A 66,398-nucleotide genomic window follows, 5' to 3' on the forward strand; every position below is an offset into this window, starting at 1 on the left:
TCTTATGGCTATATGCGAAATTTCTCTTAAATAAAATAGTACATGTTAATGGAAGATAATTAAAAAGTTGGGTGTACATCTAAATGTAATTACTTGTATTTTAAATTCAAATGATTGTTTTGAAAAGAGAATTTGCTATCTCAGATCTAAACCCAATAAACAGGATAAAAAAAGAGCTAATTTCATGATTAATTCATAAGCTTTCACTTTTAAAATTTTCCTTTATATATACCATGCATGTACATTAATTAAAAATTTATCTTTTTATGAAGAAAATGTCCTTTAGTTTGTATTTTAAAATATCTTAATCATAGTCACTAACTCACTATATATACTTTATCCCACGTGAGCCTATGATTAAAGTGTATTATTTTGATGTTGGAGTTATAGTTTACTTATGAAATAATTTTCTTTAAACACTCCCTACAAAATTAATTTTAGCATCAAAATATATCATTTTTCTCTTCACGAATTTTTGCAGGTGAAATTTTTTATGAAACATAAATGTAGGTGCTTTGATAACGATGAATAATATATATAATATTTTGATTATTTGCTTATGATTGACATATTTGTATGAGCAAAAATTTAAATAAATTTTCTTAAACTCTTTCTTGAATATTAATGTACTTATGAATCTAAATATATTTAATTTCTTGAATTCTTCTTTCTAGGTTGAAATACTTGGTAATATAATAATTAATAAGCATATAAATCATTAATCAAGAATCACCAACAAATATAAAATACAATAAGCTTCAATATATTAGAATTCAACAATAAAAAGTTTGAAAATTAAGTTCAACTAAAATTCGTTATGACTTTTGAGGTAAACTATCTAGCTCTAAATGAAACTGTAAAGGTAGGATGGGAGAAAAAACTAAGTTCCCAATTGGTACCTCGAAAAATATTACAATAAGAAAACTATTGTGAGATACTTCGTTTTCCTCCAATGTTTTTGAGTCCTCCAAAATTTTACCCTTGTAGCTGTGGATACGCATTTGTTGTGCATCAGAGTAAAAAACTTGACCTAGAGCTCTATTTATGCTTTTCTTCACATCAGCCACCTAAATATAATTTAGGTTATGTAACAAATCAGTTTGTGCAACAGACGTAAAAGAGAGAAAAAGCTATTAAAGTACGTGATCATAATTTAATTCTAAAAGATAGCGCGCATATTCGATTAAAATCAATTTGATAATCGAGCATAAACTATAATATAAAAAAAAATGCACAAGTATCCCTCAATCTATGCCCGAAATCCCAGAGACACACTTATACTATACTAAGGTCCTATTACACCTGAACTTATTTTATAAGTAATTTTCAACCCTTTTTGGCCTACGTGGCACTAGCTTGAAAAAAAAAATCAACCAACGTTGGGCCCACAAGATGGTGTCACGTAGGCTGAAAAGGGGTAGAAAATTATTAATAAAAATAAGTTCAGAAAGGTAATAGAACCTTAGTATAGTATAAGTGTGTCTCTGAGATTTCGGGCATAGGTTGAGGAGATACTTGTACATTATTCCTAAAAAAAATAGAGAAGAGATCGATAGTTACGGTATGTTTAGGGTTCACATCGATCTCGAATTGCGTGCCTACTAAAGTCCTCACAAAAATCTTCATATTCAAAAAAAAAGAGCTTGTTTACACGTCCAACGAATGAATATGTAAAAACGACATATGTAGGTGAACGAATTATGTGCGATTTATATAAGGTTTTAATTTGGTTACCACTTCCTAATAAATATAGGATTATAATATTGCCCTAACTATCCTTATTTATTATTTTTCAGAATATTCGTATTTCTCTATTTGGATACTATATTGTCACATTAAAATTTTAGTTTATAATGCTTCTATAAAAAGATGTATTTTACATTTTTAGGGGGTGACTAAATTGTTTCGGGAAATAACACATTGAGGGTCAAAAAAAGGAAAAAGAAAATCTACACGACTTTAAAATATCTTTTAATAAATAATTCTTAATTCTAGGAATACTGTTTATTTATTATCATTTAGCATAATATAATAATATTATAATAAACCTGCAATATATATTAAAAATGAATTATTTATGCATTATAACTATTATAAAATATAGGGAAAAATATAATATGCTTGTATTATATGTGTTTTATAAATTGTTCTTTGTAATATATATTAAAATTATTTTTTTAATATATTCAACATTTTTTAATGTTTAAAAGTGAACAAAGATTTTATTATTATAAATGATAAATATATTATATTAATATAATATATTTATGTAAGTTTCCCAAAGAATAATTGGGATAAACGAATTTTACACTTGAAAGGATTTTTGCACTTAAAATACGAAGAAAAAAAAATTAATTAAATTAATCCAATTCAAAATTTCAACTATAAACTCATTTATCACGTTTAATTGATTTGCATTTAACCCGCATAAAATCGCAACCTGTCACACCAATTTTTTATTTTTATTTTTAAAAATAAAAATTTATCGAAATTTTATAAGTTTAGAAGTTAATTTAGATATACACTAATTTGTAATATTACGAATCTTTAAATCTTTAATGTGTTCAGATACATATATATCAGAATATATAGAATTAAAAATTAAGTGTAATTTATTCTAAATATATTATTACCAAATAAATTTACATGTGTCTAAAATATAACAAATCTTACTTGCTTCTCTCGCCTCCCTCCTATTTTCCTCGTAATTCCTATATATTTAAATTTTTAATATGTGAATCACGATTCGCACTAAATCCCCTCCCCTAGTTTGGTAGATAACTGCTTGCATTTATTAAGCATTGTGCACTTGGTTCATTTTATAACATAGCACTGTTGTCTTACAATAATATAGTGGTTGGTTGGCTCGTCATATATAATTAATATATACATAACCATAGCCATAATTTAGTATATTTTCCTTCTCATTTGTTTGGTTTATTCACTCGTTAATTAGTTAGGCTTTTATTTCTGGTATAAACTAGTCAAGCATCACGTTTCATATTATTTGACTCTTATTTTTAAATAGTTTTAAATTTTTTATTTAATTTTAAAATTAAAAAATAATAACTCCGTACAGAGTATAATTTTTTCTTGTTCTGTGTAGACAAATTAAAAATTTTATAACATCATCAGTAAAATTGATTTAACAAAATACATCTCTTCCTTAATTTTTCTTCAAAAGGTATACATATTTAGCTTTGAACATTGTTTGATTTCATAAGTATATGGAGAATTAGCCTTAACGAAATCTTGTAAAGCACTTACACTTTAGGCTTACGTAGATAATTTTTAAATATGTCATCTCATAAAATATATTATTTGATTTACCGCATATCAAAACTTAAAAATTAATAAAAACCTTAATATTAACAAAGTTTATTCATGCGAAATGATTTGATAAAGTTGAACTGTCATTAATATTTTTATTTGATCTTGTTAAACTTAGATTTGGGATCTCCAAGTTACCGTTACAATGACCTGTGATCATAATTTTATTATCCTTAATGATCTTTTAACTAGCTCTCTAGTTATTTCTTTTATAATTAGTGGATCCGATACATTATTAAATGATTTAACATAATTAATCAATTGATATAATAATCACATCCTCTTCGTCATATGTTATGCGATTCTTCTTTATACATAACTAATAAAATAACGGCGCGGGAATTTAATGTAACGATATTTATAAAATAATATTTAAAACTTATCTCATACTAAAACTAAAATATTATATTATCTTACGTAGAAGATTATATGGTAACAAATATTAATAATGTAAAGGAAGATGATAATTATATCTTATAATTTATCCTTCAATCAGCCATCTTAAATATGATTTTATGATTTATTCTTATGGCCAAAAATTGTGTCTATTTGATATTTTGGGGGAATCAAATGATCATCAAAGATGATATTAAAATTTATACGAAAAAGGGCCTAAAATATCTTTGAAGTATTGAAAATGGTACAAAATTACCCTTCATTTCATCTACCTATTGGCTCCAAAATACCCTTGTCATCCACCTTTGGGTTCAAAATTGACCACTTTTTTAATTGTTTTAAAATTAAACTCTTTGAATATTTTTAAAGATACTTGACATTCAACTATTAGTTATAATTTTAATTTATTAATATAATTTATAAACCAACCCACTACCCACTCATTACTAACTAAACCTCACCCAATTAATAATCCAATTATAATATCAACATCGTCATAAACACTACTAAAACACGATGAAATTATAGATTCCTGAAAATGACATTCAAAATTATTCAAGTCTGAATCGAAATCCCAATTAAATTTAGGTTGAGGCGCTCATTTAGAATGACACTTTCTTTCAAAATTGAATTTGAAATTTATGATTAAAGGTAAAGAAGTAATACATCCCGAATTAATCTCATGCACTTTTTAAAATATAATTTTATAAATATTTATGATTTATTTTAAAACCTTTAATATATTATTTTGAAAAAAAGTTACTTATGAAGTAACGTAAGAATAATTAAGATGAACATAGTTAGATTTTTAAGTTTATCGGTGATTTTTTATTTAGCCACTTGAATGTATGATAATTTACTTCTATAATTTTTAAAAACACTCAATTGACAGTAGCTTGCATTAATAATGTGACAGATTTATTAATTTAGAGGGATTTAATTAATAATGGGTGTGCAGTGGATTGATTTATAAATTATACTAACAAGTTAAATTATAACAAATAGTTGAGCGCCGAGTATTTTAAAAAATATTTAAATAGTTTAAATATAAAACCGTTAAATAAGTAATCAATTTTGAACCAAAAGGTGAATGACAAGGGTATTTTGGACCCAATAGGTGGGTGAGAAGGGTACATTGGAGCCAATAGGTGGATGGACGATAATTTTGTACCATTTCCAATACTTTGATGGTATTTTAGACCCTTTTCCGAAATTTATAATAAATAGATAATCGTTCATAAAAGAAAGACTGATAAAAGTGAACAAATATTCTAATTCTTACTTGTAGAATGTTCAGTCATACGGTATGCTACGGTATGCTTTACATGCATCATTTTAAATTTCCCCATTTTAATGTATCATAAGTAATTATTAAAATGAAAAATTAAAGGGAGAATGTATCATATAGTACAATAATTGAACTTATTATATATAAATGAAAGGGAAAATATTTGTAAAAATGGAAGAAGCTTGTGGAAAATTTTCTTATATTTCTCTCCTCCCTGTATTTCCTCTATATACTAGTATTAGTACAGAACAACAAAGAAAAAGAATAAAAGGAAAATTTTCAGCTGTACACTTGTCCTAATCCTATACAAATAATTCTAACCACCTAACAAACTATGATTCTTTCTATGCTGAATATTGTGCTGCTCACGTGCTTGCTTTATCACAAAATATCTTCATCCAATGGTTGAGATTTCATCTATCAGATATATACTTGAATGGCTGAATTTCTTTCACGTGGCATGTTGAGGGGAAACTATGAAAAGATTGAACACTTTCCCTTTTTGTGTCTAAAATCTCTAGACTTGCTTCACTATTTTTCCTTTCTTTCTTTCTGCTACTGATGGATAATGAAGCTAGTGAAGCATGGAACTTCTTCTTGCCAACATCCCCCTTCAAGTTGGAGGGGAGAGATGAGGGTGGTAATGACGAAACCCCCAACTTGGATAGTATTCCATGATGAGAAGAACCAGAGAGTGGTTTAGTGAACAAATCGGCGAATTGATTCTTTGAAGGAGTAAACTGAAGCGATATGAGACCCGAGATGTATTATTGGCGCACAAAATGACAGTCAAGCTCAACATGCTTGGTTCGCTCATGGAAAACTGGGTTGTGGGCGATATGAATCGCGGCTTGACTGTCGGAGTGAACTGGGACCGGTAATGAAGGGGAAATTGACAGATCCTCGAGCAAGCGAACCAACAAAGTTATTTCAGCTGTGACCTTCCGCATTGATCGGTACTCGGCTTCAGCAGAAGAAAGGGAGATCGAAGCTTGCTTCTTTGATTTCCATGAAATTGGAGAACCACCAAGAGTGATAAAAAAAACCACTGATTGACCTGCGAGTGTCCTTGCAAGATCCCCAATCAGCATCGCAAAAAGCTAAGAGTTCCAAAGAAGGATCAGATGATAGAAGAATTCCTTGCCCTGGATCCAACTGCAAATATTTCAACACACGAAGTGCAGCAGAAAAATGGGAACGACAAGGTCTTTGCATAAACTGACTGAGCTTCAATACAGGATAAGCTAAATCTGGACGGGTATGAGTCAGGTAGTTCATCTTTCCTATTAAGTGTCTGAAAATTGTAGGATCAGGAATGGGTATATCATCATCTGCTTGTAATTTGATAGATGGATCCAAAGGGTAAGTAACACTAGGAATATGTGAGCAATCAAATTCTTTTATTAGATCCAAAGCAAACTTGCGTTGAGTGATGATGAAGCCCTGTTTTTCTCGAATAACCTCCATACCAAGAAAGTAATTAATGTCGCCTAAATCTTTTACTTTGAATTCTGAATGTAAGAAAGACTTAATATCTGCAATCTCAGAAACATCATTTCCTGTTAGCAAAATGTCGTCAACATAAACAGCCAGAATAGAGACAAAATCTCCTGAGGTCTTGTAGAACAAAGAATAATCATTCAAAGATGATGTGTATCCCTTATAGGCAAGAGCACCTGCAAGCCTAGAATACCATTGACGTGAAGCCTGTTTTAAACCATATAGTGATTTTTTGAGTCGACAAACCTGATTAGATAAAGGTGGAATGAGACCAGGGGGAAACTTCATGAAAACTTCTTCTTCCAAAGATCCATGTAAAAAAGCATTATTCACATCTAATTGTGAAACTGTCCAATTTTTCTTCACTGCCACTGCCAAGAGGCATCTGATTGTTATCATTTTGACAACAGGAGAAAAAGTCTCATTGTAGTCAATCCCTTCTCGTTGAATGTCCCCCCTCACCACAAGTCTAGATTTAAATCTCTCTATTGATCCATCCGAATGAAGTTTTATCTTATATACCCACTTGCAAGGTAAAGCTCTCTTTCCTTTAGGCAAATCTACAATATCCCAAGTGTTATTTAATTGCAAAGCTGCAATCTCTGTATCCATTGCAGCTTTCCACTCAGGATGTCCTGCAGCTTGAGAATAACTGGTAGGCTCAGAGTAGGAGTTAAGAGAATGAAAAAATTGTTGGTTAGGCTTAGATAGAACATTGAAAGAAAAACTAGAAGCAGGAGGAGGGAAAGTAAAACATGAATCAGTGAGGTTGGTAAGGTAGACACTGTTACAGACAAAATCATGTAAATAACCTGGTCTATGTGAAATCCTTCCTGATCTTCTCAGGGGACTAGGTTCTGTTGAAGTAACAATTGTCTCTTGTGAATGCGGCATGTTAGAATCAATGTGGTCAGAAGTAATATGTTGGGGTATTTGAATGACTTGAGAGACGTCTGAGGTTGTGTCAAAATAAGGACTAGTGGATGGGAAAATAGGAGAAGATGACAGAGAAGAAGAGTCAGCAAAAGGAAAATTATTTTCATAAAATATGACATCCCTAGAAACAAAAACCTTTCTGGTTTTGAAATCCATAACTTTGTATCCTTTTTGCCCTTGTGGATATCCTAAGAAAACACATTTTATAGCTCTAGGGTCAAATTTTCCTCTTCCTTGAGATAGAGTTGAACAATAACAAAGACAACCAAATGACCTCAAAAATGAATAAGAAGGTAATTGATTGAAAAGAACTTCATAGGGTGTTTTTCCTTTCAAGACTTTTGAAGGAAAAATATTAATTAAATGTGTTGCAGTAAGAACACACTCACCCCAGTATGATATAGGAAAATGTGATTGGAAAAATAAACCTCTTGCAACTTCTAATAGGTGACGGTGCTTTCTTTCTACCACCCCATTTTGTTGTGGGGTGGGTACACAACTTTGTTGATGTAGAATCCCATGTTCTTTCAAGTAAGCAGCTTCATGAGTTCCCTTTCCAAGTTCCAAAGCATTATCAGACCTTATGCACTTAACCTTTTTGTTAAACTGTCTCTCAACCATAGACAAAAATGATTTCAAAACAGGAAAAGCATTACTTTTAGTACTCAACAAATATGTCCAAGTTCCTCTACTATAATCATCCACAATAGTAAGGAAATATTTGTATCCATTGTAGGTAGCATTCTTATAAGGACCCCAAGTATCAATGTGTATCAAATCAAAAATTCCTGTTGTTTTTATAGAGCTAATAGGAAAAGATGATCTAGTTTGCTTAGATTGAGGACAAACATGACATATAAACTCAGAATCAGGAGACAAATTGATAAAATTGAGATGTTTCATTGCTGAAAGGGGCAAATGCCCAAGTCTAATATGTCAAAGGCTTACATCTGGAATAGCATTAGCAATAACTGGAGTAGAAATGGAATTTCTTCCTTTTGGATTGACAACACTTAAACTAGACTTAGGGATAGCAGGTTCCAAAAGATATAATCCTTCTCTAAGTTCACCAAAAGCTACCACCCTCTTCATTAAAAGGTCCTGCAATAGACAATGTCCAGAAGTGAATAAAACATTCCATTTGATTTGATCACTAAGCCTATGCACAGAGAGTAGATTATACCTAAACACTGGAACATACAGTACATTAGTGAGAGTGAGATTAGGCAGAATAGACACACTACCTATGTGAGTGACAGTTACCTTGAAAGAATTAGGTAAACTAATATTTAAAGGAAACTGAAGAGGAGTTATAGAAGAAAAGGAAGAAGCATCAAAACACATGTGTTCTGATGCTCCTGAGTCAATGATCCAATTTGTTGATTTAAAAACAGAAAAACATGTGCCTGAATACTTAAGAATAGTACCAGCAATTGCATTTGCACTAATTTCTGCAGTGGAAGTTGATTTTGACATGTTCATTGCATTGAACATTTGAGCAATCTCTGCTATTTGTCCTTCACTGAAATGTTGAAAAGAGTTGTTCCCTGCAACTTTGGGAAACTGATAGGAATTGTTCACTGCTTCTTTCATAAATCCTTCTCCTAGCTGACGAGCATCTTCTCCTGTGGAGACTGCATTTCCTTTTACCAAAGTATTCTTCCCTTTGGTGAACTCAAAATCATCGGGAAAACCAATGTACCTAAAGCAATTATCCATTACATGCCCTTGCTTAAAACAGTATGTGCAAGTTACATTTGGGTCATATTTGGCTCTCTTCCCTTTGGATTTGTTCTGAGTGTTACTAAATCTTTGTGTGCTAGATCCATGTCTCTGTGCATAAAAAACAGGTTTCAGATTTCCATTTCCGTTCCTAAAGTGCTGATTTCCATTTCAGTATGTTACCTCTTGCTTGTGCATAAATGTCATTCAATCCCATAAGAAATTGGATCAGCCTTTGATCTTGCAAAGATTTAGATAACTTTGATTTCCCATCACATGTGCATACACAAGAGCATGTAATGTCTGCATTCAAAGAGTCTAGCTCATCCCAAATCCTTTTCATTTTTGTAAAATACCCTGACACATCAGAATTTCCTTGAACTAATGTGTTTAATTCCTTTTGAAGGTGAAAAAGTTTGGCACCATTTGACTTGCCAAACCTTTGCTCAAGACTCTCCCAAAGTTCTTTAGCAGTGTTGGAGTAGATGACACTGTCTCCAATATCTTTGGACAATGTGTTCAGCAACCACGAAATCACCATGTCATTGCAGCAACTCCATTGAGAGAAATCTGGAGAATTGAGATCTGGTGTCTTGCAGGTCCCATTGATGAAACCAAGCTTCTTCTTGGCTGATAGTGCTATCAAGATGGATCTCCTCCACCCTGGAAATCCTCTTCCATCAAACACTGTGCTGATCAAGTTCATTCCAGGGGAATCAGATGGATGAAGATAGTATGGATGACTGGAATCAATAACAGTTACATTAGCATTAGCAGTGTTGGTTCCAGAGTTGGGATTGTTGGTTTCTCCTGTCATTTAAGAATCTGAAAAATGATTTGATTATGAAATTTGATAGATTGAGCTTATGGCTCTGATACCATGTAAAAATGGAAGAAGCTTGTGGAAAATTTTCTTATATTTCTCTCCTCCCTGTATTTCCTCTATATACTAGTATTAGTACAGAACAATCAAAGAAAAAGAATAAAAGGAAAATTTTCAGCTGTACACTTGTCCTAATCCTATACAAATAATTCTAACCACCTAACAAACTATGATTCTTTCTATGCTGAATATTGTGCTGCTCACGTGCTTGCTTTATCACAAAATATCTTCATCCAATGGTTGAGATTTCATCTATCAGATATATACTTGAATGGCTGAATTTCTTTCACGTGGCATGTTGAGGGGAAACTATGAAAAGATTGAACACTTTCCCTTTTTGTGTCTAAAATCTCTAGACTTGCTTCACTATTTTTCCTTTCTTTCTTTCTGCTACTGATGGATAATGAAGCTAGTGAAGCATGGAACTTCTTCTTGCCAACAATATTACACAAAACTATTATTTGGGTGTTTTTTTAAAATAATCAACATACCAGAGTGATGAAAGTAAATTTGTAACTAAGATTTCAGTAGAGAAAACTTGTGTGAATACTCAATTAACATGTGTTATTTAATATGTACTAACAAATATTTATAACAATAATTTTGCTGAAACATATACAACAAAGTATAAAACAAACACACCAAGATCTGTAATATAATGAAAGAGAAAGGAAAAAAATTGAGTTCGTTGAATGCACAATGTACCCTTATGGAAATTATTTTCCTCCAGTACCCGACGTTTGAAGGAATAAATCCTCTCACGATAGAATAATTCTATTCAGAAATGTGTTGATACAAAAATAATATTTAATTATGCAGATTAAGAAGTTCAGAATTTTCGTTGTTTTAAAAGGAGATGAAATCTTTCTATTTATAAAAAACAAAGGATAGTGCGAACAAATATTTATTGTGTGGGAAGATCGCAATTCTTTGGAAAAGATACAACTCTTCGAAAATGACACAACCTTTCATAAAAGTTAGAACTTTTCATAAAAGTCATAATTTTTCATAAAAATCACAACTCTTCATAAGAGTCACAATTTTTTTTAAAAAAAGTCACAACTCTTTATAAAAATCACAACTTTTTTTTATAAAAATCACATTTTTACATAAAAATCATAACTTTTCATATAAATTGTGTCTTTTCATGAAAAAAAAATATTTTTAAAAATAAATAAATTTAAAAAAAAATATTAACTTGTGATAATGCCACATAAATAAATTTAGAATTCTCTTTTATATAAATATATTAAATATACGATATTTCAATTCTTTCTATTATCGTTTAACAGTCACAATATATACATGGGAGAATGATTTGGACCAAAATAGAAAGTGAAACTAGACTTGCCATTAATAAAAGCCGACATTGATTCTCAAATCTCAAGCATGCTGGATTGTGTACATGAAAAATTATATGAATTTGTTTTTTTTATAAATAAAGATATTTATATTAATAACACTTAGTAGCTGTTTGACCATATAACAACACAGCATGAGATGAAATCAATGTTTTATAATCGATTTTATATTAATTTTATCTCATGAGATAAAATTTCATATTCTCCAAAAATCATAATTGAGAATTTCATATCATGATTTGAGATTTTTTTAAATATAAAATTGATCCATAAGTTTATATTTTGTTAAAATAAATCATATTTATATCTACTAGCTGTTTATTTCATAGGTAAATAAAATTTATAATCATATCATTAATTTTGAATTTATTATTTCTCATAAACATAAATTTTATTATTACTTTAAATCAATTCCTACTTTATCATTTATATTTATCAAATTCATTATTTTTCGTCAACTAAATTTATTACTACTATTTTAATGTTTAATAAAAAATAAATTTCATTTATATTGAGTGAACAAAACTGGCAAGTGGCCATGATGGCTTCGTAATAATTTTATTATATGATTTTATAATTTTTTGTTTATTTTGTAAATTTGGATAAATTTTTGGGTTTATTTTAATAGTTCTACAACTTATAAAATTTTTATGTTTATGAATATACAACACAAAAACTTCATATCACATATCCAAACAAAACTTCAACTCTATCTCATAATTCATATTATGATTTCATATCACATGATCAAACAAGCCCTTAATATGCATCCATACATGAAAGAGCGGATTGACCCTTTTTTGGTAAGCAAATAGGGGTTACTATCGTCTGGTTGGGAACAAGTTATCTCATGATAAGCTATCCTAGATTAGTTAACTTATCCCACCATGCATATGGAACAACTTATCACATTAATATGATATAAATAGTGAACAAGTTATATCAAATATAAAAATCAAACAAGATAAAAAAATTTTTTATCCCATCACATATTATTTAATCCCTCACACCGAAAAAATTACATAATTGGAGACGTACTATAAATTTAACAGACTTATTTACTTATTATATGATGTTAAATTCTAATAGATATATTTAGTCCATGTGGGTCTACGATCATGTCACGATCTTGCAATTAATAGAAAGACCGTATTATGATTTAAAGACTATAAAGTAATATCATCATTTGAGTTATTTACAAACTTATCTTTGAGATTATCTATTTAAATCATCATTCAAAATATGATATATGTATAATAGTAGTAAATATGTTCCAATCATATATTAAATAATAATAGCTAGGATAGTGTATCAAATAAAAAGATACGAAGACAAATTTCTCTTATTAATAAGCGACTCCATTGACTTGCTAAGGTTTTTATTGACATGTCTACTTCTATCCGAGGGCAATCTTGAAATGTTTATAAATTTTTTAATTTGTTAGATATTTAAAATTAAGTAAAAAAATTTAAATCACAATTATTAGCAACTTAAAATATTTAAAATTCTTATAATTTTTAGAATATGTTATATATTTTTAAAAATGCGTAAATATATTACAAATCACAATAATTAACAACTTAAAATTTTTTATAAACATATACAATTTTCAAATGGTTCTCACAATTCTATTTGTGTCATTAGTTAAAAATGTACGTGCATTGAGTTTTATACCAAAGAAAAGATCACTTGATGTTGTCGCCAAAAAAGGAAAATAATTAAACGATTACTAAAGTTGTACATTGATCTCAAATTTTGGGGGAAATACATATTATTGAAATCGTCATTTAATTAGTATTTGTTGTCTATATACCTGTATATAGGTTTACTTGTGTTCGAAAATAATTTAAGTATACATAATTGAGATTGAAAATTTACGTCTGAAGTACGTGTAAATACTGCATGAAATTGGGGAGGGGGGAGGGGTGACAATTGCCTTCTTGTGCTATAAATTAACCTCAAACTTGAAATATAAGTTTCATGTATCATAAAATACAAACCTCAATCACCAATTTGTCAAAATTATAATGAATATAATAAATTCATTTAGTATTTTTTTTTAATGTATGTCTATCGTGAGTGTTCAATCATCAATATGTGTTAAAAATAAGAAAAGTTTTAGATATATACGTTTGAAACGTAAAAAAAAATTAGAAAAAATAAATCGAAAATATAGGCAAAAGGACAAAAATCACATATTTTAAAGGTAAAGTCCTTTCTAAGTTTATAATTACAGAAATTTCTCAAACTGATACAATAATATAAGTGTTGATACATTAATTTGATGCGCGAGATACATTAATCGTTAAGTAAGATACATTACATTTTATACATGATACACTAATTTGTGCGCGAGATACATCAATCTGATGCACGAGATACATTAATCTGATGCGCGAGATACATTAATCTGATGCGCTGATACATTAATTTGATGTGCGAAAATGAGGAATTTTGGGGATTTATAAATAGAGGATAATGGTAATAAAAGAATGTAAATGTGATATTTTTGTCATTTTTCCAAAATAATAAATGTTTTGCTCTAGAAGTTATCAAACTGCATCACACCCAAAGAATTAATTTAATAAAACAGACAAAACACAGGAAAAATTAGCAAAGTAGTCAAAAAAATAAATATATTTAGTGAAAACCTCCCTATTTTAATAATATTCGTAAAAATGTCATTATTTTTAAAAAATAATGTATCCTCAATCACTTCCTAATTTCTCTCACAAAGCACACTTTTTGATAAACAAAAAAAACTACATGTCTCTCAATTTATCCTTACCAAATTTAAAAAAGAATAATTTATTTTCTCTCTCTAAAATTTATCTCTTCCATTCTCCCCTATTTTCCAAATTCTCCATATCACGTTTCCTCCATTTTTCAAATTTCTCATATCACTCTTCCCTTTTTTTTTTGTTTCAGAAATTTAATTCTCAACAATCTCATTGATTAAGGTGTTCATCTTTATTCTATTGTTCGATATTCTCGTTTGAAACTTCTTAGATTTTTGTGTGTTTTTCAATCTTTCTATTTTCGGTTAAGACTTTAAATAAAGTGAAAAACACAAAAATTGCAATCCAATTTTTGATTCAAAGAGGACTATAAGAAGTATCACATATAATCATCAACTTTTGGGAATTTTGCCTCTTTGATTTATGCATTACTCCAGGATTATTCGAAAATGTAATTTGTGCAACTAAAATGGTTCAAGATAGAAGATTTAAGTTTCTTCATGATTCTACCCGCATTCAAGTTCAAGACAGTAATATTAAAAGGGTAAATACACTATTAATAAAAGAAAAAAAATTGGGTGTAGAAGATTTCGAAAAACTTATTGAAGACCAAGTTGAGGAAGAACAATTTTCTACTAGTTTGTTTTGTATTTATAGTTTTTTTTTTTTAGTATTTGGTATTCCTTCTATATTTGTATTCAAAACACTGATTTGTGTTTATTAAAAATCTTATGTTGCATAGTTTATGAATCTTGTATTTATCCCGAATTTGGATTCATCCCAAAAGTATGTTCAACTAGTTATGTAACTTATTTATAAGAAGAAAAATTTTCTATTAGTTTATTTGTTTTTATAGTTTTTCTTCAAATTTTTGTATCTGGATTCAATTCGTAATGCTATTAACATTTGTATTTTATTTAAGAATGATTGCAATAAATATTCCTGTACTCTTTTTCAATTTTATACTTCCTACTCATTTTTCCATCATATTATTTTTATATTTTATACATCATTATACTAAATAAAATATAAAAACTACAACAATACAAATACAAATAATATATATATTCGAATGAATACGACTTAGGAAAGGAAACAAGATTTTAAAGAGATAAATAAATACACAGTTTAAAAAATAACGAATACAAATATGTTTTTTAAATATATACATATTTATTTGGCATATCTATTGGAATGAATACAAACTAATAAAGAAATACAAGTTTCATTATACAAAATACAACATGAAAACTAAAATGAATACATATATAAATGATATACATATTGAATGAATACAATTTAAGTAAGAATACAAAATTCTGAAAAATAAAACATGAGAAAAATATGTCAAGTAACAAATAAAACTATAGGTGTTCAAATTTCTAAATTAAAACTTTTTAAATTTAAAACATAAAACTATAACGTATTATCATAAAGTTTCATTACAATAATTAGTGAAAATTGAATATTGAATTTTTGATTCTGTGATATTCATAACAATGATTAGTGAAAATTGAATATTGAAATCTTTAATTTCGTGATTTTCGTAAGAATAATTAGTGAAATTTGAATATTTATTTTGATAAATAAAAGTGTTTAGAAATAAAAAGATTAAGAAAATTGGACATTGAATTTTTTAAAAACAATGGTGAGAGGTGTATTTTTTTAAACATGGTAAAAGAAAAGGAAAGAGATGGAAGTTTGTGTGTTTTGAGTAAATTGTAACTTACGACACTTTTAAGTAAAAATAATTCTCTTCCTTAAATTTCTCTGTTATATAAAAATTGTATTCATTAAATAAAAATAATTAACAAAAATATAAAAATACATAATAAAAATTAATTTTGAACATTTTACTAAATATTAAAAATATTACTAATAAATCTTCTTAAATATTAAAATATTAATATTTTAAAAAATTTCACCAAAATATAATACCCATGACCTTGATGTTCTAGGTGGGGTGTTACGATTTTGACATTTACAAGTGCAACTAATTTTTCCAATGTACTGGGGATATCATAAACATGCCCATTTATTATGCATGTACAAAATAAGCTAAAAAGGGAACATAAGAAAAAAAAAAAAGGAATTAATATAGATCTTTTCTTGGACTTTGCTACTTTCTGTCCTATCTATTTAGATTTGGTCTTATAAATATTATTATTAGTTTATACGTGAATAACTTTAGATTTGGTCTTATAAATATTATTATTAGTTTATATAAATACGAAATTTATATTTGTATGATAATAAAGTTAATATAATTATGCTTTATAATAAATATAAATATGTATATTTCTTTATACATATATAAAAAAAATAGTTGTATAACTCGATATACACATAAAAAAAGCAGTTATTTACAAAAGATCAATTGTATAACCTGTGTATGTATAAAATGAGAAAGAGAATAACAAAAGAAAACTGTCCAGAGAAATATTTATATTGTATAATTATAAGTGTATAAGACGAAGATATATGTATTTGCATGTATATTTACAAATTTCTCTCGCTTTCTACAAACAGATACACAATTTATACATTTCGTTTCTGTTTGTATAAGCGAGAGAGGCGAGGGTTGCGTGCGAGATTCGAGAGAGTGTCGAGCGAGATCTGGGAGAGGAGAGAGAGGGGAACGAAAATATATGTATTTATACAATTTCATCTTGCTTTATATAAACACAAACACATTTTATACATTTGTGTTAATATAAAAAGCGAGAGAGGCGAGAGAGACTGCCACCAAACGAGAATGGCGAACTAGATTCCACTAGGGAGAGTGGCGAAAATAGCAATAATTTGCTATAAAGTACAATTGAATAAAAAAATATATTATAGCATTTAATCTGAATTAATAATTTGTTATTATATACAATTTTCCGTTTATATATCCCTTATAACATGACATTTGTGAATTATAATATAACGTTTTTGTTAAATAGATCGCATAACATCATTTTAGAATCATTCTTTTCTATTTAAATTGTCAGGCAATACAAAGTCATTTCCTTATAATTTGTTGAAGTCTCTAGACTCTAGTTTTCCTTGTTACGAGCTAGAAGTTTACGTATGAATTCGGGTTAATTCGATATTTTTTACTAAATAATTTATCTATATTAACAAATGTATTAAATATATATAAATATTAAATTTAAAACTCAGATAATTAACATTTGAAGTAGTCATTTGTCTATTGTATCCTCACTTTAATCTCTTTCTGCCTCCTCCCCATAAAAATGAATAAATAAGTATTCTCTTTGTACTCTCACATTTTGTACAAAATTATTATTATTGAGAGACTGAATAATATTAACGAGAAATATAATGAAATCTAATCACATAAGAGGTCATAACAAAAAAAAAACTCTATAAAATAGATATTTATTATTAATAATTTGAAAAAGAGTAAGTAATTCATGACCTGTCACCTGTTAATTGTTATTACAAATCACAAGTTAACTTTTCATACGATTACTCAACTAACAATTTTTATTTCATAAAACCACTTAGCTATTATAATTTCAATTATACTATCACTTAATAATTTGTAATTTGTATTGGTTAAGAAGCCTAACTGTATATATAACAAAAAAAAGTTTTACCAAAAAGAAAAATATAACAAAAAAGTTGTATCCAACCACCTTTGATTATATTGTAAATGAAGAGTTGCACACATAAGGTGGGGGACCTTGAGGGAGTTTAATTTCAAAAAAAAGAAGGCAATTGATACCACCCTAACTTACAACTACCCCGACTGCCCATGCAACAACACCTATACAATATACTATTAAACTTCGTTATAATGATAACGTTTGTCTGAATATTTTGTGATTGTTATAATAATTTATTATTATATATTTTATATTAATATTTAGATATTATAAATGAGAATAAATGACATATGTAATCTTTTATCTATATCGATAAATAATGACTGTCATTTAAATATATATTTTTTCTTTAGATATTCGTATTTGAAACTTACTGTATATGTGTGACATTATTGATGATCACTATAAATATTTTCGTATTTTATTTTTATATATAATATTTTTCTTATTAAATATTTGAGCATGATTGTATAAAAGAGTAATTCTATAAAGAGAGTACTACTACGATGAATGTCACTCTTGTTATAAATATAATCAAGTTGTAGAGAAGTAAAATATAACATGAAAAATCGATTCTAAAGAAAATTAAACCGCTATAGTCATAAGAAATGACCGTTATAATTATCAAGGTTTGACCGTATATCCTCGAGATTTCTATTTAATTTATTTCATCCAAAATTTAAGATTTTTTTTTTTTTTTTTGAAAAAAAAGGATATATCTCACTAAGTACATAAGGGCCTTTATGTCGATATGTTTATTCATAAAGAAGATATTAGAACTACTCATTAAAGGAAAAGAGAAAATAAAAACATACCATAATTATCTATTTATCAATGATGATTTTCTGATGTTCTTTGAATTTCTCAAGATATGTATGTACATTGAGAGGTTTTATGAATATGAGAGTTGAGACAATGCTTCAATTATATACATGGTCCCCAAAAAGGGAGAAAATTTATTCACTTTTATTTTACATCACATTAAAGCCATATTCGTTTTTTTGGTTAATATGGGAGTGCATCTATACTCTCTTTTTCAATGTTTTTGGATTGTTATCAAAAAAATAAAACAAAAACAGGAGCAGAGTCAGGTAGGATCAAGGGATTCATTCAAACTCCTTTCGACAAAACATGACACTGTATAGATATATATATATGTTGAACCTCATTTAGCTTCTTTGCGTGTTTTCTTCTCATACTTTGATCCCTTAATGAAAATCCTAAACCGCCGCTAACAAGAGGAAAGTTGAATAGTAGAGCATCTAACCTTGAGTTTGATAACAATTCCAATTCCTTCAAGCTGAAACCAATCTATTTTAGGAAAATGATGTTGCTACTTTATCAAATCTATTTAGAGTAAAATACATTACTTATTTATGGAGTTACTAATTAAGTTCAGTATGATTGTGGTTACATACTCAAATTAGTATGAATTATGTAGTAATTAATAAAAACTTGTTCCATCATATTCAGTACTGCTTTTAGATATTATATTGATACACCATGCTGAAGAAAAACTAAATTTAGCTTTATTTTATTTACTTTCATGGTCAAAAGGTTCATAAAACATGCACATATAGTACATGATCATTGCAATATTAATTTCTTTTTGAACTTCAAATGAAATAATAGGAAACAAATTTCAATTAATTAAATGGTCAATGTTAATTTGGCCTACAACAATACAAGATTTTAGGCCATGCATGCTATAATCTTTAGTATCTAAGCATTGACTAAAACTAAATCTATAGAAAAATAAGCCATAAATTAACGTAGTTGTTATCTTAATAAGATCACAAAAAAATAAATTCAACGCTCTCATCGTATACGAGATTCAAAAATAACAAAAACAATACATAACATTTTTATAATCTGATCGAATCTATGACTTCCTGATCATACTACAACTCTTATGATTACGAGATTCAAAAATAACAAGATCAATACATAACATTTTTATAATCTGATCGAATCTATGACTTCCTGATCATATTCAACTCTTATGATTACGAGATTCAAAAATAACAAGATCAATACATAACATTTTTATAATCTGATCGAATCTATGACTTTCTGATCATACTACAACTCTTATGATTACGCTACCACTCGTTTTTCGATCTTTACACGATATCAATCCCAAATTGACTAATAAATAATAGAGTAGTTGGAAGATTAATGATCACAAGGAAGTTAGGACACGAAAAAAGAAAAAACCTACAGCTAAGAGAGCGTTGCTTCATTTAATCCTCTCATCTGCCCTCCATTCATTACACTTTCCCTTTTTACTCTTTAAATTTCCATTTTCTTCTCTTAGCTCTATTCATCCTTTCTTCTTTTCACTTGTAATATTTTTTTATTTTTTTCCCCTAAAAAATGCCTCAAGTTGTCCCAAATTTCTCTAATTCAGTAAAATTGAAATATGTTAAACTTGGTTATCAATATATTGTTAATCATATTTTAACATTCTTGCTTGTGCCTACTATAATTGGTGTTACTATAGAGTTATTGAGAATTGGCCCTGAAGATTTGCTAAACATATGGAATTCACTACACTTTAATGTTCTACAAATCTTGTCTTCTTCTTTTCTCATCATCTCTATAGCCACTGTTTACTTCATGTCGAAACCACGATCAATTTACCTAGTTGATTATTCATGTTACAAGCCTCCGGTTACTTGTCGTGTACCTTTTTCAACTTTTATGGAGCATTCTAGGCTTATTTTGAAGGATAATCCCAAGAGTGTGGAGTTCCAAATGCGTATTCTTGAAAGGTATGATTTTACATTATTTGTACTATTCAGGGATCGTTTCGTACATGGATGAGTTAAGCAAGTATATTCCATGTGCGTCAAGCACATCTATGATTTTGAAGGAATAACTAGTAAAGGAGTTGGTAGACAGTAGACACCTTCTATAATATGGGATAGTAATCACACTATATATTAGTACAAACGTTATGATAAAATAATCCTGAGATTAGTTAATACCTCAATTCAAATATGGTATAAACTTAATCTTGTATTATTATCCTTATTCCACTTACCAAACGATCCCCAATTTTTACGTTCTATCTTTACCTGTTATAGTATTTTCAAGATTTCAATTATTCCAAACATCTTAAAGTGATTTACCCTTTGACAAGTGAAAAATGTTGCATTCTAGAATACTTTGAATATCCTGGATAGAATTTCTAGCTCCGCCAGCTCTACAATCACGCCTTCTTTAGAAAACGACTCTTTAAGTCATTTTGCATTATACAATTGTTTTGTTGTACACCCTTCAAGTTCCTAGCTCCACCCCTGCTTCAAGTATCTATCAGAAACCTGTGAATTACATGAGTATTTTTCTTGGGATTAGTATGAACATTTACAGAAAACTGATTTTCTTGCAAATTTTCACGTAATTCACAGTTTTCTTTTATAATTATTTCTTCAAGAGAATTTGTTATCGCGCATCAAAGCCTTTGTTCTTACTTGATGTTGTGCTATACAGGTCGGGTCTTGGAGAAGAAACTTGCTTGCCTCATTCCACCCATTACATCCCTCCAACCCCAACGATGGACGCTGCCAGAGGTGAAGCAGAGGAGGTCATATTCACATCCATTGATGACTTAATGAACAAAACAGGGCTGAGACCAAAAGACATTGATATTCTTATTGTGAATTGCAGCTTATTTTCTCCAACTCCGTCTTTGTCAGCCATGGTGATCAACAAATATAAATTACGAAGCAACATAAAAAGTTACAATCTCTCTGGTATGGGATGCAGTGCTGGTTTAATCTCGATCGATTTAGCTCGTGATCTTCTTCAAGTACATCCAAATTCATATGCTTTAGTTATTAGCACTGAGATAATAACCCCCAATTATTACAGAGGTTCAGAAAGAGCAATGCTCCTCCCGAATTGTTTGTTCCGAATGGGAGGTGCAGCAATACTTTTATCCAACAAAAAACGCGATCAATACAGAGCCAAGTACAGGCTAATGCACGTGGTCCGCACCCATAAGGGTGCAGACGACAAAGCATTTAAATGTGTATTTGAACAAGAAGATTCACAAGGGAAAGTTGGTATCAATCTTTCAAAAGATCTTATGGTTATAGCAGGGGAAGCTTTAAAATCGAACATTACTACGATTGGTCCTCTTGTTCTACCCGCCTCAGAGCAACTACTCTTTTTACTAACACTTATTGGACGGAAGATTTTTAATCCTAAATGGAAGCCATACATCCCGGATTTCAAACAAGCGTTTGAACATTTCTGTATCCACGCGGGTGGTAGAGCTGTTATCGACGAGCTTCAGAAGAATTTACAATTGTCTGGTGAACATGTTGAGGCATCAAGAATGACATTGCATAGATTCGGTAACACTTCTTCATCATCATTGTGGTATGAGATGAGTTATATTGAGGCAAAAGGGAGGATGAAGAGAGGTGATAGAGTATGGCAAATAGCGTTTGGGAGTGGATTTAAGTGTAATAGTGCAGTTTGGAAGTGTAACAGGACAATTAAGACACCAAATGATGGACCATGGCAAGATTGTATTGACAAGTATCCTGTGCATATTCCGGAGATAGTGAAACTGTAAAATATATTTATTCTCTCCGTCTCAAAATACTTTTTCTATTTACAGGCTCTTTAAACAAGAAACATTAATTAGGAGGAGTGTTTGAATATTTTTATCTTATTTGTGTTTTATGATAGTATCTTTCTTTATGGAATATTTACTATATTTGTTTTGTTGGAAATTAGTTATTCGATGATTATTTATTCTAGGTTAGTTATTATAGAATAACTTATCACATTCTGTATATATAAGATAAATTATCTAATCATTATGGCATAAATGATGGAATACGTTATTCCAAACATGTCAACCAAACAAGATACCAAACTTTTATCCTAGAAACTTTTTTTTAATCTCAGAACTATATATTCTTATCCGGTACACCAAACGACCCCTATAGTCTTCTAGAACAATTATTATTAAGGAATAAAATAGGAATACATATTTTGTTTTGTTTTGTTTTGAACTTCTACAACAAATATTTTTAACAAGGATGAAAATTGACAAGGAGAGAGTATAATTAGTATTGGTCTCTCTCTTTGGTTGAGAATTAGTTATTTTGAATTAATTATTTTGAGATAAATTATCTCAATTATTATTTCATTTTCACTGCGGAATAAAAATAATATTACAATTTTAAAATAACTAATATTAAAATAAGTTATTTTAAGATTTTATCCCAATCAAAAATAAGATAAACTTGACTTAAAATTAATCTAGAAATAAGTTATATATAGTGAACTTTTGATTACTTCTTTTAAGTATCGATGCAACTTAAAAAAAAAAAAATCATCGTAACCCACAATTGATTACTTCTTTAAATGTCGATAACACTTACAAAAAAAGTTAAGCGTAACAACGAAGGAATGGTGAAGGTGAAGTTATAAAAATGTATGCAAGATTAATAATTTCCTTGATTTGAATCAGTGCTATTTATTAAATTGAGAGATATTTTTGTCATTTTTTGCTTTTAGGTGTTCTATATAGATATTTATTGATCCAAAAAATTAATTTATAGGTTGGTTTACTTTAGAGGGGAAATTGTAAACTTTTAGCTGCAAACACACGTTTCATTTGGTGAGCAAGGACCACTAGTTTTACTCAATTAATTATTACTACTACTTGAAGAAATTTTGAAGGCAAAATAACAATAAGATGTGCACCTTATAACTTGTGATGAAAATATTTGTTGTTAATATTGTTGTTGAAAGGAATTGCTTTAGATCTCTCTTTGAATCACAAGGAAATAAAAATTGTTTTTGTTACAAACTAAAAGTCTCCTTAGAGTGTACAATGATTTGTGTAAGAATTTTTCTTCTTTGTTTCTTATTGATCTTTTGTACTTAATATTTTTCATGTTTTCCCTTTCTTCTCTTTTACGTCTCTTTCAAGTTACTCTCACTTGGAGTTTTTTAAGGGGAGATTGAACAGTTATATGTTATTACTGTTTTCTCATATCCTTTTGAAAGAATTTAATTAATTAATTAAATTAAAAATAACAAAACAGATTGAATCGAATCGATCTAACATGATTCAAAAACTTACCCTACTAACCAAGTAGCAAGCTACCTAGCCCCATATACATTGTAGTTATGCTTGAGACATTAATTAATGAAGCTAGGCTTGAAAGTTCACACTCTCTAATGTTTAGTCCATGTGTCCTATTTTGCTTTGTTTGTTTACTTAATATATATATATAAAAAATCTTTTTGTCTTTGAAAACAAAATTTAAGTTATATGACTTGAGTTTGAGTTTAATAGCAAGTACATTTAATACGAGCATTTCTTTATTTTAAATATGAGATATAAGTGAATTTTTTAAATTATAGCGACATACAAGTGATTTTTGGTGGAAATTGACGTGGTTCTCGATGATGATACAAGTATCATATGATACACGAGTACAATGTATTATATTTACATACAAATAAAAATTCAGATTTAATTTATCAAATTAAAGCAAAGGGTTGAAAAAAGTACCTCAAGGAATTATCTTCATTCCTCAATGACTCAATATTATATAACTTATTATTTTATTTTTATATTATTTTTATTTCATTTTCTTATTTCATAATATAAATAGTTTTTTTCCTCAAAATAATCACCATATATAATTTTCTTGTAATATGAATTTAATTATTTTTTTCAAATTCTTTATTTAATATAAAATTGTATTTCATTCTAAAATTTTAAAGAACAACTATGAATAATTAAAATGAGAAATCAACAAAAACAACCGCAATCAGAGTCAATTCCCTAAATGGTCACTCAAGTTAAGAAATTGTCTTAAAGTATCATTTATGTTTAATTTAAGATCAAAATATCACTCAACTATCACTATTTTCCACCACATATACTTGACACTTCAAAGACTCACTCTCTCCTAGTTGGCATGACATGTCATTAAAATCTTTATTTTTAATAATAGACTAATTTAATTCATTCAATCTATTTAACTAAAATAATGATCATATTTTTTTTTAAATATATTAGCTTATTAAAAATAAATTTTCATATTTAAAAATCTTTTATTATAATTAAACTTTTTTTTTTGTAATAAAGAATATGTTTTAAAATATAGTATAATGTTATCAATTTTGAATACTTAAAACATATTCAACAAAAAAAATATTGATATACAAATTACTCATGAACGCTAATTGACATCAATTAATCAAAAATCGTATAATGAATCAATAATATTAAATGTCAATTAACTATTGCAATAATATTAATTGAACAATTTGAAATTCATGCTTTCAATATTTTTTTTTTGAAAAAAAGAAGTGAATAATATTATATTTTTTATCCAAAAAATATTAAATACCTCAAAAGTCTCCTTATATTCTAGTTGATATGTCATGTAATTAAATCATCATTTAAAAAAATAATAAACCTATTTTATTCATCAAATTTATGTCTCTACAAAACAATTATATAACTTACATGAGAATTTATGAAGATCGTAGATTTTCTTTTAAGAAAAATCTAATTCCTTTATATATTTCAACCAAAGAAAATTCAATCAAAAATCCTCTGTGTGCAATCATTTTAAAATTTCTAAGTAAATTATTTGAAAATTTTAAGCAATTTTTTTCATAAAAGTATTAAAAAATTTTAAGGTTTGACAAAAAAGTTGGTAAGAAAAAATAGTTATTATTTTGTTTTTATTTTTATTCTTTTATTCTATATAATATTATATTTTAACTTCTCATACAATTAAATATCAATATACATTCTCATTTAATTCTAATTCATAGTAACATTTTGTCATTTACCTCTCTCCCCTGAATCTCGCTCGTCTCTCACTTTATACAAACATAAATTGTGTTTGTGTTGTATAAAGCGAGAGATACAAACTATACAAATACATATTTCTTCCTCCTATACACTTATAATTATATAAATATAAATCTCTCCCTGCCTAGTTCTCTTTTGTCTTTCTCTCTTTCTCGTTTTATATAAACACAAATTATACAAAATACAATGTATAATTTTGTTTGTATAAAGTGTGTGAGAGAGAGAGAGAGATTTGATATACAATACAATTATTTTAACTCGATTCAATTGTATACAAATTTAAATTTTATACAGATATACAAATACAGAGAACATATACATATACAAACACAATTTTCATAGATAGAGATGCCTGATTTATACAAGTAAGACGTTTGCGATTTTATACAATTAGATGTTGCCTGTGATTTTATACAAATCTGATGTTCCAGCACAAATAGCAAAATTGTAGCTATAGAGCACTAATATGATTTTCATGTTTGTTATTCCTAAAATTTACTCTAAGAAATAATATGTAGTTACAAAATAATAGAAATAATATTAAAATAATGAAAAAGTGAAATAGAGAGGATATTAGTAGTTCTCCAAATTCGTGGAACAACTATTCACCTTTCTATAAATAGAAAATAGATAGTTTTTTAAAAGGGTGGTTGGAGAATCGATTCTCTATTGTACTCTCCAAATAAAAAGAATGAAGAGTAATATAGAGTGGATTGAGATGGTCTTACTGTATTTTATAAATACACAAACAATCACTATTATTAGAATATCACTATATACAAAAGTTCTTCAATAAAATGGTTCTATAGAAGGAAAAACTACATAAATATATAAGTTAAGATATAATAATTATAATCCCTAAAAGTTTTTACAATTTAAGAAAATTATGAAAAATCTCCGTTCAGGTACATTCTAACCATCACTATTATTAGAAACGAAACTATCACTATATACAAAAATTCTAAAATAAAATGGTTTTGTAGAAGGAAAAATTACATAAATATATAAGTTAAGATAAAATAATTATAATCTCTAAGTTTTTACAATTTAAGAAAATTGTGAAAAAATCTTCCCTCAGATGCATTATATCCCCTCTCTGAGACATAGATCCGCTTTTGGATACTTTCCTCTCCTCTCAAAGTAATTCAAACAAAAACTACACTCTAATTAATGTAATATAAAAGTAAAAATTATTAGAAGTGCAAATTATCATAAGGATGGTTGAACATTAATGTTTTTTTAACAAAAAAATAATTTCAGTTCTCTTTCGGGAAGAAAGTACAAGTTCTCATGTTATGACCTTCTCATCTACACCGTCGGCAACAATTTGTGTTTATTGTTATTTTTCTATTCTTCGTTTCCTTGGTAGTCTGACCATCCTTCTATATAGGTGGCAACACAATTTCATCTAAAAATCGACCAATCCTTCTTATCTTGCATTGAAACCACCGGAACCTCATATGTTTTTGTTAATGTCTGTACGAAACCTTTATACTCGATTCACATTCATTCAAAAAGCACACTACTGTACAATTTTTTTCATCATATACGAGATACATTCAATGCTAAAGTGTTTCACAATTTTTCAAAAAGTGATATCATTAATGTATCATCCATATTAATGACCAAAACAAATATTTTACAAGATTTTATGTATCAACATCACAACAATCGCATTATACATGTAATATAAATTAGTTAAATGATCGTATTGAAGATACAAAAATTTTTACTAAATTGTACTAAATATAATACACAATATTTTACATTTATTTACTATTTTTAATATTAAACACTAATAAACCTTATCGAACACGCCTGATAGATACAATCTTAATTTAAAATTGCTAATTGACAAAGTAATGTATATTTACAACTAATGTATTATAATTATTTTGTAAAGATCATATAATAAAAAGAACTAATAAATTTATCATCATGATACTTCTGTTAATAATAATAATGTATCATACAAATTAGAAATAAAGGTGTATCATTGTTTATATTTCTAAAAAAAAAAAAAACTACTTAACAGCACATATCAAACAGTCCCGTACCTTTTACAATCTGATCTATCCACTTTGAAATTGAAGTTGTGCTTTATTGTATATTTCGATAAAACGTTTACGAGTATCGGTTTGCTTTATCCTTATATAACTGACATGTGTTTATCTCTATATCTTTGAATCAATTATGTAATTAGTAATATCTAATTCTGGAATATAATATGAATCACAAATTCTCGATTCAAGCAGAGCAAAAGCTTTAGTATCCCTTTCCGTACCTTCGATGCACATAATTTCTTCGGATATACCATCAAAGTTATGTATCTCTCCACCAATCTTCTCTATTGTATCAATACAAAAAGGATACATGGCAAAGTCAGACTCATTTTTTTCACTTTCAAATACAATTTACACCCACGTTATTTGTAATTTTAGTGGACATAATTTTCCTTATCGATCTCTAACTCGACTGAAATAGATGCTTTGAAATTCAAAAATAAAATTGATTGTCCACAACAATTTCGTTACTTTTACAATTTTCATAGTTAACTTCACTTGCCCATATTCCTGAATGCCTCAAGAAAATAGATATATTTTGAAATTATGAAAATTTTCAACATCATCGACTGTTCAAAAATCGTCTTCAATGGAGAAGATAAAATTTTGAAATTTGAAATAGTGAAACTGTGAATATGGAATGATTATGATCAGTTAGGCGTTGATCAAGGAACGTAATATAACAAAAATAAATTTTACATTATTTATTCCTTTTTTAGCTCAACAATATTCTATTTACAATGTACCTTTTACAATGTATTTGCTTTATACCTATGTATCCGTCTACATCCATATTCAAGAAATTTTTATAATATTAAAATTATTAGGAATAAGATGTAATTTAGATCTTAGACTATGAGATTTCTTTAATTGATTTCTTTCTAAAATGGACTTAAAAGAAGATAGCTCAATTCAATCAAATCATGAAATTGGGCTGGGCTGATCCAATATTCCAAGCCCATGCATGGGGGCTACAAGCCATAAATAGCTATTTGTCAACTTCACCTCATTTTAATCATTATATATGGCAAATTAGACACTTCAAGGACAACACAAGGGTTACAACTTTCAATTGATAATTGGCACAAACAGCCACAGACGTATAAAGATTATAAATTTATAAAGTAAATTGATTTACATTTTCAAATAATTATCCTATATTAGCAAAAATTGCTTTCAAAGCAATAACCCGGCACCACACAATATTTTATTTTATAAGTTATTTTTGTTCTCATTTTGTTGTTAGTTATCAAAATTTGTAATACTTTTACAACAATTATAATAAGATTGTTGCGATTTCAGCACTCCCACGATGAATCAGAAAGATTTATATAGAATGTCCTACTTTTTCATGACTTTCCAATCAACCAAACCACACTCTACCAATAAGACCGGTCCATTATTTTAGTTTTAAATTTTTTATAGCTCTTCGATCGATATTGTTCTTGGAGGTTTTGGTACTTGAACTCTTTCAATGTACTTTATTTTTCTTTCAATAAACACAATAGGGGTCTACATCGAATCCCCATCACTCACCACCAAAGGTGAAAAAGCCTAGATGGATGTCATTAACGAAAACGAAAAAAAAAGAGACTTTTTTTATGCCTATATTCACTATAACAAAAATAACTTTTAGCGGCATTAATAAAGAGTGCTAAAGTCTTTTATCAACATTGGTGAAGTGTCATTAGAATCAATGTCGCTAAAGGCTTTAGAAATTTTATGTTATCTAGTCCAAATTTTGCACTAAGAGAAGTTCACTGCCTGTTATAATATAATCAAATATATGTTTTTGCTGAGCATATAGGGGAAAAGAATTTGGTTAGCATAAAAAAATGGTACTTTTTGTTAGGTTAATTAGACTTTCTTTCAACTTTCAAACTTAACGAATAATTTAGCTCAACATATGTATAGTAGAAAATAGAATAGGTTAAAAATAGTCTAATATTTCCTTGTTTTTGGGAAATTAAAATGAGAAAATACTATGTATAATGACAAATCATTAATTCAAATTAAATGTTATAATCACATTTTGATTTAATTGTGCTATGGAGCAAAGTGTTTGTCAGTCGTCTCTCTCCCTCAAACTCTCGCTCGCTTCCTCTATCGCTCGCCTCTCTCGCTTTATACAATAAAAAATATGTAAATTGCGTTTCTGTTTGTATGAACAAATACATATATCTTTGTGAGATACACTTATAACAAAACAAATATTTTCCTGTCAAGTTCTCTTTTCTCTTTCTCTCTTTATACCGACATATATTATACAAAATACAATGTATAATTATGTTTATTTAAAGCGAGAGAAAGAGCAATACTTGATATACAAACGTTTTATTTCGATTCAATTGTATACAAATTCAAATTTTATACAGATATACAAATGAGAGACTGTCAACGCTTTATACAAATGGCCTACCAGTGATATTATATAAATCTGAAGAGGAGTTAGCGAATCATACAATTGCTTCTTTTTTATATATGTATAGCAAAATTGTCTAGCTTCTTTTGTATATATATATAACAAAATAGTCATAACATGGTTGCTGTGAAACACAATTATGCAAAGTATAACTATAACATAAAAATATGAATTTCATGTTTATTATATGTGAAAGTTGCTAAAAATGATTGATCGCATCTAGAAAAGACTTGGAATATCAATTCATGCCATAGGAGGAAATGTTGCATTCCTCAAAAGACTTGTGGGGATAAAATAAAATCTCCAAGTTGCAAAAGTAATACTGGTGTCCACCAAGTTAAGTAGGAAACAAGTGGTCTATCTATCAAGTTGCATAATTTCAAAAATCATCGATACTTAACACACAAAATGAACTAATTAATTATATATACTCACAAAGTAAAAGGGTATTTCACTTAGAGATAGTTTGACAGAAAATATTAGACAGAAAATATTAGAGAAAATAATGTTATTTGTATTAGCTTTGACACTATATAACTTATTGTTTGGTAGTGTTTTCTCGCCCATGCATAATTGTTACCTATATAATTAACTTCACACATAGAGTGATACACTATATTCAGTATTACTGTATATTCACCATGACATTAACAATATATACTAGTACTATTCCTCTATATTCTATTAAACTCTATCTTCGGAGTTCATTATTTTGAAAATTAAATGATACGTGTTAGTATTTGATATAATAAACTAGACAATCGATAGATGAAAAAAAGTCAGCATGAACATTACTAATCATATTCATTAATATTCTTATACACCTTATTAACCCCTAAAAGATATAGAATAATTACATATATATGTGTGTGTGTAACCATTTATAAAAGGCAAGAATTTTTCACTGTGCAACAAAAGAGATATTTAGTGTCAATCAATTTTTTTTAGTATTGTCGCAAAAATATTTTGCGACAAATATTTTGCAATACTTGTGTTATGATTATCGCATTCAAAGTCTCTATAATTTTTAGCGGCATGTATATAAAATTCTAAATATCTAAAATTTATTATTATTGAATAATATAATATTGCAACAATTATATTATTAACGCTAAACTTTTTTTAATAATGTAACATACTCTCTCCATCCACAATTAATTGTCATGGTTTTCTTTTATACAGTCAAACTATAAAAACTTTGACCAACATTTTTTACGATGTATATTTTCATCATATTGATGCACAAAAAGTTACAGTACTTATCGTATAGTTTTTCGAATATCTATTTTTTTTAAAAAAATATTGAATTAACGTTATCTAATTTAATTTTAAAAATTAATCAAATCAACTTTAAAAAGCGTAACATGAAAAACAAAAGCAAACAAAGTATATAAAATATTAAAATGTATATTGTCCGTATTTATGTGTTAAATTTTTTCTAAAAATTCAACCAACTAGTAGTGCCCAAAACTGAAAATGATACATCCAGAAAAATATGGACCTTCTGCAGCAAGGAATGGTCTGTCTTAAGTCCAATCCAAAAAAGACTGCAATATGAGGCTAAACTACACTCTTAAATACATGGAATAATTAACCAACAATGCACTATCACACATTCATATCTTGGATGAGATAAGATTCACCACATTCCGACACGTGGCACCTTCATTCTTGTCTATTACTCACTCACTCTGGTTAAAAAGGATGATCTAGTTTGACTTGAAACGTAGTTTGAGAAATGAAAGAAAACTTTTTAATCTTGTGATTTTAAATTAAAGTTATGTCAAATATATCAAAATGTCCTTCAATCTTGTGGTCTTAAATATGTCACGTGAAAAATTAAAGTTAAAGTGTTATCAGAAAAGGAAAGAGATCATTTTTTTGAAACAGAATAAAAAAAAATAGAGACATTTTTTTTAAATAGAGGGCGTAAAATATTTTTTAAAAAAAGGCACTTAGCTCCAATTTCTTACCTTTCATGTGGCCATTAAACTTTGTAATATATCAACAACCAAATCCAATGGTCGCCCTTCATCTAAGATGAGGCTTCTTTTGTTTCTATCCGTTAGATTTTAAAAAACGTCTAAAACCTTATCATTATATAAAGGGACGATACCACTGTGTAATAAGCATCTTTAAAAAAAATATAGTTTCTTTGAAATTAAAAAAAAAAAAAAACATTTTATAGCTAAGTAAGTAAACGCAATGGCTTCCTCAATTGTCTCATCGGCAGCCGCTGCTACCCGTAGCAATGTTGCTCAAGCTAGCATGGTCGCACCCTTCACCGGACTCAAATCCGCCGCTTCTTTTCCCGTTACCAAGAAGAACAACAACGTTGACATTACCTCCCTTGCTAGCAATGGTGGACGCGTTAGATGCATGCAGGTTATTCAAAAATAAGTGATTCAATTATCAGTATATATATATAATTTAAATTCAACGCGATTATTTTATAATCGTGGAATGTTTGACTAATGTAGGTGTGGCCACCAATCAACATGAAGAAATACGAGACATTGTCATACCTTCCTGACTTGTCCGATGAGCAATTGCTTAGCGAAATTGAGTATCTTTTGAAAAATGGATGGGTTCCTTGCTTGGAATTCGAGACTGAGGTCAATATCTCGTATTTTATTTAATGATTTATCTAATTATTTGAAGTTATAAAAATAATTTTAACTGTCGTTTGTTTGTAATATATGTATGTAACAGCGCGGATTTGTGTACCGAGAGAACAACAGTTCCCCTGGATACTACGATGGTAGATACTGGACCATGTGGAAGTTACCTATGTTTGGGTGCACTGATGCAACACAGGTGTTGGCTGAGGTTCAAGAGGCGAAGAAAGCGTACCCACAAGCCTGGGTTCGTATTATCGGATTCGACAACGTTCGTCAAGTCCAGTGCATCAGCTTCATTGCCTACAAGCCAGAAGGATTCTAAATTTCCAAACATATAATCAAAATGTTTGTTTGATTTGTACCTAAGTCTTTAATTTTTTTTCTTCAATTTTTGTTTTGCATTTTGTTCCTATTTGTACCGGTGTATTTTCTTCGATTCCGACCAAGTTATGAGAAATTAATAATGATGAATCGGTGGTTATATGTTTAATCATGTGTTCTTTTTTTTTAAAAATTTGTGTGGTGTGAATGAGTTTTATTATCCAAAATAAAAATCTCACTTTAAATATGAAAATGACATATGAACTACTTTTGTCCGGGCAACTTTAGCAGAGATTAACCATATATATATGAGATATATAATTTGTTAATCAATATAAAAATTTCTCATCAAATTAAAATTAGATAAATAAATTGACATGATCAAAATACATATATAACTAAGTATATGTACATAGTAAATTGGAATTATATGTAGTAGAAGAAATAATTAAGACTAAAGACGGGAAAAAAATGAAATAGCAAATTTTGTAATGAATGTCAATATGAAGATTACTCGATGCCAATTAAAAAGTACAAAAGATAATTGTATTGTAAGTGAGTAATAATTGATCTAATAAAAAGATTATAATGTTTGTTTTCTTAAAGAAGAGTATGTCACCTCAGTTTAGTTCATCAACTATCACAAAGAATCCCAAAATATGGGTGTTCGTTGAATAAAAACGATAATTTATTTGAATGAGATATTTCTTTTTTTTATCTAAAATAAAAAAAAATTGCATCACGCTAAAACATTGATTCGATGATTAGTAAGAAAAAAACGACTTCATTTTCAGTCGAAAAAAATAGCGCAACTTAAAGTAAGATTTTTTTCATTTCACAAATTAGTGAATTTAAAGTGTAAATTAAAAATCATATACTTTATATTATTTATGTGAGGCACAAAAAGAAAACCTTCTTTAAGAGTAACCAACCTCTTATCATGATCAGTTGGGCCCTGGATGTTTACACTTGTGGCCACGGGCCATGCTCAACAAAGGATTGATCAATTATCGTATTTTGTTGTTATCTTTTTGTCTTTATTTTTTTTTTTTTCGATAAAAGTTTGAAGTTTTATGTATAGAATAGTTCAAGATATTTATATTTGAGTTAACGGCTAAAAATTAATTTTAATTGAGCAAGTAAATGTATTATTACCCCTACCAATTTAGTGATTTTTGCTTTGAAAACTTCACTTTTGGTGATCAGTAAGAAAATTTTGAAGAAGACAAATCATTGTAGGTTTGAAGAACACCTTTTTGTTGACCAACATTAATAAATCATATTAATATGATAGGAGTTGTGAACAATTAATTAACAAAATAAGTCGAATGTTGATAACACAAAGTCATGATAATTCAGTAGAATTCACGATTTATCCAATAAGATAGCCAAACTAAATATCGTATGTGTTAAAAAAATTCAATTTTGGTCATCCACAATATAAATTAATCATCAATTCCATTTAAAATAATTAGTTTATATAACTTTGAAATATTTTCAAAATGTTTTAAAGTAATTTTAGTCATTTTAATAATATTTTAAACAATAAATATATAATTAGTATATTATATAAATATTTGAAAATCAACTCAAAATATTTTACATTTTTTAGTTAGTTATTTTATTTCTTTAAGTTTAAAAAATTCATTAATTAATCTTGTTTAAAATTTGTTTTGTTTAAGATTTGACCTAATTTAACTAATTAGCTCATTTGGTTATATTCTTTTAAGTTTAATTGGCTATGATTGCAATGAATTAGGCCAAATTCTCACTTTTGAGACAATTTTTGGACCAAACCCAGAAGCCCATTCCCTCAATTCTCAATGTATTTGGTTTCTCGATTACTATTTTCTTAGTGCCTTTTTCTTGTAAATTTCTGTGTTGTAAGCATGAGAATGAAGTTTATGTTGTGTTGTATTGTATTGTTAATCAAAATATGTTGTATAATTTAATTTAATTTAATTTTTATTTAATAATGAAGACTTCTATTTTATGCGACAATTGATTTGGTGTGTTCTCACTGTTACTTAATTTCTTTTTCCAATTATATCTTTACATGATATTTCATACTATTTTACGTTTTACCTTTTATTATTTAATTCTAGTCAAACCTCCTACCTAAAAGATATTTTAGTAAATTTATACTACAATATATACAATCGAACAAAATAATTAAAATATTATTAAATAACAACAAACAATACAATCTAGCCAAACATTGTATCTATCATACCATACAATACTTTTTCAATATGGAATGAGAAAAATGACTCAATTCACATATTGTCTTCCTTTTCCTAGTAGTGCCAAGCAAATAAGAAAGAGGTAAAGTATAGCATTCAATATTAGCATTTTGGTATAATATTTATGATTTTTTATGTGTTCATTACTTTATATAATTCTGTGAAATTTTGGTGGTGCAGTTAATACTCGAGGACTGGAGATCTTCTCTAACAGTTGGCTTCTATAGCCATGGTATACAGGTGTTTGGGTATTGACTCTAATTGGAATGGGTCTTTGGGTATTGGGCTCACTACAATAAAAATAATTTTAAGCAGTATTAAATATTAACATTAATAAAGAGTGCTAAAATCTTTATCGCATTAGCTAAGTTTAATTAGAATCAATGTCGCTAAAGACTTTAGTGACCTATATAAAGAGTGACAATTGCCGCTAAAAATACATATTTAGCGGCAATTAAGAATTAAATGCCGCTAATAATTTTTTTTGTTTAGGTGTGTTTTTGATATTTATCTCTTCTTTTTTAATTTTTTTTTGTTCTTTTCTTTAAACTTTTCATCTAAATAACTATATTCCTCAAATCAGTTTTTCTGCATGTCACTATTTTTATCCAAAAACAAGATGAATAGAGGAACAAAAAGACCGCAAATTTGTATAAAATTACATTTTTAAGCAGAAATTTCAAATCTTTAAGACTACAGTAGAGTTCAATTCATCATTTGTATATTACGAATTTGTGATAAGTTTGAATAGGTAGTTCCTACAAATAATTGAAAATGTCGTTTGGAGTTTATATCTCAATTTTAAGAGGGTCTGTTAAGTTTATAGTAATTGATTTTAGGAGAAATATTAGATTGAAATGAATTAAATATAACACTAAAATTGTCTTGTAACTATATTAAAGTTGAATTAGATAATACAATTTTAATGGAATTTTAATTCATTTTGAAGTTTTTTGATTTATTTGTTACTATTGGATACTTGTTTAATTCATTATTAATATAACTTATCAGTTTATAGATCATTGTCATATCTTTCACCAGTTACGTTTTCCATTCATGCTTAATTCTCTCTTCTAATTCAACTCTAAATTCTGTGTAATACAATTTTAATACAAATTTAATTTGTTCCACAATTTTTTGATTTATTTGTTACTATTGGATACTTGTCTAATTCATTATTGATAGAACTTTGATTCACTCTATAAATTACTTTCTAATATTTTATTTGTTACATTTTCTTATTCATGCTTAATTCTCTCTTCTACCTCAACTTTAATATTTGTGTAATACATTTTTAAATACAAGTTTAATCTATTTTGCAATTAATTGATTAATTTGTTAGGATTGATTACTTGTTTAATTCATTGTTGACACAAGTTTTATTCAATTTACATGCAGATCAAAAAATGTTTTTTTGTTTTCTACATTCTGCATTCATATTTAATTCTCTTCAAATAATTCAACTTTAATATGTTTGTAATACATTTTTAATTCAAGTTTAATTCAATTTGTTGTTTCTTATGCCTTTTCATTTGTTACGATTATACTTCTTCTCTTCTAATAATTCAACTTTAATATGTTTGTAATACATTTTTAATTAAAGTTTTAATTTATTTTGCAGTTCTTTTATGTCTCTTGATTTCTAACAATTATATTACTTGTCTAATTAACTTTTGATACAAGTTTTATACAATCTAGAATCATTGATTATTCTACGAAAAAAAAAGAAAAAAAAGCAATAAATAAGAAAGGGAGAAAGAGCAACAAAAAAAAAAGCAATAAAGAAAGGGTAATAGAAAGAAAGAAGGAAAGAAAGAAAGAAAGGGAGCAAGAAAGAAACAAAAAAAAAAAAAAAAAGAGCTAGACAAGAGAAAAGGAGAAAGAAAGAAAGAGCGCAACATGAAATTAAAGAGAAAAATTAAAGAAATTGCTCTAAATGGTAATAATTAAAGAATATATTTAAAACAAGAGCAAAGTTGTCTGCTATAGTAGGGATCTGCTAAAGATATTCAGATATAATTTGATCACCTCGTTGAATCACAGAAAGGCGTTCTTTAAGAGACATGATTCGTGATCTGAATTTGTTTGCATATATTTTTTGAATAATTGTCCAAGCATGGTGAGAAGTCTTGGAAGAAGCCATGATTGATACTTATACCTATTGAACACCTAAATTATTCAAGAAATGTGCCTATTAAACACAAAACGCTGATGTGGCAAAATAAGTGTATTTCACTGCTGCTGAGCGCGTGAATGCATTTTTTTAATTTTTTTAAAAAATATTTATACCTACTTTGTTGACACTTGGCGTGCATTGACTCAATATATAAAAAAATTATTTAATTAAACATAAATCTTTTAAATCATAAAAAAAACTGTTGAATTTTCAAGAAGAAGAAAAAATGGACCATTTGGAGTTAAAAAATTGATCAATATCTGTACATTTTTATTTTCAATAACTCCAATTGGGCAATTATCATCATTCATAAACTTATTAGAAATGCTATAAAATATTTGATATAATTTTAATTTCTCTTTGTTGTCGATTTAAAATAATTTATCAAGGTCGATTATATTTACAAAATCGAAATAGTCGTCGGGGGAATAGCATATAACGAAGAAAATGAAAGAGAAACATTTTGTGGATGAATTCGGAATGAGATGGGATTAGGCATTTTCTTTTTTGTTATCGCCGAGGAATGACGATTGTGGTACAACATAGAAGAAAATGAAGAAGAAAGGGGCAATAAGTTAGATGGGGTGGGGGTTAGGTGGGGGTGGGGGGAAATATTTTTTTTAATCAATTTAATTTTTTATATATTATTAAAGGTAGGAAAATATTTTTTATTTTTCAAAATTAAAATTATGGGCCCATATGCCACGTGTCATAGTTCTATTTGTAATTTTGTCAAAATAATGAGTGTGCATTACACGCACAATATTTGTAAAGATAGTTGTTATTTTATGTTCAATAGATAAACATTTATTAATATTAAAGTGTCTAATAGGTAAGAGTCTTAGTTGAAGTGTCTAAATGAATTATGCGGACAACTTTAAGGGGCTATCAATGACTTAAGCCTTAGAAATATTTACAAATAGTGTTAATTGACACTAGAAAAACATATTCAATTTTAATTAATCTATTATCGTTAATTAATTATTATTAAAGATTATTTTTAGAACTATCACAGAAAAGTAGAAACTTGTCATGAAAACTTAAGTGAACTTTCGTATGCTTTTGACTTAAAAGGAGTCCGGAGCCAAAAGGACAAAAAAAAATTGTCAAAAATTCCAAAAGGACATATCATTTTTTTTTAACTAAAAGGTAAAATCGCTTCTGACGGAGCATTTTGTTCTGACAATTTTTTTTTTAATATCGCTGCAAGTGCAGCGTTTTTTTTAAAAAATGAAATTGAAATCGCTGTTATAGCAGCGATTTCTTTTTCATTAAAAAAGTTAATAGAGGCAGGTAATATTTTGGTCCAACATTTGGTCTGCCCAAGGGCGGACCCACCCTATGCCGTGAGGGCATGCACCCAGTAACTTTCAAAAAATTATATGTATATATGTATATCTATTTTGAAAAACTGGTAGAAAGTAAGATATATTCAACAGTGCACTCATAAAAAACATAGAAGTGCTCTTGAGCAATTGGTAGAAGGTAGAGATACCACTAAACCAGGGTTCAAATCCAAATTAAGCCTATTATTATTTTAAATTTAGCTTAGACCTTATATTTGATCTATATTTATATAGGTGCACCCAAAATATTTAAATCCTGGGTTTGCCCCTGCAACATTTGTTAATTTTTTTTTGACAAATCACTGCCATAGCAGTAATTTTTAAGGAATTTTTTTTCGGATGAAATGCTGCCATAACGTGATTTTTGTGTTTTTTTAATAAAAATTAATAGGTCAATTTCGTCAGAAAAAATCGCTCCGTTAGGAGCGATTTTACCTTTTTAATTAAAAAAATAATATATCCTTTTAGATTTTTTGATAACTTTTTTTCTTTTACCTTTTTAACTTCGGACTCGACTTAAAAGGCTAAAGGGAGGTTGAATAATTGATTATTTGAACATTTAAAATCAAAGTTGATAGTTCCGTGCAAGTAATCTGAAAATAGACAATGATGTTTCAATCTAATAAAAAATTATCATTATTTTGGTGATTGGGCACAATTGTGAAGTAATACACAATTTGTTATTACCGCATTAACAAGTCATTAATAAAGTGAAAGCTCCTAAAAATGGTAAAAAATATAATAAGAAATAAAATAATATCAAAATAAGTTTCAAGCCTACTAAACACACAGTAGATGACAATGAGGTGATAAAGCCCCTTTTAACAACAAGTAACATATTTCCTTATATGAACACTTTCAAACTATCTTTTTCATCATCAATGATAATGACAGAGAAATCTTTTTTTAATAAAGCATAATAAAATATTTTATATTCGTTTATTTTTTATTTATTTTTATTACATTCAATAATTATATTTTTAACAATGATAATAAACATATCTAATAAAATTAAAGAAAAATTATATATAATAGCAAACTATTAATTCAAATTAAATGTTATAGCTATACTCTACTTTATTTTCAATTCGTAGCTACTATTTCATATAATTTGCTATAGCAATTTCTCCGAGCGAAAGGACAAGAAAATAATTGTTTTTTTCACTGCGGTTACAAAACTATCGGGATTCAAAAATAGAGTATACAAGAAAATGGTGTCTGCTTCAGGCATATAGCCATATGTAAAAAAAGAAAATTTATTTATTTTTCATGAATTTTCATTTACATAAACAAATTCAACTAATACAAATTTTTATTTATATACATATTATACATATTACACGTGCAACTAAAAAACACAACAACAAGAACATATAGTTATACAAATTACAGTACGAAAGATTTGATATACAAACATTTTATTTTTACATAAACAAATTCAACTAATACAAATTTTTATTTATATACATATTATACATATTACATATGCAACTAAAAAACACAAGAACAAGAACATATAGATATACAAATTACAGTTTGAAAGATTTGATATACAAATGTTTTCTTTTGATTCAACAAATTTGAATTTTATGCAGATATACAAACACATAAAATTAAATTGAGGGCTGCCAACGATTTATACAAACGAGAGGCTGATACAGATTTATACAAACGATTGTCAACGAAATTATACAAATATAAAGAGGAGCCAACGAGTTATACAATCTGATATTCCATAGCAAACATAATATTTGCTATGGCCCACAAATATACACACTATAATTATAACATATAAATTTAATTTTTATATTTATTATATGTGAAAATTGCTCAAAAATCAATACAAATCAAAAATAATTTATACTAATATTTAAGAGAGAAAGAAACAAATACCAAATTCAAACCTCAACATTAGTGTTCTTACTCGTTTATAGGAGGTCGATATACATTTGTCAACTTCTGATTAAATTAATATTTTTCTTCTGTCTAAAATTATTTTATCATGGTATAATTATATATTTTTCTCAACAAAAATTTTAATACAAGATATAATTTTATTAATATAATTTTATTATATTAAAAATATCAAAATTTTATATAATTTTTAATTAAACAAAATGGAGTAATTATTAAATACAAAAATAAAAAAATAGTTAATTTTTTTTAATTATTTAAATTGATAAGTAATCTTGAATATTTATTTTTAGGATAATTAAAAAAAAAATGGAGAGAGGGAATATAATATGACAGCAGTCACGTGGACTCATCAAATTAGAAGAAAAATTAGATTACTCTTCTAGAGAATCCAATTATTTTATCAAAAAAAAGAAAAAGAAAAAAAATCTGCTGGACAGAGTAAAAGTAAACAAAAAGGAAAAGAATACAATTAACGAAAATCCCAATAAAATAATTTTTCTTGGAATCTTATGATAATGCCATGGCTTTGAAGCCTGGGAAGTTTTTTAGGAGACATTCATTTGATGGTATGCCCAATTTTTTTCCTTTTTTTCTTCAATTTCCTTCATTGGGCATCTTCAAGATTTGATTTTTATTTATTGTAGCATTGAAAACAAGGAAACCCAATTGTGTAAGGAGTGAGAAATCAGAAATGGGGAAGTCAGTGAAGTTTGAAGGTATAAGTGAGGAATTGCAGAAGATAATAGATGCTAATATGGACCAAGTAGGAGCAAGACGCCTTGCTAGGGATGCTTTTAAGGATATTCAGTTGTCAATTGATCATTGTCTCTTTAAGGTACTGCTTAGTTGATTGAAAAGTAAAATGTAAATTTAGATCCCTATTTGATGGTTTTAGTGGAAAAAGATTCATTGTCAGCTTTAAAGATTGGATTTTGATTGCTTCTGACTTGATAAACTGGATATAAGAGAATTCATATGGTCACACTGCTAGTTTGGGATTAGGCATAGCAACTTATCAAGAAAAGTTTTTGTGATTGAGGCATATATATTTTACTTGTCAAAATGATGTTTGGTATTGAGATTTAGTTAGTTGATTGAACAGATTGTCTTGTGTTGATGAAAGTAGAAAGTGTATCTTACTTAGGACTAAGACATTGATTATTGTCAACTTCAAAGGGATTGACATAGTTGTGTGGAGCCTAAGATCTTGCTCTATAGACTGCAATTCTGCTTAAATTTTCCCCTTTTCTTGATACAATTGTATAACATGCATATTACACCGAGATTATATGAAGCATCTATAAATACATCATCTCGAAGAGAAGGGATTTAAGTCGTTCACTATTCACTCAACGTATAAGTTCATGTTTGACGTTTAGATTCAAGGGCATAACAAGACCGACCGTTCACTATTTCTGTCATTAGTTGATTAAAACAGCAGTAAATCATTTTCCTGATTAAAGAAGCAGCTGTGCTACATTTTTTCCCTAATCTAAGGGCAGAAAAATCAAAGTTTTACTAGCTCAAAAGACCTTTAAGAAAATTGCGTTAACCCAGTTTACTATCCAATGAAAATCAAGCGGTTTCTGTTCTCTTTTCCTCTTTCAATTCTTAAAATAATGAAAGGACACTTGTGGTTGATTTATTCTGAGGAATGGTATCATTTGTGTGATCAAAAATTTGTTCAAGTATGTGCAATCGAGTTATGACAGTTGAGACTTTATAAACACTTCTTCAACTTTCTAATTTTTCTGCGACTGCAGATAGTGCTAATGAGGAACTGAATCCTTTTAGAAAGTGTCACGTTTGTTACTTGTTCTTAATCTGATTTAATGATTCTTTATTTGCTTTTACTCAGATGCCACATGCTGGATTGAAGATGAAGGAGGTAAACCTTTTATCTTATATACTCATTTTCCAGTCTTGAAAGTTCAAGTTATTCTGGAAGCATCCTATTTCTTTTCTAAAACAAAACGATCTCATGTGTGATTACTTCTGCATGTACTTTTTCTTTTCATCTTTTCTCTTTGAATTCTTGATGAAGCTAATATGACATCTCATAGTTACTTCAATGCCTTTTCTAGCGCACCAAGATTTTCTTTGTGTGCAACAATATCTTTAACACTTGTAACTTACAAGAACAACATACCCAATGTGATCCTACAAGTGGGGTATGGGGGAGTGGTGTGTATGCAGCCTTACCCTGCCTTGAGGCTCAAGTAAAGCAATACAAAAATCAAGTATGTAAAGCAATTAATACCTATAACTTATCTTAAGAAAATTGGACCTTGCCATGAAAGAATCTTATAAAATTGTGAATTAGCATATGACAAGATACAATCATCTTTTTTTCTCTAATAGTCAATAAGGTCTTATTTTCTTAAATTATGGAGGACCATGCAGTATGAAATTAATTTCAGGACATCAAATGAAACTTGGTCTCCAATCACTTTAATTGTAGTTATTCTGTCATGTGAATGAAATATGTATCGCTGTACAAATTTAAAGGCGAATGAAGAGAGTAACTGTGGAAAGATCTGTTTGGTTAAAGAGTTTTACTTTTTTTGAAACAAATTGAATGAAGGCGGTAGTTATCTCAACTTTTTCAAAATGAAATGAAGGGGATAGTTTGAGAAATATGACTTAATTCACCTGAACTATGCACTATGACTGGATATTGTCTTCCTTGTAGTACCAAGCAAATGAGAAGACTCTAAGTATATGGTTATTTATAGCATCCAATATTAGCATTTTGGTATAAATATTGCATTTTGGTATAATATTCATGATTTGTTATGTGTTTTACTTAACATAATTCTATGAAATTTGGTGGCGCAGTCATATGAGGTTAATTCTCGAGGATTAGAGATCTTCTCTAAAAGTTGGCTTCCAGAGACAAGCCCCCCCAAAGCCATGGTATACTTCTGTCATGGTTATGGTGATACATGCACATTTTTTGTTGAAGGTTTGTGGTTGGCAAACACGTATTAAGTCTCAGACTAGTATTTCTTGGGAGATTGTTCCTGAAACTTGTCTTCCTTCTTAGGCATTGCAAGAAAACTAGCATCTTCCGGTTATGGAGTATTTGCCATGGATTATCCTGGATTTGGTCTTTCAGAAGGTCTTCATGGCTATATACCAAGTTTTGACAAGTTAGTTGATGATGTCATTGAGCATTACTCGAAGGCGAAAGGTACAACTTGCCCCAGTCAACTTATTTTTCATCTCATGGATTCTTTTTGATAGGTCCGAGACTCTGGTAAAATGTAGAAGCCAGAATTAATTAGTTGAGGAAAAGATATACCAACTTAAGAATAACAAAATTTGATGAATTCAAAAGCTAAGATTTGAACGCATGAAAAGACAATATTTAAATCAAACATTCACTTGGAAGAGACTATCCTTTTGAGCTAAGCAATGCATGAGCTTAAAGTGTCTTGCTAATGGAGTAACATTCATCTGTTTGATTGAACTTCTGGTACTTTCTTTCTAAAAAAATGTTGGAGTTCAGTTTATTATGGTCATAAATGAATAGTCCATTTTTTCAAGAAGAAAGATTGAGAGAGTGAACTATTTGAAAAATGTATGTTGTGATTTTGTTCCTTGTAGAATGAAATAGAAGGCCTCAAAGTTTGATGGTCTATGTAACTGTGCGACAAACTAAAAGATCATACCCTATTACTGTTCCAAATCAAGTTTGAACTCACAAATTCATTATTTATTCATGACTTGGAGCATAACTCACGGTGCTAAGTTACCTCATCCTTCTTCATTTTTGTCAAGCAATGTTGATGACTAGGTCATTAAACGATGAACAGCAGAGCCCCCGTGTGTTCCTTCCACATTCTAAAACGTTTAGGTATGAAGAAGTCTGTCATGTACACCAATTAAACACCCTCCCTTGTTATTCTATATTTCCGCTCCTACTTTGACACTAGGTATGTAATTAATGAGTAAATTTGAATATATACTTGGAAATAAGAGGACCCAAATTGGACAGTGGTGAAGCCACGGTGACAGAAGGGGTTCAACTGATTCCCCTTGGCCAAAAAATTGTACTATATATGCAGCTGTATAAAAAGTCTTCTTTATGTGCATATATATAAATTGTTGAATCCCATAGACACAAGAGAGCATTTCTTTAGATCTCCTTAAGGAAAGCAAGAATTGTATTGAGAAAACCTAGAGCGGAGTTTAAATAAACACTACGGGAACAGAGGGAAAACTTGTTTGGCAGTTGAATGAAACCAAATCAGTGTCAGTCATTCGAGTTGATCTTCTAAGTATTAGCAGGGGCTTTGAACATTGGGCATGCTGACAATGTTGGAACTGATCACTATTGGTCAAGTCCCATTATGATGTGCCATCTCCTAAGGCAATCGGATAGTGAAGTAGAATAGATTCATCTTTCATACCAGAGATTTTTAGGCATACCATATGCAGTGTGTTGGTCATTTTTGGAGATGGGGGAATTATAACACAGATGTTGTCCTGTATTAACCAAGTTTATAAATCTGATGTCTCCGTGAATGTATTATACCTAATATACGTCTGGGCAAGAGGTCTCAAAATCAAGTAGTGGAAAATAACCTAATTACATCTTTTTCTTCTTGACACACTACTGAAAAAGCAATTGACAGTTAAACGCTGGCTACAGAAAATCCAGAGATACGCAACCTACCAAGCTTCCTATTTGGGCAATCAATGGGTGGAGCAGTAGCTCTGAAGGTGCACATGAAGCAACCTGATGCATGGAACGGCGCTGTTCTTGTCGCACCAATGTGCAAAGTAAGCTTCTGGAGACTATTCTGAATTCTAATTGATGTTATCGTCTTAATTAGATCGATAGTTTTGAGTGATGAGTGGTATTGTTGTACAGATTGCAGATGACATGGTACCACCATGGTTAGTTACACAAATTCTAGTGGGCATAGCAAAATTTCTTCCAAAGCAAAAGCTAGTTCCGCAGCAGGATCTAGCAGAGTTAGCATTCAGAGATGTGAAGAAGAGAGAACAGGTATGTGTTCTTTCTATTCTGTAACAGCTCTTAGACATATGTCAATTTTAGGACGGAAAGAGTACATGATATTAGAGGTTAGTAGCACAAGAGTCGTTTAAAAATTTATAGTCGCCATTAGCTCTCTCACCTGAAAAAAAAGGCGTGTTAAAAGGCTTCCAATAGGAAAATTTTGATTTATTGAACATAATAATTACAATCACAGGCTTCAACATGTTTATATCTCGTGGGATTTCATGTTATAATGTACTCTCTACTGTTTTCTTCTGCATGCAGGCTGCATATAATGTCATTGCTTACAAGCACAAACCCCGTCTACAAACTGCAGTGGAGTTACTTAATACCACCCAAGAATTAGAGAAACAACTTGATAAGGTGTCATGTGTTTTCATTTTCTGTTTATCGTAGTATTGATTATCATCATATTTACTGTTTATTAGTGATTGGACCTTGTGTCTTTGCATGCTAGTAAGTCTATGATTGGAAACTTGAAACTCCATTGTCCTAGCTGCATATCTTTGTTGGTGTTGCTAACTGTTTCTGGTGATTATACCTGCCACTGTTTTTGACTTTGTAATTCATTCAAGATGGTTCATCTTTTTCTGCTCTTGTAGTTCAGAAAGAGTTCAAGCTCCCTTTTCTAAGGCTAGACTTCAAATGTACCTTATTCTTTGATAGACAAGATATCTAAACAACAACTAACAGTTTTACGATTTTGTAGGTCTATCTGCCATTGCTAATATTACATGGAGAGAATGACAGAGTGACTGATCCATCCATCAGCAAAGCATTGTACGAGAAGGCAAGTAGTTCGGACAAGAAACTGATCCTTTACAAGGATGCTTATCATTCTTTGCTCGAGGGTGAACCGGATGATATGATACTTCGAGTTCTTGGTGACATAATTTCTTGGTTGGATGAGCATACTTCCTAGTAATTACTTGTCCAATTTTTATTTTTTTCAGTTTGGTTCTGCCCAATTTTTTCATGGATTAGGAAGGCCAAGGGATAGGAGCTGAAGTAAGAAACTAAGATTTAGCCTGATGTCCTTCCTGCCCCTCTATTTTATTTATTTTTCAACTTATTATTTTGTAAAGAAAAAAATATTGAAGATCTGAATGTTCTATATGAAATAAAAAGCAATGCGTTTTATCTCTCTTGTTTGAAAAATTTTGCTTCAGAAGTGTGTAAAAATCTTGAGTTCGAAAACAACAAAAAAAAAAGTGAACTAATGATAAGTGTACGTGATCAAATAAGTAATATACAAATTATTAAGCCAAAAGATTTATGATTAGCAAATATCTAGTTTTTCTTTTGACTATAATTAAATGCCAAATGAGTTTGAATATTGTATTTCTAACTAGCAATTGCAATAAATAAATTATAAAAGTAAATAACAATGATTCAAATTCAATTAGGTTTTTATTTGAGCTAAGTGGATATTGTATTTGACCTCGAAGTCTACTCAATTTAACAAGAACCACTTGAAATTTTTCAAAGTAAGACTTCAACATCCTTTAACAATATAATTTTCAACACAACTCCAAATCACTTGACATTTTTAACATAGTTTCAAAAAATACTAGGAAACAAAAACACGAATCAAAGCAGATTTTCACAATTTTGGGATTGGTTTCTGTTTTTTTTTTTTTACATTATTTAAATATGGGTGTAACTTTTTCAACTCCACAAGTGAATATCAAATTTTGGCTTTTTAACAAAAAAAAAAAATATTGAGGTAATCTCGTGAAGAAATGAAGAAGTAGGAATTTTGAAAGTTTTTGATGTTATGCATGTGTCCATGGTGTTTTTGAGTAAAAAGAGTACATTTGTTCTAAAATTTCAAGTGAAAAGTTGTTTGGCATTGAGGTAAAAAGTGATTCACAAAAACAAAGTTAAAAAGTAATTGCACGGATGAGTCTTTTCTCAAACGACAATAGCACAGATGAGCCAAATTTTAATGGATAACATAAATTAGTCTTTTCACAAAGTTCAATGACATATTTGAGCATTTTCTCTTTTATCAATGATTTAAGAAATTTTAGGCTCCACCTTAGACTATGAATTCATGCAAAGTATTTTCTCCTTTAGAATTCGAGTGACTCACGAGGTTAATAATATCGTTATGATCTTTCAAACCTCTAACCACCTATCACAATTGATAATCTAACTACATCAGTAAACGGAAATAGATTTAATCAATTATGGAGTATCAAGATTTATCTTCTCGTTCCTGAATCAAACAAGATAAATTAGGTAAATATTCATCATAGATACAAATCAGTCCTAGTTTTTAAATCTTGCTTCTTGTATTCAAGTCCTATCTCTCAATTCTTCTCTAGAGTTCAAGAAAACACAAAAAATATATTTTAATGACAGATCAAGTATTAAATTAATAAAATAAAAACACAAGAATAAATTTAATGATACTTAATTTTTATCTAAAGTTTAAATACTAAACAATCATTTATAGCTATAATCCTAAAAATATTATATGTTCATGTGCGCAAAAGGTGTAAAGTAGCACCAAGGAGTAAGTGCTTAAACAACTTTCCGTCCAAATAGAGGTGTGTGGTCGGATTTGGCAAATTCTCAACTAACATCACAAAATGCAATATATTATTAACATTATTAGTCACTTCATGATTTCTTTATTTGCACCAAACTTTGAGTTGCTTCTAAAGCTAAAAATAAATTATACTTTTTGTTGCTTCTGTTTTTCTCATTATTGTTGCAACTTCAACAACAATAAAGCATGTACTTCTCTTCTTCTTCCCATGTTTCACTCAAGGTATGCTCTTTCTTTCTTTCTTTCTGCTTCTATGTCTTGCTCTCTGTTTCTGTTTTAGCTCTGATATGTTTTTTGCCTCTCAAAAGGGCCTCCACAGTCATCCACTGTTTCTTGCTGGGTATTGATATTTAGTTGAGTTGTTTGATCAGTTTATAAGCTTGATATTTAGTTGAGTTGTTTGATCAGTTTATAAGCTTGAACGAACGCCCTCGTGATGCTTTAGGAAGATATTGTTAGCCCACGAGTTAGGGGTTATTCCCACTGAAAAATAGTCGGTACATATTTTGATTGAATCGATGAGAAAAAGAAAAAAGTAATAATCTTTTAGTATAGAAAAATTAGGAAGTTTCCCACTATTATGATTCGTAGTGGGAAACGCTTGTGTTTCTAGTAATGACGTGGGAATAGCCTCTTTTTGAAATACAAGAAGTGTGTACAGTGTATATATGCCCACTCTTTCCCTCTGCTGGCACTAGCAGAAGTCCTTTTTGCACAGGGTAAGCTCTTAGGTTCACATTATTGAGTTACAGGCAACCAGAAATGGAAATTTACGCTAACTTCTTCGTTGGAAGAGATGTTGGCGAAGGCCACAAAGCTAGAAGGGCATTTTGTCATCTTAACCAACGTGCACGTGCAATGATGTGAAATCCAATATCTTCGTCTACAATTACTTGTCGTAACACGTTTCTGCTCTAAGACTTTCTCTCAACATATCTGTAAGCAGGGAGTCCACATTCACTATTAAGCCTACATAGATGTGGAGATTATTGAAGATTGAGGCACTAGCTAAATGAAGGTGTTTTAGATCAATGTGAGGTCTAGCACACCTTTCGGAATAGGACTACAAATAAATAAGGTTTTGCAATGCATTGAACCTGAACAAGTTGGAGGCTACAACGAAATTTAACTGCTTTTCACGCAGTCATTTTTGTTTATCAGTCTATAATTTCATTTCCTGAAACGAACCATTACTTGTTGCAGATGAACTGCTGGGCACCGGCCTTGGCGTCAAAAGTCCCTCTGAATACCAGGAGAAACCAGACTGCCTCTCCTGCTCTTAGACAAATGAAGTCTGACCTTTTAAGTCAACGTATTGGTGGATTTGGAACCAATCTTAGCAGTGGAGGGAGTTCTCTGGGAGGATCAAGAATCATTACTCAACTAAATCTTCAAAGAACTCTTTCGCGAAGAAAAAGTCCTATGGTGTCTGCTTGCTGTAAATTACTTTCTTACAAACCCCATTCTTTGTAATAAATTATCTATTGTTTTAAATGTTCATGAGAAAGTAGTTTTAGATGTGTGTTTGATTGAGTTATTGCTGCAGTTGAGAAGTATTGTCTCATTCATTGCCCTTTTTTTGTTTATCTGGAGAATAAGATTGTTTTTAAGCTAATCTTCTGTACAGTTTAGCTTCTGGTTTTGGCAGACTTTTATGCCAACTACTGACATTGGTCAAGCTTTTAGTTGAGTTTCTATGTTCTTTTGTAGGGGTGCCAAGTTCAGAAGTTGCATCTACTGCTTTCACAGTGGGAACAGCAGCAGTTCTTCCGTTTTATACCGTCATGGTTGTGGCTCCTAAAGCTGAACTTGTAAGGTTTTTTAAGTACTGTCAATCTGAACTTCTTAAGGATTTCTTTTCCAGTGTACTGAAGATTAAACTTCCACTCATATTATGAATTCAAAAGATTTTTCTAAATTAAACACTTACCAGCTTCAGACAAAGTAGAACGGTTAGGGCACAACTTCAGTCCTTGTCTTGTGTATATGAAAGTCATTGTTTTATTTCAATGAGAAGTTGTAACTGAACATAATTTCAAATGCAGACCAGAAAAGCGATGAAAAGCAGCATACCCTACATTGTGCTTGGACTTCTGTACGCATATCTATTATACCTCTCCTGGACACCAGATACAATTCGGCTGATGTTTGCTAGTAAATACTGGCTCCCGGAGGTCTGTGCTCAACCACATAATAATTTGTCAAAACTGCATTATCGGGATCTTAACACTTCCTTTCATTCAGCTGTCTGGTATAGCGAAGATGTTCTCCAATGAAGTGACGTTAGCTTCTGCATGGATTCATCTGTTGGCCATTGATCTTTTTGCTGCAAGGTCAATCTCTAGGCATCTTATCTTTGTTGGCCTATGCCCCTTCGTTTTTTTTTTTTTGTATAACATGAGGAGGATGCCATAGTTAGACATCTCACTTGGAGTATTTCACTTGAAACAGGCAGGTTTATCATGATGGATTGCAGAATGATATCGAAACCCGCCATTCTGTGTCTCTGTGCTTGCTGTTTTGCCCTGTTGGAATTCTTACTCACTGCATCACCAAAGCTCTAACTAGTAGCCCAGAAAAGAAACAGCATAGGACTCATTAACCAATGTTTTAGGCCTTCTTATGTTATCCGTAAATGATCAGCCAGCGCGTGAACTTATGAGCAAAGTGTAAAGGTTTTAAGTCAATGAATACATAAGCTATTTCAATAACTTGTTTCTAAGATGGATGAATGTACAAGATTTCTTCCTTTAGTTCCACTCCAAACTTCTGATTTACTGCATCCTTAACTAAGCGTATGAGCTCAAGCATGTCTTGAGAAGTTGCAGAACCACAATTTATGAAAAAGTTGGCATGCTTGTTTGAGACCATGGCTCCACCAACTCTCAACCCTTTCAACCCACTTTTCTCTATCAATTCTGCAGCAGAAACACCCATAGAAGATGGATTTCGGAAAACTGAACCAGCACTTCTCTGCCCCAAAGGTTGTGCCCTCCATCTTCTGCAAAGAAACCATCTTTATTGTGGTTGAAAACTGACATTCAAAATAAGAACAGGCCGGACCACATTAGAAACAATTACCTAGCCAAGTATTCTTGCTGCATTTCTCGTGCAGTTTTAGAAAACTTTAGCCGGAATGTAACTGCAGTAATGGATGCCAAGTCTTTCATTTCTTGAAATGGTGATAATCTGTAGCCAAAATTTAACTCTCTTCTATTCAGCATCCTAGATTCGCCTTCATTTGTGATGATCTCTATGCTATCAATAGCAGCAGCTGTTTCCTTTCATAATCAATGTCAATAAGAAAATTAGTAGAAAAAGAAGGATGCATTCTCAGTATCATATTTGAAAATCAAAGTAATCTCACAAGAGCGATGTGTGAAGGTAGAGAGGTTGTTTCCGAAACACCTTCAGCTCAAGGACATCAAATCAAAATAATCATGAACGCGAAATGTGACTATGAAGAAAACATGACAACTAATTGGAAAAGCAATACACACATACAGAAAAAGAACAAGAACAACAATGGCATAAAGAGACTTAAAATCTCACATCTATTGTAAGCTTTTTAATTTACCTGCCCATTTGCTCCTGCATTCATGTAAGCAGCTCCACCAACAGTCCCAGGAACACCAGCAGCAAATTCAAGCCCAGAAAACCCTTCATTTGCAGACATAACTCCAAAGCGATTAAATGGGTATCCACTTCCGACCCGGTATACTCCAGATTCTATCTTCTCCAACAACTCAATTCGATTGAGAATTACGCAGCCATTAAAACCCATATCATCAAACAAACAATTCGAGCCTTTACCCAAGATCATAAATCTCATGGATTGCTCATTACAGTACCTGCATTGTATAATTAGGGCAGATTTTAAAAACTACGAGTCAATCAATCGATTATGATTCAATCTCCCAAAGTTGAGGGATAAAGAAATGGAACCTGACAGCCGAAACAAGTTGGGTTTGGTTAAAGACTTGAACGAAGTAATTACAAGGGCCTCCAATTCCCCATGTGGTAAGATCACTGAGTAGCTTCTTCTTGCAAATAAACTGTAACCCAGTTGAGTTTTGAGCTGGTTCTTGCTTGTTGAAGCTGCAGCTGCTGCTGCTCTGAACATGAAAAGAACGTAACTTTCTTGATGGTTGTAGAGGGAGCTGATAGCTTCCCATATGCGACGCCATTGGAGAGGCTTTATTTGTGAATTTTCCAGTTTGGGGTTTTCATGTCTCTTTCTGATGAGCAATGATGGCAGATAAAGGGTTCTGCTGAAGTGGTGGGGTCGTGGGGATGCTTTCTTATGGCAAACTGGTCTTAAACATACTATTATTTATATGGGATATAAGGGCACAAGCTACCCAAAATCTCAATGACACATCTAAATTTAATTAAGATTTTACTACACTACGTACTCATTTTTGTGCTCTCATTACATAGCACCTTACGAGACTGCACTGTTATCAGGCGTGTGGAGCATTACTTTTTCCCTTTATGTTTACCATAACTTTGTGGAGCACCTGACTTATATATTCTTTTATGTCCAGCTCAAGGCAGAAAGACAACAAGGAAAAAGTCCCTTATCCTTGGAACTACAGTACCTGTTGCTGCAACAATTCTGATAATGGTCGCGCTGTTTTTCACGTGGATGATTCGGTCAAGAAAGCAACATGCGATTAAAAACAATAAATCCGATTTCCCCCCCTAGAATGAGACATCAAAAAATCACATAGTATGAGCTTCTCCAAGCAACAGAAAATATTAGTCAGTCCAATCTAGTAGGAAGTGGAAGTACTGGTACAGTCTACCAAGGTACATTTTCTGTCTTTGCAATCAAAGTTTTTGATATGCAATCGATTCAGAATGTCAAATTTCAAGCAATGTAAGACATAGAAACTTGGTCAAGATAGTGTTGACTTGCTCAAATGTGGATTTTACAGTGATTTTGCTGGAGTACATGCCTAACGGAAGACTCAATATAATGATCGATGTAGCACTAGCCATGAAGAATCTTCATCATATGATTATACAACACCCATTGTGCACTGTGATATGAAGCCAGGTAACGTGCTTCTTGATCAGGATCTTACTGCTCATGTTGCAGATTTTGGAATTGCAAAAATGTTGGCAGAAGAAGGAAACATTGCTCAAACCAAGACTCTCGGAACTATCAGCTATATTGCTCCAGGTATGATAATTTCTTGAATTGCTGTTGTCCTATGCTTATTACTTCTTCCCTTTATGTTTACCATAACTTCGTTTTTCATCCCCACTGTAATACACTCTCTGTTTCAATTTGTTTGTCTTACTTTCTTTTATAATTTGTTTCAGAGCGAATATCTTTTTTCTTTTTTTGGTAATACTTAAATTCTAAGTTTCCAGGGGACATTTTTTAAGCCCACAAGATTTAAATATCTTTGTTACAAACAAATTGAAATGGAGTGAGTAATTGTTTCTATAGAAGATTTATATAATCAAAGAACCTACTTTTATGATAGTTGAATAGCAACATTTTGACTTAAAAAGGCTATAGGGAAGTTGGATTATTGATTATTTTACTTCTTTTTCTTCTTTGACTTGAAAGATAGTAGGAATATCTTATATGATTCTTTGAACATTTAAAAAGCTAAATTGATAGTTACGTTTAAGCAATCTGAAAATTAAAAATTAAAGAAACCATTTTTTGGTGATTGAGGCACAATTATGAATAAGAAGAAGTTCTTAAGAAGTGATAAAAAAATATAAATAAGAAATAAAATAATATCAAAACATGTTTGGTGTGGCAAAACAAGTTCTCAATAAACAGAACTTGTTGCGTTTATAGTTGAGATCCATATTCTGATTAAATTAATACTACATGACAGCAGCACGTAAGCTCATCAAATTAGAGAGCTGTAAAGAATATTAGATTACTCTTGTAGAGAATCCAATTATTTTATCAAAAATAAATAAAATCTGCTGGACAGTGGAAAAGTAAACAGAAAGGAAAAGAATACAATTAAATAAATTTTCTTGAAATCCTATTATAATGTCATGGCTTTGAACTTTGAAACCCAGCAAGTTTTCCAGGAGGCATTCATTTGGTGGTATTCTCAAGATTTGATTTTTATTTGTTGTAGCATTGAAAACAAGGACACCGAATTGTGTAAGGAGTGAGAAAGCAGCAATGGGGAAGTCAGTGAAGTTTGAAGGTATAAGTGAGGAATTGCAGAAGATAATAGATGCTAATATGGACAAAGTGGAAGCAAGGCGTCTCGCTAGGGATGCTTTTAAGGATATTCAGTTGTCAATTGATTTTTGTCTCTTTAAGGTACTGCTTAGTCGATTGGAGAATTAACCAAGATATTCGTTCATCCAACTGTTTTAGCTAAAAATAGATGTTATACTATATGTATAATCTATGTATACAGACTAGAAAAGTAAACGGTAAATTTGTCTGACTATTTGTGTAGAGATCCTATTTGATGTTGTTAGTTGAAAAAGACTCATTGTCAGATTCAAAGATTGGATTTTGATTGCTTCTGACTTAATGGACTGGATATAATAAGAGAATTCATATGGTCACACCGCTAGTTTGGGATTGAGGCATAGCTACTTATCAAGAAAAGCTTTTGTGATTGTGGAATAGATATTTTACTTGTCAAAATGATGTTTGGGATTGAGATTTAGTTAATTGATTGATTAGTTGACTGAACAGATTTTCTTCTGTTGATGCAAGTAGAAAGTGTTCCTTACTTAGAACTAAGAGATTGATCATTGTCAACTTCAAAGGAATTGACATAGTTGCGTGGAACCTAAAGTCTTGCTCTATAGACTGCAATCCCGATTAAATTTCCCCCCTTTTCTTGATAAAATCGTATAACTTGCACATTACACCGAGATTATATGAAGCATTTACAAATAGATCATTTCGAAGAGAAGGGATTTAAGTTGTTCACTATTCATTCAAACCGTAAGTTCATGTTTGACCTTTATATTCAAGGGCATAACAAGACTGACTATTCCCTTTTCTGTCATTAGTCCATTAAAACATCAGTAATACATCTTACTTATTGACAGCAGCAGTACTTCAATTTTCCTAATCTAAGGGCAGAAAAATCAAAGCTTTACTAACTCAAAAACACCTTTATGTAAATTGCCTTAGTCCAGTTTACTATCCAATGGAAATCAAGTGGTTTCAGTTCTCTTTCCTCTTTCAACTCTTAAAATAATGAAAGACACTTGTGTTTGATGTATTTTGAGGAATGGTATCATTTGTGTGATTAAAAATTTGTTTACTTATGTGCAATCGAGTTATGACAGTTGAGACTTTATAAACACTTCTTCAACTTTCTAATTTTTCTGCGACTGCAGATAGTGGTCATGAGGAACTGAATCCTTTTAGAAAGTGTCATGTTACTTACCTGTTCTTAATTTGATTTAATGATTCTTTATTTGCTTTCACGCAGATGCCACATGCTGGATTGAAGATGAAGGAGGTACACTTTTTTTCTTACATCCTCATTTTCCACTCTTAAAAATTCAAGTTATTCTTGAAGCATCCTATTTCTTTTCTACAACAAAATGATCTCTTGTGTACTTTCTTGCAGAGTGAGATTATGAACTTGCCTTCTTTTCTTTTTTTTTCTTTGAATTCTAGATGAAGTTAATATGACATCTCATAGTTACTTCAATGCCTTTTCTAGTGCAACAAGATTATTTTCTATGTGTGCAACAATATCTTTAACACTTGTAACTTACAACAACATACCCAATTTGATCCTATAAGTGGGGTATGGGGGAGTGGTGCGTATGAAGCCTTACCCTGCCTTGAAAAGGTATAGGGGTTGTCTCGATAGACCCTCGGCTCAAGCAATTAATACCTATAACTTTATATTAAGAAAATTGGACCTTGACATGAAAGAATCTTATAAAATTGTGAAGTAAAAAATGACAAAATACAGTCATCTTTTTTCTCATATAGTCAAGAAGGTTTTATTTTTTAAGATTATGGAGGACCATGCAGTATGTAATTAATTTCAGGACATCAAATGAAACTTGGTTTCCAATCACTTTAAATTTAGTTATTCTGTCATGTGAATGAAATATGTATTGGTATACAAATTTAAAGGGGAAAGAAGAGAGTAACTCTTGAAAGATCTGTTTGGTTAAAGAGTTTTACTTTTTTTTAAACAAATTGAATGAAGGCGGTAGTTATCTCAACTTTTTCAAAATGAAATGAAGAGTATAGTTTGAGAAATATGACAAAATTCACCTGAACTATGCACTATGACTGGATATTGTCTTCCTTTTCCTAGTAGTACCAAGCAAATGAGAAGAACTCTAAGTATATGGTAATTTATAGCATCCAATATTAGCATTTTGGTATAATATTCATGATTTGTTATGTGGTTTTCTTTACATAATTCTGTGAAATTTGGTAGTGCAGTCATATGAGGTTAATTCTCGAGGACTGGAGATCTTCTCTAAAAGTTGGCTTCCAGCGACAAGCTCCCCCAAAGCCATGCTATACTTCTGTCATTGTTTATGGTGATACATGCACATTTTTTGTTGAAGGTTTGTGGTTGGCAAACACGTATTAAGTCTCAGACTAGTATTTCTTGTGAAATTCTTCCTGAAACTTGTCTTCCTTCTTAGGCATTGCAAGAAAACTAGCATCTTCCGGTTATGGAGTATTTGCCATGGATTATCCTGGATTTGGTCTTTCAGAAGGTCTTCATGGCTACATACCAAGTTTTGACAAGTTAGTTGATGATGTCATTGAGCATTACTCGAAGGCGAAAGGTACAACTTGCCCCAGCGAACTTATTTATCATCTTTTTCATCTCATGGATTCTTTTGATAGGTCCGAAACTCTGGTAAAATGTGGAAGCCAGAATTAAGTAATTGAGGAAAAGATATACCAACTAAAGAATAAAAAAATCTGATGAATTCACAAGCTAATTTGGAGGCATGAAAAGCAAAAGACTATTTAAATCAAACATTCAGTTGGAAGAGACTATCCTATTGAGCTAAACATGCATGAGCTTAAAGAATCTTTAAGATCATATCCTGTTACTGTTTCAAAGCAACTCTGAACTCACAGATTCATTATTTATTCAGAACTTGGAGTATAACTCACGGTGCTTAGTTCCCTCATCCTTCTTCATTTTTGTCAAGCAATGTTGATGACGAGGGCATTAAATGATGGACAGCAGAGTCCCCTTTTGTTCCTTCCATATTCTAAAAGATTTAGGGTATGAAGAAATCTATCATGTACACCAATTAAGCACCCCTCCCTTGTTATTCTATATTTCTTCTCCTACTTTGACACTAGGTATGTAATTAATGAGTAAATTTGAAAATATACTTAGAAATAAGAGGGCCTAAATAGGACAGTGGCGAAACCACTCCCCTTAGCCAAAAACTTGTACTATATATGCAGCTATATGAAAAGTCGTCTTTATGTGAATATTTATATATTAATTGTTGAATCCCCTAGACACAAGAGAGCATTTCTCTATATCTCCTTAAGGAAAGACAGAATTATATTGAGAACCTAGAAAGGAGTTTAAGTAAACACTATGGAAACAGAGGAAGAACTTGTTTGGTAGTTGAATGAAACCAAATTAGTGTCAGTCATTCGAGTTGATATTCTAGTATCAGCAGGAGCTTGGAACATTGGGCATGTTGACAATGTTGGAACTCGTTCACTATTGGTCAAGTCCCATTATGATGTGCCATTTCCTAAGGCAATCAGATAGTGAAATAGAATAGATTCATCTTTCATACCAGAGAAGTTAGACTTTTAGGTATGTCACATTGAGGGTGTTGCTCATTACTGGAGATGGGGGAATTACAACACAAATGCTGTCCTACATTGAACAAAAACGTAAAAACTTAGGCTGTATTAACCAAGTTCTTAAATCTGATGTCTCCGTGTATGTATTATATCTAATACAACTCTCTCCAGCCAAATGACATCTCATATATGTCTGGGCAAGAGGTCCCAAAAATCAAGTAGTGCAAAATAATCTAATTACATCTTATTCTTCTTGAGACACTACTGAAAAAGCAATTGACAGTTAAATGCTGAATGCTGGATGCAGAAAATCCAGAGATGCGTAACCTACCAAGCTTCCTATTTGGACAATCAATGGGTGGAGCAGTAGCTCTAAAGGTGCACATGAAGCAACCTGATGCATGGAACGGCGCTGTTCTTCTCGCACCAATGTGCAAAGTAAGTTTCTGGAGATTATTCTCAATTTTAATTGATGATCGTCTTAACTAGATCCATAGTTTTGAGTGATGAATGATATTGTTGTACAGATTGCAGATGACGTGCTACCACCATGGTTACTAACACAAATTCTTGTGGGCATAGCAAAATTACTCCCTAAGCAAAAATTAGTTCCGCAGAAGGACCTAACAGAGTTAGCATGCAGAGATGCGAAGAAGAGAGAACAGGTATGTGGTCTTTCTATTCTGTAACAGCTCTCAGACATGTGTCGATTTAATTAGGATGGAAAGAGTGATAAATACATGATATTTGAGGTTAGTAGAGCAAGAATCGTTTAAAATTTATTGGTGCCATTAGCTCTCTCTCACCTGAAAAAAGGTTTTCGCATAAAAGGCTTCCAATAGGAAATACTTGATATATTGAACATAATAATTACAATCACAGACTTCAACATGTTTATATCTCGTGGGATTTCATGTTATAATGTACTCTCTACTGTTTTCTTTTGCATGCAGGCTGCATATAATGTCATTGCTTACAAGCACAAACCCCGTCTACAAACTGCAGTGGAGTTACTTAATACCACCCAAGATTTAGAGAAACAACTAGATAAGGTGTCATGTGTTTTCATTTTCTGTTTATCCTAGTATAGATTATCATCATATTTACTATTAATTAGTGATTGGACCCTGTGCCTTTGCATGCCATTAAGTCTATGATCGGAAACTTGAACTCTATTGTCCTCGCTGCATATCTTTGTCATGTTGCAAACTGCTTCTGGTCATTATTACCTGTCTTTATGCTTGTGATGTTTGATGTTTGTTTAACTTGGTTTTTTCCTGCTTCATGAAAGCATTAACCAAACTGTCAGCACACCAGGGTGATATACTTCTCTCTAACCATGATATCCAAACAATAACTAACAGCTTTACGATTTTGTAGGTCTATCTGCCATTGCTAATAATGCATGGAGAGAATGATAGAGTGACTGATCCATCCGTCAGCAAAGCATTGTACGAAAAGGCAAGTAGTTCGGACAAAAAACTGATCCTTTGTAAGGATGCTTATCATTCTTTGCTCGTGGGTGAGCCGGATGAGATGATACTTCAAAATTTTGGTCTCATAATTTCTTGGTTGGATGCGCATACATCCTAGTCTCCAATTTCTTGGTTGGATGAGCATAAAAAATATTTTTTAAATATATTTTCCTATGTTTTATTAATCAATTACTCATTTTGGGGATTTACAGGAAAAAAAATTATTGAAATTGTTGAATTTAAGGTTAATATATATATATATATTTGTGAATTTTTAGCGTAAATTTTATAAAAAAAAAATTCATATTTTCCCATTTTTTAAAAATAAATTACTCATTTTCGATATTTGCCGAAGAAAATAAAAATTTTAAAATTATTGAAATTGTTGAATTTCAAATTTTATATATTTACTTGTGAATTTTTGGCATTAATTTTATATTTTTTTCATATTTTTATCAATCAATTACTCATTTTCGAAATTTACCGAAAAATAAAATTGAAATTGTTGAATTTAAGGTTACCATATTTATTTGTGAATTATTGACGTTAATTTTATATATTTTTTCATATTTTTTATGAATCAATTACTCATTTTTGGAATATACCCAAACAAAATAAAAATTTAAATAAAATTGTTGAAAATAGGTTGGGTAGTTTATTAAAAAGGGGGTTGATTTGAGGGTCGAATTAGGTATGTATATGGGTTCGAATTTTTTTGGGACATAATTGATCTCTATCCATTTTTATATAAATGTCATTTGATAAGGTCAAAATGACATAGCAATTCCATGTGACATTTAAAGAAATGGAAAATGAGTTGGATATGTTCAGCAGACCAACTAATGTCCATAAGGGCATATCTATGCCAAAAGTTGGACAGCGATGGTATGGGTGAGCCAAACTTTAAACGCAGAGTATATCGAGACATTTTCTAATAGTTTATGGGCATATTTGACTCTTTTCCCTATATTTTAATTGACAGGATGCTAGGTTGCCATCACCCGATTTCTCGAGTGTGTGGCACCTACTATACCTAAAGTCGTCAATGTGGGCTATATCCGTTGGTTTGGCCTAGCCTAACTCGGGTTTTTAGGATTGGACTAAGATTTTTGGAGCCCATTTAAGAAAAAGACTTTTTAACCCGGCCTGAATAAGTCTGCTGTTTTGTGGGGCTTAAGAAATATTGGTAGGATCAACCCATGGCCAGTGAAAATTTATTAAAAAGTATGATATAATATTAAAATTTAAAATTAAAGAGAGTCCAAACTCAAAATACAATTAAGTTAATATTTCTATCTAGATATTTATACTTGGAAAAATTACTTGGAGGAATGTCTTTTAATAAATAATTACTGATTTTTGCAATACATTTTATTTGTTATCATTTATAGCAATACTATGTTAAATCTGCAATATGTATTAAAAATGAATTAAGTATGCAATATATATGTATTAAAACTATTTTAAAAAATATTTATGTTTGTTTGGTAAGAAGTTAACACATTGTATTATAAGTGTATAAAAATGTGAGATCCATCAAAAAAACTTGTATTTTATGTAAATAATAAATTGTTTTTTGTAATATGAATTAAAAGTGTATTGTAAATGTACTAAAAGTGATAAAGTGAAAAAATTGTTATTGCTATAAATGGTAAATATTTTTTATTCATAGTATATGTATGTAAGTTTCCCTTTATACTTTTACTTAAAAAAAACTTTATAAAGATTTTAAAGATAATTTTACTGTGGATTTGATTAACAAGTAATAACATTAACATCATGTAATATGATTTTGTCGATATTTATGATAATATTTTAAAATTATAATTTATAATTTAATTTAATAATTATAAAAAAAATATAATTTTTAAAAAAGTGAGTTGGCGCAGCAAGGCTGTAGCCCATGTACTTGTGGGTCAGACCGATCGTTTTCTGGCCCACACCAAAAATGGGGTAGCCCAGCCTTACCCATATAATGTCAAAGCTTGTATGGGTTAGCTCGAATGGGGTGTGCTAGCCCATATTGACAACTCTAACTATACCCCATCAGTAGGTAAGTCAATTCGTAACCTAAAACATCAAGTAATGAGCATAATTAAAACAAGGCGGAAGCAAACCAAACTAAATGTACACAGGATTCCTTCCCAGAACCTAGAAGTCACTAGTAAATAGATTGTTATACAATAAAAAGTACAAGTCCCAAAAGTAAACCACAACAAAGCGTGTCTCAAAAACAACAAGACTAGCTAAAATAAAAGAAATAGATAGGACAAACCCAAAACACCAAGTGCTCACCCTCGTCTCCTAGTCACAACTACAAAAAAAGGCTGAAATTAATCACCGCTTGTAACTGAAACTGGGACCTGCATCTCGAAATAGATGTAGAGTGTATCACGAATACCAAAACAACAAGTACTCAGTAGGCATCAAAGGTCGACTGAGCAAAAAGGGTAAAAACAATAAGAAATGATAGAATCTAGACACAAAGAGGCCAAAATGGATATGAAAAGGAAGCACACGAGCATACCTGAAATAAACTAAGTACAACTAAACTAAACCTAACTAGATACTCATAAATCCAGAAGGTACACTCATGCGCAAGTTTTAATGAAACTTGAACGGGCCCTCATAAGCCCGACAGGTACACATAATAGCTTAATTTACAAAGAAAGAAGAAAATCGAGATCCAAACGCAAAGTAACCAAAATAACCCATCAGACTCTTCCCAACCAGCAGTGCACTCCCAGCCCAACAAGAAAAAGCGACCCCAAGGGCACCCAACCAAACAGTCCACTCCCAGCGCAGCTAAAAAAGAGTCTAGCGGGTGAGGTAGATATCACGAGTCGTCTTACCATGTAGTCAGCTCCCAGCCCAGCTAGAAAGAGTGACCCGGGGACACCCAACCACCAGCACACTCCCAGCCCACCTAAAAAGAGAGGCCCAGATGCCATCGCCGAAATCACTGAGTCCACCCAACAGCGATACGCTCCCAACCTAGCTAGATAGAACGACCTTAAAGGGTTATGGTACCTCCAATAGGATCCAATCTAATAACAATCACCGTATAACGTTGTCCACTAGAAGAGATCACAGAAAAGGCTTCAAGCCTATACTATCTCAATCACACGCCTCTAGTGATGCACCGAACCTTTGAGAATATGTCAGGACCCAAAATTAAAGGGAGAAAATACATAAGTGCAACAAGTAGCAATAGCGCCTATTCTAAGGCTCAAACTATCATATTCAAGTCTACTAATCTAGTATACAAAAAACTATGTCATTCGAACGATGTAGGTAAAAAAATCAAGACTATCTAGCCCACAAGAGTAATAATTCTAGGGCAACACTAGCCTAACTAAACAAAGGACATCATGCTCATAGTTAAGGATAGAAAAAGCATACAACACATAACATACGAGCATACAATAACATTTAGCACATAAGTATGCAATTATACTAACCCGGCTAACTTGGTACTAAGCCCTAAATATGGCTAATGGATCCTAACGCAAGGTATCTAATCAAAGTAAGGTAAGAACCGGGTAGCCACCCCAATTTACTCCTATCCAGATGCTTTTATACAATTAGGATCAATCTAATAGAAAGAAAGCCATAGTCTACCTTTAAGTCGATTATGCTCTCCAAATCACTTTGCCGGAGCTTTTCCTTCTAGAACAACCTTTGAATGTTGTCACGATATCAATTAAAGGATCAGAACATTAGTACAGTCGATTAAACACCAAAATCACAACAAACGGAGACGGGTCAATTTTGGAGTCAACACGGAAATCGTGGAACCTGAAATGAACTTTTCAAATTTGACTCCGCCAAGAGATCCAAAATAGTACCCCGAACTTGTGTTCCAAATATAACACAATTTGGTGCTCAAAACGCAGAAAAAACCCAACATGCAAGAAAAGTCACACTTTAATCAACTTAGAAAGAAAACATGTAGCAGGCTAAACTCGGAATTTACAATAATCGAAGGGTGCCCAACACCTCCTTGAACACTCCACGACTTAGCCTCAATAATTTTCGACACGTAGGACTTTGAATCACCCAAAATCCAGCTAAAATGAGCAAGATATCACCTTTTTAAAAAACCAAAAAAAGAACTCAATAAAAGCTACAACAGTCTGGTTAATCACAAATTTAACTTCGAACGATGTGCACCCGACAAGTACCGATCAATCTACAGCGGAGACACCAAAAAATGAAGCAATTTCGCACTACGAGTCACCTAATTCGGTTGAGAGATGAGGATGATATGAGCTTTTATAGTTTTAAAAAGGGTGCTGATTTTTCTGCATTATATACCAGATTTTAGCCTTTTTTTTGAAAACTTAAAAACTCCGGCGGGGTACTCCGAACTCATTCGGAACCCGTGCATGCAAATGAGATATGCAATCATACCAATTTGATATTTTGGACTCAGTGGCGCAGTCAAAATTTTCATACGAGGTCACCTTAACAAAAAGTGAGTCTCACACCTAACTACCATTTTATGTCAAAAATCACAAACTCAAAAAAATCTCAGAATCCTCGGGACACGAAAGAAGGGTCAACATAGACCAAATTCGACATTCCAGAGCTAACCGCGCTGATGAAATTCTCATCCAAGCAGTTTTACTCAGAATGTTGACTAAAGTCAAACTTAGACTTAAACTTTAAAGTTAAAATGCCTAACCGCGCCGACTCACACTGAAAATTTGGGAGTCATGCTGATTATGCTACTAGCCTAAAATGACCCTTCCAGAACTAATGAGATCGTCAAGATTGGATTCAGATGTCATCTTAATGACCATTCAAGGTTCATAAGCTCCAAAAATACTAAAACTCGCACAATAACCAAACGAACGACCAGATGACCTAACTGTCAATCTCAACAAGTCATACATGACTTAGGATTACTACAGGAAAGCTCTAAACGACACACAAAAGGCAATCCACATAAATGACCAGGAGGGTCATTACATAGGCGGTAGAGGAGCCACATTATCATTATGGGCTCATCCGAACCCCTTTTGTTGGAAAACTATATTTTTTTACATGATTAAAATAAATTTTTAGGTATAGATTAGATGTCAAACCCTCTTCGACTACTTTGTGTGTCTATTCTTTTTTAGATTTTAAATTCTCTTACTGAAAATTCTGATTCCGCTACTATACATAGGTATCCGAATAACCTCTCTTTGTAAAGATATAAATCATCTCTATCTTTGGTATGACTGATGTTATTGGCTTAGACTTTGATCTTCATCTTCAGTTATTATTAAATACAATTTATAATTAACTTGTTATAATAGTTACACCACTTATACGTTATTATGTATTAATAATTTAGCGATTAAATTCTTCTTTCTTTAGGTCATTTTTGGAAATGCTGAAAGTAAAAAATGAGTGTCACAAATCAATAACATAATAAGTTTGATAAAAAAAAATATCAACAACTAGAGAGATATCAATATCTACAATAAAAATTTTGATCATGATAAAGAAATTGAAAAATCAAAGTGAAACATATGCGCTTGAAAATAACATCTATTAGAAGGTATTATGTATATCATATCACATATTTACACCTAATAATATAACTGATGAGCTCATTTTATACTATGCATATAACTAAATTATATGGATACACTTTTCAAGTTTAGATGACATTGAATAATCAACTCATTTTATTTTTTTTTACCATTCTTTAAATTGAGCATGTAAGTCTTTTCACATAACATTTTATATTTATCATTATACACATATTTTAATATTATCTTTATCATATATTATTATAAGTGGGAAGATTCTAACCTTAAAGTTAAATTATCATTTTATCCTTTATTTAAATATTTTTTCTATTTTTTAAAATGTAAAAGTATTTTTAATGAATAATTAGATAATAAATTTTAAAGTAATAAAGATATAATGAAAGATAAATAGTCATTCAAACAAATGAAGTTCAAACATTTCAAAACATCTCTTATGTAATTTTAAGTTAAAAAATTTGAAGAGTTCCATTGATAAAATTATATTCATGATTTTTTCAACAAAATACATTATTTTGATGTCTTCTCATGACAATAGCATGTGAATTGATTTATCACACAAAATTCTTTTTCAAAATTTTCATGTTTCTTTTGATCAATAAATTTTAGACATATATGTTTATAGATAGAACTAATATTATATGTTTTGTTTCATTCTTTTCATCGAAAATTTATGTTTTTAACGCAACATGTGATAAATAATTCTAGAGAGTTTTTCATTTGGACAAAAAGTCTGCTCAACATTCATGAGGTAAAACAAACCTACTTGTGTGAGAAAGAACATGTATGTTGTTTCGTTAATTTGTTGACGGTAAATTCTTAGAGAATATAGTATCTTAATTAGAATTTAATCATTTCAGTGCATTCGATGCATTCTTCAAGAAGGTTAAAGGCGTCATGGACATTTATTTGTTGTTTGGTAAGTATTATTTTTCATTTCAATGTTACATATTTTTACTTAGTTCACTGTTTGTTACATTCAATTTTTCGGTTGAAGGAAGGTAAATTGGCTACTTTCTTGAATAATGGCAATGAAAAAGAAAATAAAAATTTTTCATTTACATGTCCGATGTACAAATCTTCTTTTAAAGATTATGTTTGTTATAACAAGTTGATTATCATCTAGTGAACGCTCTAGGTTATTGGATAAGAGAATTGAATAATTCATGTAATTAGTTTTTTCTCATAATTAAATCTACAAAAATTAGCATGCATTATATTTAATGTTTTTTTTTTAGAATTTATAAATGATTTACTACTTGTATGAAA

General features: G+C 30.2%; 5 protein-coding genes, 1 long non-coding RNA gene and 1 pseudogene across 8 annotated transcripts; 5 read left to right on the forward strand and 2 right to left on the reverse strand.

Annotated features, from left to right (window-relative positions):
* Positions 1-740: 740 nt before the first annotated feature.
* Positions 741-1,767, reverse strand: LOC112940983 (uncharacterized). The gene is made up of 2 exons (XR_003245817.2): positions 1,561-1,767; positions 741-1,067 (listed from the first exon to the last, which is right to left on the reverse strand). It is a non-coding gene; the product is annotated as an uncharacterized lncRNA (long non-coding RNA).
* A 16,971-nt stretch (positions 1,768-18,738) lies between these two features.
* On the forward strand, positions 18,739-22,489 carry LOC101257332 (3-ketoacyl-CoA synthase 6-like). Its single transcript, XM_004233444.5, has 2 exons — positions 18,739-20,542; positions 21,264-22,489. Exons 1-2 carry the CDS (start codon positions 20,145-20,147, stop codon positions 22,354-22,356), a joined length of 1,491 nt encoding a protein of 496 aa, XP_004233492.2. The 5' UTR covers positions 18,739-20,144; the 3' UTR covers positions 22,357-22,489.
* Positions 22,490-32,256: 9,767 nt separating this feature from the next.
* rbcS1 (ribulose bisphosphate carboxylase small chain 1, chloroplastic) lies at positions 32,257-33,248 on the forward strand. The gene is given in 3 exon segments (NM_001308943.1): positions 32,257-32,505; positions 32,601-32,735; positions 32,833-33,248. Coding segments are annotated over 3 exon segments (546 nt in total). The 5' UTR covers positions 32,257-32,325; the 3' UTR covers positions 33,064-33,248.
* A 7,852-nt stretch (positions 33,249-41,100) lies between these two features.
* LOC101256743 (caffeoylshikimate esterase) lies at positions 41,101-46,913 on the forward strand. The gene is made up of 9 exons (XM_004233442.5): positions 41,101-41,310; positions 41,389-41,579; positions 42,603-42,632; positions 43,583-43,709; positions 43,791-43,937; positions 45,402-45,532; positions 45,624-45,761; positions 46,038-46,136; positions 46,483-46,913. Exons 1-9 carry the CDS (start codon positions 41,265-41,267, stop codon positions 46,693-46,695), a joined length of 1,122 nt encoding a protein of 373 aa, XP_004233490.1. The 5' UTR covers positions 41,101-41,264; the 3' UTR covers positions 46,696-46,913.
* A 1,356-nt stretch (positions 46,914-48,269) lies between these two features.
* On the forward strand, positions 48,270-51,041 carry LOC101257039 (protein ABA DEFICIENT 4, chloroplastic-like). 2 transcript variants are annotated; one of them, XM_069293383.1, is made up of 7 exons: positions 48,406-48,552; positions 49,277-49,408; positions 49,534-49,768; positions 50,041-50,141; positions 50,376-50,504; positions 50,575-50,663; positions 50,782-51,041. In XM_069293383.1, the coding sequence occupies exons 3-7, from the start codon at positions 49,534-49,536 to the stop codon at positions 50,930-50,932; spliced, it is 705 nt and encodes a 234-aa protein (XP_069149484.1). In that variant the 5' UTR covers positions 48,406-48,552; positions 49,277-49,408; the 3' UTR covers positions 50,933-51,041. The 2 variants fall into 2 exon arrangements, with proteins under 2 accessions (XP_004233491.1, XP_069149484.1); XM_004233443.5 differs by lacking the exon at positions 49,277-49,408 and having other exon boundaries at positions 48,270-48,552.
* On the reverse strand, positions 51,003-52,722 carry LOC101246021 (uncharacterized). 2 transcript variants are annotated; one of them, XM_004233917.5, is made up of 4 exons: positions 52,276-52,722; positions 51,908-52,181; positions 51,412-51,611; positions 51,003-51,331 (listed from the first exon to the last, which is right to left on the reverse strand). In XM_004233917.5, the coding sequence occupies exons 1-4, from the start codon at positions 52,515-52,517 to the stop codon at positions 51,049-51,051; spliced, it is 999 nt and encodes a 332-aa protein (XP_004233965.2). In that variant the 5' UTR covers positions 52,518-52,722; the 3' UTR covers positions 51,003-51,048. The 2 variants fall into 2 exon arrangements, with proteins under 2 accessions (XP_004233965.2, XP_010317191.1); XM_010318889.4 differs by having other exon boundaries at positions 51,003-51,346.
* A 286-nt stretch (positions 52,723-53,008) lies between these two features.
* On the forward strand, positions 53,009-59,857 carry LOC101245727 (caffeoylshikimate esterase-like; annotated as a pseudogene).
* Positions 59,858-66,398: the final 6,541 nt, after the last annotated feature.

Source organism: Solanum lycopersicum, chromosome 2, assembly GCF_036512215.1.
Source record: "Solanum lycopersicum chromosome 2, SLM_r2.1".
Classification (NCBI taxonomy): Eukaryota; Viridiplantae; Streptophyta; class Magnoliopsida; order Solanales; family Solanaceae; genus Solanum; species Solanum lycopersicum.

Excerpts from the sequence above, each read along its gene's own strand:
- LOC101257332 (XM_004233444.5), top strand. The coding sequence starts at position 20,145 with ATGCCTCAAGTTGTCCCAAATTTCTCTAATTCAGTAAAATTGAAATAT. Across the intron at positions 20,543-21,263 it reads CAAATGCGTATTCTTGAAAG|GTCGGGTCTTGGAGAAGAAA; the intron begins GTATGATTTTAC and ends TGTGCTATACAG.
- LOC101257039 (XM_004233443.5), top strand. The coding sequence starts at position 48,517 with ATGTACTTCTCTTCTTCTTCCCATGTTTCACTCAAG. Across the intron at positions 50,505-50,574 it reads GTAAATACTGGCTCCCGGAG|CTGTCTGGTATAGCGAAGAT; the intron begins GTCTGTGCTCAA and ends CCTTTCATTCAG. Across the intron at positions 50,664-50,781 it reads ATTGATCTTTTTGCTGCAAG|GCAGGTTTATCATGATGGAT; the intron begins GTCAATCTCTAG and ends CACTTGAAACAG.
- LOC101256743 (XM_004233442.5), top strand. The coding sequence starts at position 41,265 with ATGGCTTTGAAGCCTGGGAAGTTTTTTAGGAGACATTCATTTGATG. Across the intron at positions 45,533-45,623 it reads TTGTCGCACCAATGTGCAAA|ATTGCAGATGACATGGTACC; the intron begins GTAAGCTTCTGG and ends ATTGTTGTACAG. Across the intron at positions 46,137-46,482 it reads TAGAGAAACAACTTGATAAG|GTCTATCTGCCATTGCTAAT; the intron begins GTGTCATGTGTT and ends ACGATTTTGTAG.
- LOC101246021 (XM_010318889.4), bottom strand. The coding sequence starts at position 52,517 with ATGGCGTCGCATATGGGAAGCTATCAGCTCCCTCTACAACCATCAAGA. Across the intron at positions 52,182-52,275 it reads CAACTTGTTTCGGCTGTCAG|GTACTGTAATGAGCAATCCA; the intron begins GTTCCATTTCTT and ends TATACAATGCAG. Across the intron at positions 51,347-51,411 it reads CAGCAAGAATACTTGGCTAG|ATGGTTTCTTTGCAGAAGAT; the intron begins GTAATTGTTTCT and ends ACCACAATAAAG.